At 54.4% G+C, this 58,169-nt stretch overlaps 1 protein-coding gene and 1 long non-coding RNA gene across 2 annotated transcripts; one reads left to right on the top strand and one right to left on the bottom strand.

Moving 5' to 3' along the window:
- Positions 1-28,006: 28,006 nt before the first annotated feature.
- MMP15 (matrix metallopeptidase 15) lies at positions 28,007-49,193 on the bottom strand. The gene is made up of 10 exons (XM_043898612.1): positions 48,343-49,193; positions 36,893-37,041; positions 36,117-36,245; positions 34,509-34,816; positions 33,997-34,158; positions 32,847-33,100; positions 32,147-32,285; positions 31,104-31,254; positions 30,903-31,018; positions 28,007-29,921 (listed from the first exon to the last, which is right to left on the bottom strand). Exons 1-10 carry the CDS (start codon positions 48,502-48,504, stop codon positions 29,458-29,460), a joined length of 2,034 nt encoding a protein of 677 aa, XP_043754547.1. The 5' UTR covers positions 48,505-49,193; the 3' UTR covers positions 28,007-29,457.
- LOC122691780 lies at positions 47,714-57,300 on the top strand. The gene is made up of 3 exons (XR_006340505.1): positions 47,714-47,820; positions 51,865-52,256; positions 56,373-57,300. It is a non-coding gene; the product is annotated as an uncharacterized LOC122691780 (long non-coding RNA).
- Positions 57,301-58,169: the final 869 nt, after the last annotated feature.

Below are 58,169 nucleotides of genomic sequence, written 5' to 3'. Positions count from 1 at the left end.
ATTGTAAAAGCACGTCTCAGACCACAAGTACAAAACTGACAGTGAGCATGCAAAAAAAGACTCATGTCACCTGTTCCTAAAGCTTGGTGAAGTGTCTGTGTGCTCTCCCATGATGCACTTCTGTGGGGACTGTGAGGCCGTGGGGACAGCAGGACCACACGTGGATTCTCTGCTGAGCGTGCGCAGGTGGGAGGAGGGATGAGCTGCCGTCCCATCTGAGTTCCAGACTAAACCGTTCTGAAGGTCTTGGGTGGCTGGGCTTGCCAACTTCCCATGCATGCCCCATATTAACGGGGACAGACAGAGGTACACGTAAAATGCTTCTGGCTATTGCATATTTTGGAATTGACTCACTTCCCCAGTGGAAAGAATTTCTCCTTCTTTATTTCTTAGGGAAAGGTATTTCTGATATATACCCGCACTGCTTACAGGGAGCAGAGATTCGTTCCCACAAGTTGTGCTCACTCTGGTCAGTGGGCTGGAAGAGCAGTGGGGGAGGGGAGAGCCCCTTGCCCCCAGGAAACCCTAAGGAAGAGAAATGGTGCAGGGGAGCTGAGCCCCTGAGGGGCCCCTGGGCTTCCCAGTGGTATTTGTGCATTAGCTTTGTCCCTCTCTACTGCCCTCCCCGGAGGAAGCGGTTGAGGCTGAAGATGCTTCGGGGCATCACTCATTCCCTGGGAGACTGAGTTCACCTGGTGTGGGGACCAGGGGTGGCTGCCACCTTCCCTGCAACTGGGGGCTCCCTGGTCCTCAGAGGCCCCAGTTTTCCCGCCTTGTCTGTGAAACCATGCAAGAGAAAAACTTCGATGTCTTCCTCTATTCATACAGTACTTCTGATACCAACCAGTTTTCCAGCACCAGCTGTGTGTGTGTGTGTGTGTGTGTGTGTGTGTGTGTGTGTGTGTGTGTGTGTGTGTGTGTGTGTGTGTGTGTGTGTGTGTGTGTGTGTGTGTGTGTGTGTGTGTGTGTGTGTGTGTGTGTGTGTGTGTGTGTGTGTGTGTGTGTGTGTGTGTTAGCCGCTCAGTCCACCGACTCTGCAACTCTATGGACTGTAGCCCGTCAGGCTCTTTGTCCATGGGATTCTCCAGGCACGAATACTGGAGTGGACTGTCATTTCCTTCTCCAGGGGATTTTCCTCACCCAGGGATCAAACCCGGGTCTCCCACGTTGCAGGTGGGTTCTTTACCACCTGAGCTACCAGGGAAGCCCCAGCACTACAATCCACTTCTGATGCTGTCTGCCTGGTGTTCATATCAGATTTCACAGGCTAAGGGCTTAGTTCCACAAGACAGCCCCCTCCACCCCCAACTCAGAGGCCGATTGCCAGTAGTGGGCCCCCAGGTTACCCACACCTGTGTCTGACTGAGCTATGAATTGGGAATTCCCCTGACCCATTCCTCAGGTTTGATAATTTGCTATGATAGCTCACAGAATAAATGCGTTTACTAGTTTATTATGTAGTAAAGGATGTGGTCAAGTATACAGATGGGAGACACAGAAAGCTAGGTCTGGAAGGGTCTTGACTGCAGGAACGTCTGTCCTTGTGGAGTTGGGGTGCACTGTCTTTCTGTATGTGGGTGTGATCCCCAGTGCAGAAGCTCCCCAAAGCCCATACTTTAGGGATTTCTATGGAGGCTTCATCACGTAGGTATGATTAATGATTAACACAATCTCTAGCCACACTCTTCTCCCTGGAGGACGGGGAGGGGCTGAAAGTTCTGAACTTCTAATTATGGTTTGGTCTTCCAGGTGACCAGCTCCCATCCAGGAACCCACCAAGAGTCACTTCTTTAGAACAAGACCTTTCTATCACCCAGAAAATTCCCAGGGATTTAGACCTCTGTGTCAGGAACTGAGTTCAAAGGCCAAATATCAGAACAGAAGCACCTTTACTGCTTAGGAGTTTACAAAACTACAAAGGTTTTAGGAGCTCTGGCCAAGAGCTGAGGCCAAAGACCAAAATCCGTGTTTCTTCTTATATCATGGTTTCACACTATAACAAGGAGTTCAGGGCTGTGCATATTCTCTTGGAGAAGGGCGCCAGGCAGCAGATCCTGGGTTGGCAGACCTGAAGAAAATGAAGTGGGTTCATGCTAATACAGTAACCACTAGCCACTTGTATCTATTTAAATTAAATTTTAATTAATTTAAAATAAAGTTGAAATTCCATCCTTCTGTTGTACTAGCCAGATTTCAAGTGTTCTGTAGCTACCTGTGGCTGATGGCCACCATATTGGGCAATGCAGATACAGGAAATTTTGATGGGACAATGCTGTTTTAAATGCTTATTTCAACAAAACACAATTTTACCACCACTGTCAAAAAAGGGTCTTCCCTGGTGGCTCAGATGGTAAAGAATCTGCCTGCAAAGCGGGAGACCCAGGTTCCATCCCTGGATTGGGAAGATCCCCAGGAGAAAGGAATGGAAACCCACTCCATTCTTGCCTGGAAAATCCTGTGGACAGAGGAGCCTGGCGGGCTATAGTCCATGGGGTTGCAAAGACTCGGACACACAAAAAAGTTCAATGTAAAAAAAAAAAAAAAGTTCAATGTAGCAGAATCATTTCCTTAAAGGTGGATCTGAGCAGGCTTCTCAAACGTTAATGTTGCCTAGGAATCATCTAGGGATTTTGTTAAAACGTGAGTTTCAATTCAGCACATCTGATGTGAGTCCCTAGATTCTGCATTTCTAACAAGCTCACAGGTGGTGCTAATGCTGCTGATCCACAGACCTCCCTTTGAGCCACAAGGGATCGGAGGCTTAGGTACAAACACTTAGGGTGGATTTTAGGTGATGAGCCTCAGGAGTGGGATGCAAATTCAAAACTGTACGAGGGATGAGCATTGCCTTTTACTCCTGACCTCAGTCACTGACCTTGGTCACTGTGTAACCTCATCCAGACATGATGGGCTGGGGGTGGGAGGGCGACGTGCCTCCTGCCTGACGAAGGTGTGTCGACACACCAGCTCTTGCTCTCGTGTTTGCTGAGGGAGGGGCTGGCCTGAAAGTGTGGCTTGAGAGCCCTTGTGACCAAGACCTGCAGGGAGAAAGCCACGATCCATCCAGCTGCCTCAGGGAAGGGACGCAGGGACCATGGGTGTCTGTCTGCGGAGTGAGGAGGAGCCGCAGGTGCGAGTGAGGGGCAAGGTGACCTCTGAGTGGCCCCAGGGCAGAATAACACAGGTCCAGAGAAGCCGCAGCCCCCAACGTGGTGGGAAAACGTGTACCAAGGCTGGCGCCCCTGTGACACATCCCTGCCTGGGGTCTCAGCTCAGAGCTCGCTCCCCGGCCCCATCACGTCTGCCCTTGTCTTTGGCTGAGCTGACCTTGGGTGAGGGGTCACTGCTCCAAGTGAAGCGTGTCCAGTTCAGTTCAACTCTGGAGTCTTCAAAGAGCCCCCCATCTTCTCCAGCTGAGGGTGGCCCTGCCCTCTCACTGAGTTGCCCTCATCCGGGGTTCGTTCTCATGAGCAGGACCATCAGAGACGGTGGTGTGATCAGGTCAAAGGTGTAACGTCCAGTCTGTAAGTTTTGTTAGAGGTGTGGGGGGATGAGTCTATTCATCCCACAATAGACTCCAAGTTGAGCAGGAGATTTCACCACATGAAGGCTCTCTGGAGGAGGACTTTGGGGGCCAGGAGGTGTGGACCCCAGGCCGTAGGAGGAAGGGCAAGTCCAGGCAGAGGGAAAAACAGGAGCAAAGGCCTGGAAGTGGGAACTCTGGCTTCCTGTTACCAGATCACGCAGGGTCTTTACATCTGGCTTTCAAGCAGCAAGCTCAGGCTGGGGGGTCTAGTCTTGGCCACAGGTGGGCTGAGCCAGGGCAGGCGCTGGCGCTCAGCTCCCTTCTTTCACCTTCTGCTCCTGGGGAAGAGGACTTTATTCCAGGGGGGCAGGCAGCCCTGGGCGCTGGACACTGGGGTGCGGCAGGTTCCTACTCCATGTTCCCTGGCCCAGCCTCCAGCTCAGTGGGTGGGGGGTTCTCTGGTTCCATTTCCCACACCTAATCCCTTGCAGCTGTTGTCCTCCCCGGGAAAGACAGTTGTGTTGGAGGGAAGGGAAATAGTTATTTTGAGTTGGTCACTGGCTTCTGACCAGGAGAGGTGGATGGCCGTGTCGGGGCATGGCCATGGGGTGGGCGAGCAGAACCAGAGCCATGATTAATTATGGAGGGTGCTGGGGAGGAGGTCATGGTCCTCACTGAGATGGAGTGTAGGGGAGAGTCAAGGACCAGGGAGGGGAAGTGGGCCCCAGATGGGGGATGTAGAAAACAGAGTCCGTGTCCTGAGTGTAGTCGGCATCAGCTGGAGAGGGTGGGGAAGGTGGAGACAGCCTCTCCAAATGGGCCCCGGGAGTCCCCGTGACCCGGACTGGGGCTGCAGGGTAGGGGTAGGGGTGTCTCTCACTGAATGAGCTGCTTGTAAGCAACTGGGCTGCTTGGTCATAGTCCCCTCTTCCAAGCAGGCCCTCCCCAGCACCGCCCTCCCTGCAGAAAGCAAGTTTGATGGAGGCCAGAGCCTCTGGGACATCTGGCCTTCCTCCCTCTGGGGTCACTGTAGGGCAGGGAGATGAATGGATGTGCCTGCTCTAAGCCTGGAAAAGCCAAGTGGCTCGTGGTTAAGCCCTTCCCCGTAGCGTGTGCCAGTGCGGGCTTGCATCCTGGTTCCGTGGCTTGCTCAGGAGCCCTGTGAACTCAGCGACTGAGCCTTCCCGCTTTATAGCAACAGGAGGGACAGGAGTGACGTTCGCCTCAGAGGCCTGTTGTCAGGGTTCATGGAAAGCATGAGGGGACCGTGCTTAGGGCAGGACCCAGCCCTGGGCGGGTGTTGTCATGGCGACAGTTGTTCTCAGCTCATCATGGTGGTCAGCTTCTTTCTGGCCCAGGTGTCTCTGCCTGCTTCAAGGGGTTTCTCAGAGAGGAGAAATGAAGACATCTTTCCCAGGAAGGAAGATGGAGGCGCCCAGAAATTTAGGGAAGAGAGACCAGCCCGCAGGACTGTGTGCCTGAAAGGACAGGGCCCACGTCCTATTTCTTCCCTGCTGTGTCCCCAGCACCTAGGATAGTGCCTGGCACATTTTAGTGCTCAGAGCAAATTTTTTGAATGAATAAATGAAGTTTTTTTTTTTAGTGAATTAGCTGTCTGGGAGGTGGCCCCTGGGACCCTGGCAGAAGGAGATTGGATGATGAACTTGTGGGCTAGTCAGTGACCCAGGACATGGCCGTCAAGTCCTTCTGTCTGGAATTTGAACAGGGAAATAGAGAAGGGGGCAGTTAGCAGCTGGACTTGATGAGAAGTGGGCCCAACAGAACAGGGATGGAGTCGGCCTCTCCAAGAGGAAGGCGGCCCTTGGGGAGAGAGTGGTACCTCCTCTTCTCCCCTCTGTCTAGAGGGGGAAGGTGGAGAAAGAGGAGGGCCGTGCTCCCTGTGGCCTGCCCCCAATCCTAGAAACCCTCCACCATGAGGCGCTCATCGGTTCATTCACAGTCCCCCTGCCTGAGCAAACATTAAGCCCCTGCTGTGTACCAGCCACAGTGCTGGGAGCTGGGAGCACAGCTTTTACGATGGGCAGAAACCCAGACAGGGCATCAACGCCCTGGCTTCATGGAAGTGGAAGGAGAGGGAGCGCTCCTTGGAGGAAGCCGTGTCTATGGTTTGCGCTGAGAGCTGAGGGATGGGCACAGGTTTTCCAGGAAAAAGAAAGGGGAGATGACCTTCCAGGCAGAAGGGACGGCATGGGCAAAGGCTACAGAGAGCCAGCTTGAGGAAGTGCAAGACGTTCCACATGGCTGGGGTTGAGGTGCTGAGAGATGGGGCGAGAGGACACACTGCTTGGGGTCTCCACTCCAAGGTCAGAGCCTGCCTTTGCCAGAGCATCCAACCCACACCACGAGAGACAGCTGCGCTTGAGCCGCTTGTCCTTGGAGCCGAGCCAGGTGCGCAGCCTGGGGCAGAAAGAGCTGGGGCCCGCTGGCTGACTGTGTGACCCCCTGGCAGCTCACTGCTCCTCCCTGGGACGATTGCCCCATCTGCACGATGAAGGGCCCAGCTTGCTGCCCGCTAAGGCCCTGGCCCTGGCCCGGAGGGGCCATAGGGGACGCTGTGGACTCGTGGGGATGGGGTGGGAGGATGGGGGCATGAAGGCAGTCTGGAGAGGTTGGGCAGCCCCATGTTTATCCTTTATAAGGAAGCCCCCTTTTCAGGGACCACTGCTAGCATCACCCAGGTCTTTGGATCAGGCTTGGATGAGACAGATTCCAACGGCTCCTGGCCTGAGTGGCTTTGCTCTCCCATGGGGAGACCATCCCCACCCATGGAGTAGGCCCCTGGAGACCCTGGGGGCTCCACTCCCTGGCTGCCTGGCTCTTCAGGGCCAGCTGACTCATGGCTTTGGCAGCCCCAACTTGAACCCTCCCTCCAGCTGGGAGCCAAGGGGGACCAAGCCTTTCCCTGGAGCCCTTCCCACCCCAGCTTCTGGGCAGTTTCGGGCCTTTGCAGAGGGTCATGGCTTTCTGGTCCGGTCCCGGGAGCCATTTCTGCACATTCTCACTTGTGGTGCTCACAGGTGCACCTGCTGAGCAGGTGTTGCTGCCCCACTTGATGCGGGGCAGAAGTTTCCAGAAGGAGTAGGAACCCAGCCTAATGATGCACAGCTGGGCAGGGGCAGACTTGCAGGGGTGAGGTGTGGGGGAGTGGGGAGCTGCTCCCTTGTTCTCACAGGGACCGAGCTCTGCTGGAGGACCTGGCCTTGGGCCCCCGTCCAACCTGTAAGGGAGGCATGGGGCCATCCAAATGTTCCCTCAGGGCTAAGCCCTTCTCTCCTTGGGGTTCCATCTGGCCGAGTCCTGGTGTGTGGGGGTGGCTGTCACAGGGAGATAGTGAACACATGGATTAAAGGCATGGTTTTGTGGGAGTGAGGTAGCCTTGAATCTGAATCCCAGTTCCACTTCTTTTCCACTATATAACTTGAGAAGTATCCCTCAGTTTCTGGATGGAGAACCATTGTGCGTCCCCCTCAGGGTAGGAGAAAGGAGAAGTGAAATGATCTATATGTTCATTCAAAGAAATAGTCATTGAGCACCTACTGTGTGTCAGGCACTGGGACAAGAGAAAAATGAATGCAGGCTTCCTCATCAAACTCACATTGTGACTGGGGAGACTGACCCAAAAAATACAGACATAATAGGGACTTCCCTGATAGACTAGTGACTGAGGATCGGCCTGCCAATGCAGGGTACAGGGGTTCGATCCCTGGTCTGGGAAGATCTCATATGCCGTGGAACAATGAAGCCCATGCACAAATACTGAATCCCATGGGCCTAGAGCTGGTGCTCTGCAACAAGAGAAGCCACTGCAATGAGAAGCCTGTGCACTGCGGCTAGAGAGTAGCCCCCCGCCCCCACCTCTGCAACTAGACAAAGTCCTCGTGCAGCCAAGACCCAGTGCAGCCAAATATAAAGAAATAATTTTTAAAAGGCTTTGTGTAAAAAATACAGACCTAACAAATGACATAGGAGGCTGGAAGGTGAGGAGGTGGGATAAAAGGAAATAGAGCCAGCCCCGAGGGGTGGGGGTGGGGTGGGGAAGGGGTCCGAGTGGCCGCCTCTGAGGCAATGGACAGTGTAGACTCAGGGAACAGCGTCCTACATGGAGGGACAGCATTGCAAAGTACCTGCATGGGCTGTGCCCAGTGACTCAAGAAGCAGGGAAAGCAGAGTGGGTGAGGCTTGGAGGAGGTGAGAATGTGGTCAGCAAGACTGAGGGGGCGGGGGGCGCTGCCCCTCCCCTGTGACCAGTGCCATAGGAATTCGCTCCTCCGCAGCTGTGAAAGGTCAGGGCTGTGTGGACACGGGACATGACCACTCTAACCCCGCTTCCGCGCTGCCGTGTGAGTGTCTCTTTTCTCCTTTTCTGCCCAGGGCTTCTTCCTCAGGTCCTTGGGCCCAGAGGCCTCCCCCAGTGTGGCCTGTGACCCTCCTCGCTGCGGGGCAGAGACCCCCACACCACCCCCCAGCCGCCTGTTCCTGCCTCCTGTCTGGGGGGGATGCTGTGTCTGCTCTGGCCCGTCTCAGGGAGCATCACAGAGGCTCCTTTCACCAGAGGGCAATGTCGGGGGGCTGGGAGGCGATGCAGTGCCCTTCTGCCTGTGGGCATAAAGACCCCCTTTCTCTTCTGCCGCGTCAGCCCTCTCTGGACTGGCGGGCAGAGGGGCCGCATTCTGGGAGATTCTTGTCCTTCCTTTTAAAGTACGGGCGAGACTGGGGCCAGGCCAGACAATGGTGATGATTTACAGTCTGCTGGGCTGCAGGGCTGCCTGCTGGGCTGGCATCGACCAGAGAGTTCTGCATCACTGGCTTGGGGGGCTGCCTGCCCAGGACCCCGCAGTGGGCGCCCCGACTTACCAGCTGCAAAGTGCAGGGGTTGTGTTGGTAATTTCAGAAACCCCCCCACCCCAGCTCTGCTATTCTGGGGTGCTGCCTCCACTGGCCTCTTCTTGGGTCTGTTCATTCCAGGCTCATCTTTACCTGGATTTCTCAGCCCTAATCCACGTCAGGTCCCTCGCACTGCAGCTCTGACATTCTCTCCTGGACAGAGACCTGCCTTTGCAGGGAGACAGGCGGAAGTGGGGAGCACATGGCGGCCGGGGCGGGGGATGGTGAGACCCTGGGGGAGCACCGAGGGAGGAGGGGCAGGCTGGGGAGCTGGTGGAACAACTCGGGGGGAGATGCCTGCAGGAAGCTGGCTCTCAGGCAGGGGAATGCTGGAGAGTTAGAGGGAGAGAGGGGGACACCGGGAGCGGGGAGCAAAGGAGGGAGAAAGACAGGAAAAGAGAGAAGGAGACAAGACAGTGAAGGAGAAAGCCAAGGAAAGTGAACGTGAGAGAGCGCCCAGGACAGAGGAACACACACGAAGGAGAGAACAAGAAAGATTCAGAGGAAGAGAGAGGGTGATGGGGAGAAAGCAGGAAAGGGGCAAAGAGTGGGGGAAGGAGAGGATGAGGGAGACCTAGGCCAGAGCCAGAGCCATGTGGAGCAGAAAGCAGAGCAGGTGAAAAGCCTGGGCTTCTCCCCAGACCACCCCAGCCTTGACCTCCACTGCCCGCCCCACTCCCCACAACCCCACCCCAATCCTCGCTGGCCCAGGAGGGAGGCGGGGGGCATGGTGGGGGCTGGTCTGCCCTCCACTGGGGACAATTGCAGGAAATTTTTGATGAAACAACAGAACAGGCCCTCAAGGGAAGTGCCCCCCTGTTGGAGCTCTGGCCTTCCCGAGGCAGGGGACTGGCCACCAAGACCTCTCCAAGGGCATGGGCTGCACTATCCTAGTCTGGGTTGACAGGACCCAGTTTTTGGAGGGAGGTGGTTTTCTGACCATCTGCCTTGGTTTCCCCCTATGAGGCAGAGTGGTGGTCAGGGGCCTGAGTTCCCCGATGGGGTTGGGGCCAGAACTCTGGGGCCAAGGCGGGCTGGCAGGAATCACAGCGTCTGTCTAGGTGGGACCAGCTCCTCTCCACCCCCAGCCTTTGTTCCAGGAAAAGGCAGCTGGGGGAGGGGGTGGAGGGCAAGAGTGTTTCCAGGGAAAAACCCATCCTTCCATGGAACAGGCAGCCTCCCGCCACTTCACCCCTCCACCCCCACCCTACCCCCCTCCTGCCACCAGCTCCACTCCTTCCTCCCTCCCCTTTTGGCAGGAGGAGCCCAGCAGCTGGAAAAACCGTGCAGTGCTCCCGACTCCCACCTCAGCAGAGCTGAGCCCGTGGTGGCCCTGCAGAGGGGGCGGGGTGTGTGTGTGCATGTGTGTGTGAGCGTGTGTGTGAGTGTGTGTGCACACATGTGCATACAGGTGCTGCCTGGCCATCATCGCCGGCAGCCATGGGTGTGGGGGAGGCAGGGTGCCTCAGAGGGAAAGAGGCAGCCTGAGCTGAGCACCTGGAGCCTCCGTTTTGTCATCTGAGATATGGGCGTGCCCCTTGTCCCGCTCCCCCAATAGGGCTGATGTAAGGGTCACAGATGCCAAGATGGGTGGAGCGGGAACATGTCCCCGAGGCCCCTGGATACCCAGTGCGCTTAACCATTCTAGTGACAGGTGCTGCTGTCACTGTGCCCCTTTCCCAGCTCAGAGATGGGCCAGTGGCTGTCCTGAGACTGGAGCCCCGTCTGACTGATGCAGGTACTGCCCCCGGGCGCCTCCTTCTCCCTCCAGGGCTCTGAGGCTCCTTGTCCCGCCCCCGTGAAGAGCCGCCTCTCTCCAGGGACCGGGGCCCTTTCTGGCCCAGAGGGTCCCCAGAAGCCACCTGCTCCAACTCCTTGTCACTCATTTGAGGAGCCTGAGGCCCAGGGGCCCAGAGCTTCAGGTTGCAAAGCACGTGAGGCAGGGCTGGGATTCCGGCTTCCTGCCTGGTGGTCCCGGGTGTGGGCTGTTTTTCTCTCTTCCTTCCTTTAAGCACAGGCTGGTTCCTGGTAGGGTTATCAACACAGGCACACTCCCCTTCCTCCCGCTTTGCTGCCTGGCCCCAACCCCGCCACTTTTCCCACCCCTCCCTGAAGAGGGGGCTGAACAGGGGTAAGGTTGCTGAGTGAGGCTTCTGGACAGCCCATTGGCCCTGCCCCTTTCTGGGACATGAATGCCTCCCCCCACTGGCTGCTTGGAGGGACCCAGCCCTTCTCCAGACTCCAGCTTTGTACCCCAACCCCCCTCATCAGGGTCTAGACCCCATGGCCTTTGGTTGGATGAACAAGGCTCCTGAGACCAGCTCCTTGGTTGGTCAGCCTGGAGACCACCTCCTACCCTCCATCCCTCCCACCCCCCACCCCCCAACAGGGGACAGGAAGTAGCCCAAACCATGCCCCTTCCCCAGTATCACCTACTTCTTGAGTCTGGGTCTGGGGAAGCTTCCAGAAGGCAGAGGGATTTAGGGAGTTGCTTGCCACTTCCCTAGTGGCTCAGAATACACTTGTAAAGCGGGAGACCTTGGGTTCGATCCCTGGGTCAGAAAGGTTCCTTAGAGATGGGAATGGCAACCCACTCTAGTATTCTTGTCTGGAGAATCCCATGGACAGAGGAGCCTGGCAGGCTACAGTCCATAAGGTCGCAAAGAGTCAGACACGACTGAGCAGCTAGCACTCCACTCCACTTGCCTGTCTAGGGGTGACTTGTGTGGGGATGACGCCCAAGGCAGAGAGAGGAGTGGGAGGTGGACAGGCTGGGGAAGGGACCAGAGCATCCTTGGCACAGAGGCTTTGCAGCTCTCCCAGAGCCTGCTGGACGCATAGCCAGCCCAACCTCGGGGAGGGAGGTGGGACACAGCCAGAGGAGATGAGGCCGGGCAGCACAGACACCAGGCCTCCTGGGAAGACGCTGGGGTAGGGTGATCCCACACACCCGGGTTTGGGCCGCTGGGTCAGCCAGTAGCAGGCCTGAAGCCGCTGCCCTCCCTGGGTTCAGCTGTCACATGTCGTGTCTGTCTTCGGGTGCCCGGTTCTGAGCTCTGGGGTGCCTCAGATGCCACAGCAGCCCTGGGTAGCTCCCACTTGGTGGGGACACTGGACTCCCCTGAGGCAGGCGCTGCTCACGGGCGCCTGGATCCCCAGGCTGGTGCGTCTGGTGCCGTGCAGTGGGCTGCTCTCAGCTCACCCCCTCCCGAGGCTACCCTTGGCTGACGGGAGCCGCATAACCCACAGATGCCCGGGAGGTAATGAGCTGAGGCTGACCGATGTGGGCAGATAGCAGCGCAGTCCCCCAGCCTGCAGAGTCCACGGCGTCTTCGGTACCATTCACCCTCCGGAGTCCCTGGGGATCAGGCTGAGGCAAGAGTTCTCCTGAAGCCACACTCTACTGGGCTGCCTCCTTTGCCCTGCTGCCTGCTTCCCTCACTTTCACAAGAACTGAGATTCTCAATAAACCACTTGCATAAATATTGCATCTCAGGTTCTGCTTCTAGGGAGTTTGAGCTCAGACACCCACAGAATCGACCTGGTGGCCTCGCTGATAGAATGATATCAGGGCTGGGGAAGAGGAATGGGGAGGCAGTCTTAGGGGCACAGGAAAGCCTGCTGGATGAGGTGACATTTGAATCAGGGCCTTGAAGGTTGAGTAAGAACTGTTGAGCTGAACAGTGCCTGTTTCATGTGATATATCTTGTTGTATTGTTCAGTCGCTAAGTCATGTCCGACTTTTTGCAACCTCATGGACTGCAGCACGCCAGGCTTCCCTGTCCTTCACGGTCTCCCAGAGTTTGCACAAACTCGTGTCTGTTGAGTCAATCTTGCCTGATTTAATTGCTGAGGACATGAGACATCAGAGGTGCAACACAAGCAAGGGCCCTGGGGCAGGAAAAAGCACTCAGTTATATCTGACTCTATGAGCTGCAGCCCACCAGGCTCCTCTGTCCCTGGGATTCTCCAGTCAAGAATACTAGAGAGGGTTACCATTCCCTTCTATAGGGGATCTTCTTAACTCGGCTCAAACCCGGGTCTCCTGCCTTGCAGGTGAATATTTTACCTTCTGAGCTACCAGGGAAGCCCGGGAAAAGGCAGGGCATGTTCAGCGCAGGGAGTGGACCTGGGGTGGAGGAAAGGGAAGTAGGAGATGAGAAGTTAGGGCAGCCGTCACCCAGCCCCGCACAGCGTTTGCAGCTGATGGAGAGCCTGCTGAGCCCAGATGGAACCTCAGAGTCCTCACACTATGTCTGCCAGGCTCTGTCCACCTACTGGATTAGCACGTGAGGTGACCCATTCAGGGTCCCTGCCCCAGAGAAAGGCCAGGCCGGGCCCACGACGGGATCTGTAGAGGCCGGCCCAAGTACAGTACAGGCCTCCCCTGGGAAGTGGCCATTGTGGCCCATAAATAGGTTAGGCGGTCAGGAAACAGGAAATCCTGACAATACAATGAGGCCTGGGGTGCAGGGGTTTCCTCCAGGCGGAGCGCTGGACCGAGGAGGCTTCTTAGGCCAAAGGCTCTGCTGAAGCAGTCTCCCTGGCCACTGGCCTCAGATGCCCGGCTCTTCCCACAGTCCTCAGAGGCCGCGGGGCCCACCCTCACCCCACCCGGCCCAGACAAGGGCAACTTAGGACAGCCCAGCACACGCCAGGACAGGCAGCGGAACCCCGAGGGAAGAGCCGTGATGGGCTCGGCTCCCAGCTGAGCTGGGACCCAGGCGGTGATGGGAGCAGCTGGGGCACCCAGACCAGAGGCCAGTGGCCAGGCCAAGGAGGCTCCCCCCAGGTCAGGGGGTGCTTCTGCCCGGCCCTCTGACCCAAGAGGCCCACACATCTCTAAATGGGTGTCAGTGGGCCTGTCCCTGCTCTGGGCTCCCCAAGGGCATGGTGAGCACCAGGCTGACCCTACCCAAACCCCAACAATGGAGAAACAACAAGATCCCTCATTAGAGAACCAGGCAGCCTGTAAAACCATGCCCCAGAAGAATTTTATTAAGAAAAGCAAAAAATAAAACACGATATCCTGTAGGATCCCAATTTTGTTAAAATACACACAAACATAAAAATGTGTGTGTATGTGTGTGTGTGTGTACCCACGCATGCTCACAGAGAGAGCAGAAAAGAGTACCGACAAAAGGTCATAGCAGAGAGTATCAGGGGATTTTTATTTCTTCTTTGTTCTTTTCTGAACATTCTAATTTTTCCACAGTGAACTTTGTAACCATTAAAACACACACACACACACACACACATCCAAATCCTGCAATACCTGTTTTCTTTTAAGCACAATATTTACAAAGAGTTTTTAAAGAAGGGGGGAAATGTTGATACCAAACTGAGGGGAAAACAGGATACAACGTTGTATACATCGTATGTAAAGAACAAGAATATCAGGGCAGGAAGGGGCTAGGAAGGAAACACTCGGGGTGTCAGGGCCGGTGGCTTTGCGGGGATACCATCACGGTTCTGTCCACTTAGTGTGAGAATCCCCACACTTTTGTGTGTCTACTGTACCCCGACTCTTTAACGTCTTTGTCAATCCAGAGAGTAGAAAATAGAGTCTTGTGTGATTCGATCCAGGGGGTGGCACATAGACTCTCATAATTTACACATCCTTGATTACTGAGCCTCTTTCCACCCAAGACATTTTATTATGAAAATTCTCAACATACAAAAAAGTAGAAAGAATCGTACAATGAACATTCATTGACCCACAATGTAGGCTTTGCAATTTACATTTTACTAGACTTGTCTTGGGCTTCCCTGGTGATTCAGACGGTAAAGAACCCACCTGCCAGTGCGGGAGACCCAGGTTTGATCCCTGGGTCAGGAAGATTTCCTGGAGAAGGGAGTGGCAACCCACTCCAGTATTCTTGCCTGGGAAATCCCACGACAGAGGAGCCTGGTGGGCTACAGTTCATGGGGTTTCGAAAGAGTCAGACATGACTTAGCGACTCAACAACAACTCAGGAATAGCTGGATGGACTTGATGCATAGGGCAGGTATATGGGACGGGGCTCAGAACATCTATGTCCTCTCTGAGCACCACTCTGACCACATCTGTATGTGTTCACCAGCCTGGAAGCTCTGAAAACCCCACCCTGTGGGGGTTTTATGGAGGCTTCATTACGTTGGATTAATAGAGCAAATCATTGGCCATTGGTGACTGACCTTAATCACTGACTCCTCTTCCCTCACCAGAAACTGGGGTAGAACTGAAAGCTCCAACCCTCCAATCCTGTGGTTGGTTCCCTTGACAACCTGCCCCCAATCTTAGCTTACCTGGGGGCTTTCCAAAAGTCACTTCAATAGAGTAACTGGATACCTTTATTGCTCTCATCACTTAGGAAATTCCAAGAGATTTATAAGCTGTGTGCCAGGAACCCAGAGGAAGACCAAGCATGTATTTTTTTAATTATCAATCACAATATCATAGTACTGCTTTGAATTTTCATAACATGCCTTTTCATGAATATATGTGAGCATTTTTGCTGCATATGGAGCAAGGCTGCTGGCTCAGAGAGTGTACATATGTCCAGCTTTCCCATATGATGCCAAACAGTTTTCCAAAGTTGTATAATTTGTATTCCTGTCAACAGGGAATGAGAGTTCTGGTTGCTCTGCGTCCTTGTCAACACTTGGCATTATCTTCTGTTTTCCTTCTAGCCATTCTGGTGAGTAGATGGCAGGATTGCATTGTTGATTTCATTTGCATTTCCCTGATGGCTAATGAAGTTAAGCATGTCTTTGTATGCTTACTGGTTATGGGAATATCTTTTTTTAAATAAAGTGCTGACCTAGTCTTCTGCCCATTTTTCTTCTGGATCATCTTTTTCCCCTTCTTGATTTACAGATATTCTTTATATATTTTGGATACAGATCTTTTGTTAGATATACAGATTGCAAGTATCTTCTTCTGCTCTGCGACTTCCTCTTCATTTTCATAATGGTGTCTGGTTAGGGACATTCTTAATTTTAAAGCATTGCTTTCTAAAGTAATCTTGAAAAAGATTTGTTTACAGTGTTATTTTAACACTTGCAACTGTGAAGTCATATCCCCAGGAAAAATTACGGCATGTGTGTTAAATGCCTCTGCCTCCTCTCTCCCCCACAACCAATCTTGTTGAGTGTCCGCCATAAATATCTCAAATTAGAATTCACTGAGGTCATTTCAGGCTATTGTGTCTTCCATAAGTAGTACTTCCTTCTTTGAAATAAAGGAATCAGAAATCCTCAGGTAATGGGAGCCTTTATCAGAACTTGTATATATAGTAAAGGGACGTCCTCTTTTCTGAGAGAGATTTTCTGGAGGGGAAAAACGTTGCCTGATACTCAGGCATAGCCAGTCTGTACAGACATATTCTCTGCTTCAGGGCTGTAATAGAAAAATATTGAAGGGGCTTCCCTGGTGGCTCAGTGGTAGAGAATCACCTGCCGATTCAGGAGACACGGGTTTGATCTCTGGTCCAGGAAGATCCCACATGCCCCAGAGCAACTAAGTCTGTGCACCACCACTATTGACCCCATGCTCTAGAGCCCGTGTTCTGAAACTACTGAAGCCCATGTACCCTACAACCCGTGATCCGCAACAAGAGAAGTCACCCCAACGAGAAGCCCACGCACTGCTACTAAAGAGAGAAGCCCCTGCTTGCCGCAGCTAGAGAAAAGCCGGTGCAGGAACAAAGACCCAGCACAGACAACAAATAAACAAGTAAAATATGTTTTAAGAGAAAGAACCATCCTGGAGGGATTCCCTGGCAGTCCAGTGGTTAGGACTCCTCGCTTCCACTGCTGGGGGCCTGGGTTCAATCCTTGGTCAGTGAACTAAGATCTTGCAAGCTACACGAAGAGGTCAAAAATAAAGAGAAAAATATTGGGAATACCCACACATCCTAATTATGGTATATTCATTCAGTGGAATGCTAAAGAGCTATTCAATAAAGACAAGATGAATTTATGCATAAGAATGTAGACTTAAGAGGGGAAAAAAGCCAAGAGTGGAACAGTCTGTGTGGTAAACTGTGCATACATCTTGAAAATGCAGTCTGCTTGGAAGGACTCACACCAGCAATAGGAAGGGGGTGGTGGTACAGGAGTAGAAGAGAGCCTTATATTCTTTTGCAAATCATTGGGGGCAGTCAACATATTTTTAACCTGTGTGTGTCTATTATTTATCCCACCAAACCAATTGAAAATTTAAAAATACAAAATATATGCATTTGAAAAGGAATACAATACATACATCCTAAGAAATCACGGGGCTGCAAATAGTCGGACACGACTGACCAATTAAGTACACACATTGATATATCTATACCTATGTCTATATCTATATCCACAATTTTATGTGTACATAACTGAGTAAGGACTCCTGTGCCCACGGTGCAGTGCAGACAGCCAAACTCTGATAGCCAGTGTTTGCAGCAAAATAAGGGTTTATTTGCAGGGCACCAAGTTAGGAAGTGGGAGCCAAGCCTCAGATCCATTCCATTTTTGTATTTGAGTTAAGGGTGTTTTAAAGGTTAAGAACAAAGGAAGTGTGATTAATCACTGGCTTGTGACATTCTGTGACATTTCTTAATCGCAAGTTTGGGAATCAGGATGTCTTGAGCTTATGATTCTCTGGCCAGGTGGTCCATGGCTCAGGTGGGGCTAGGGGGCTTGTCTTTGAGCTCATCTTGCCCTGGAGAAACAACCCAGGTTTGTATATTAGTGGTGAATCTGCAATAGCAACCTTAGAACACTAATGATGTTACGGACAACAGCAATCTGAGTCATCTGACTCAGGTTGATTAGGGCTCAGTTAGCACAGGACGGAGATCAGAGGGTACAAGAAAGAGGTTGAAATCAGAAGAGACAGGGCAGGTGGGTCAAGTTTTGGATAGAGATATTAATCATAAACTCAGTAAGGGGATTTGGTTTTAGGGGGACTCAGATTCATGTGTACATAAATATATATAGTTCTTTACAAGGAAGGTTCGCCAAGGTGCAATAGTACCTAGAAAGTCATAATGTGGCCCTGGGCACACTCTTTCCATAAAGGGCCCCATAGTAAATATGTTAAGCTTGGAGGCCAGCTGGTCTCTGTTTTGACTGAACTTTGCCTGCTGCAGAAAGCAACCATCACTTAAACAGATGGAGGGGAGTGGCTGTGTTCCAACAAAGCTTTATTTACAAAAACAGGAGGTGGGTGGGCTTTGGTCCAGGGCCAACCTGGTTGGTGCCTGGGACGTTTCAGTATTTGTTGAATGAATGGATGAGCTGGAGAGGGTGGGATTGCTATCAGGCCTGACCCTTGTTGGGCTTCCCTGGTGTCTCAGATGGTAAAGAATCTCCCCGCAATGCTGGAAACCCGGGTTCAATCCCTGGATCAGGAAAATCCCCTGGAGAAAGGAATGGTACCCACTCCAGTATTCTTGCCTGGAGAATTCCACGGACAGAGGAACGTGGCGGGCTGCAGTCCATGGGGTCTCACATGACTGAGGGACTGACACTTTTCTGATCCTTGTCCGTGGTTGAGTTTGGGTTTGGTTGGGAAGTGGGGAGTGGATACTGGGTGGGGATGAGTTTTCATGTTCTCAGCCCCCCACTTGCTGTGTGACCTCGGGCAAGCTACCCTCCCTTGCTGGGCTTCAGCTCCCTATCTGTGATGTGAAGGCTGTACTCACCATTTGCTGGACTGTAATGAGAGAATGAAATGTAACTGAGGATATGGAAGTGCCTGGAATAGGAAAAGAAGATCCCCATTGGGCAGCTCAGGGCAGGGACTGCCAGTTTCCTGGAGCCCTGGCCGCCCCAGGGAATGTCACTTTGGCAGAGGAAAGAAGGGGGCGGGGGCAGCAAACAGCGTGACCCGAAACACAAACAGTCCCCAAAGAGGGGCCGAAACTCTCACCCTGGTGAAAACACGCTCGTCAGGTTTCTGTCCTGCTCCTGAGCAAGACAGGGGAAGGCGCCCCAGGCTGGTCTCAGTTGGCAGTGGCTGCTAGTGGCTGGCGGGGCCTGGGCCCCTCACGTGCTCCTGGGCATGCATCCAAGCAGAGGTGGCCCTGGGTGCCCCAGGCTGTGATTGTCCATCAGCCAGAACCTGAGGTTGCACCTCAGGGGCAGTGCAGGGACCCCTGGAGGGAGGCCCACGCCCCCAACTTCCCACTGGGGTGCCCAGTGGTCCGGTCAGGTGAGCTGTCATATGACCTGGAAGGGCAACGTGGAAGCAAGTATTCAAATACAACACACATGTCCAGGGACCTGGCAATTTCACCTTCTCTCCAGCTGTATCAGTTCCAGCCCAGGCACAATACAGAATTCTCTTCACACAGACCCATCAAAATGTTCCAGTGGCTTAACAGAGGTGTGATCAGGATCACTGGACACTAAAGGGCAAGTCGAGGCACAAGACCAGCCCTGTGGGGTGCCACAGCCACCCTAGACCCAGATCTACACTCTGCTTGATTTGTTTATGAAAAAACAAACAAACCAACCCAAGATCATGTGTTTACAAAGCCTTTTGTTAACTTGCAAATCCTTAAGGAAGTGAGGGAGAGTGGGCTGCACATCCTGACCAGGCCAGCAGGGGAAGGAGCTGGAAGGCCATGGAGGCTTGTGTCTGGGCTTCCAGAACTCTCACTTTGCAGCTAAGTGGTATGTGACCTGGGACAAGTCTGTTGTCACTGAGTCCAAGACTTGGCACTGAAGGACTGAATTAAATGACAATTGTCTTTGGTTGTATTTTTCTTTTGAGTTACAAATCACGGAAATTTTGATTCAAACTGAAATGACCAAAGAGAGACTTATTGTCTCGCATAAGCGTGAGGGGGATGGCTATCAGGTCTGGCTGTATCCAGGGGCTCAAACAATGCCATCTTTCTGTCTTGTGTCTCTCTTCCTTTGTGTGCTACTCATTTTCATGCAGGCAGTTCCATGTGTGGACAAAGGCCAGAGATGACTTGGACATTTCCCATCCCAGGTAGAGATGGAGGTGGGGATAGGGGGCTGCCTCCACCTGGGTCTCACCTGCCCCTGGAACTGGGGAGAGGGGCAGTCTTTCTGCATTTCATGAACTCAGAGTAGGAAAGGGGTAGTTCCCTAGAGGAGCCAAGAGATGGGAAGATGGGTGCTGGGCAGGCAAAAGCACTGCTGCCACCAAAGTAAACACAGCTTCATATTTGCACATATTTAAGTCCTTCATTCCACCGATTCTTAGCACTGGCTCGGGGAAAAAAGCCCCATCTCATGGCAAAGGCTGAGAGCTCAAAGAGTTAGTTGTCCAGACAAATCTGGTCTCCAACCCAGGATTTCTGAGCCCTGATCTAGGACTTTTTCTGATTCACCCCACTGCCCCTTCTCTGATATCCCCTTCATGTTTCATGCTCCTGTGGTCCCCCACTAGCCAAGGAAGATTGCTGGTGCAGGGTGTGCACACAGTTAGTCTCCCAACCAGACTCTGTGGCCCCTCCTGGTATCTGGAGACAAGGGAAGGACGGGGGCACTACCCCCTTACCCTCACCCAACCCAGGAAACTAAGCTCTGTTCTCTGAGACCCATTGCTCCATCAGTGACATCACCTGCACACATACAGCCAGTGGTCTGCAGAATGTCTTCCTATCTACCTGAAACCCCTAAGAGGATCTGGTGGGGAGTTGGGGGTAGCAGCAGCGAAAGACACCAGGAGGGGAGGGGATCTCTCTAGGCAATGAACCCAGTTGGCAGAGGCATCTTTCTGGAACCAGTGAGACCCTGGAGAGCTCGGAGCACTGACTAGAACTAGAGCCAGTACCCATTCTTGTCTGGGCCTCAGTTAACCTGTTTGTACACAAGGAACTTGGGCTAAGAACTTTCTGGCTCTAAAACTCATTGATTGACAAAGGGTCAATTTCCTCACACTATAAAAAGTTCCCACAAATCAATAAGAAGAAATGCCCCCAAAGAAAACTGAGCAATGGGCATAAGCAGGCCAACCTCCCCTCCCCTAAAAAAAAAAAAAGAAAAACAACTTCTAAATGGTTAACAACAAACATGCAAAAAATGTTCAAACTCAGTAGCAAAGAACTACAAGTAAAACCAACCAAACAATACTGCTTCCGCCAGTCATGTTGATAAAGGTGATCTCATTCCAGGTGTGTCGGGGTTGGGGGGGATGGGCACTCAGCCACTGCCGGGGAGAAGTAGAAACAGGTGTGACCTTTCTGGAGGGTACTTTGTCAGTATGTAATAAAAGCCTTAGAACACTGTGGGCTGGTGAGTCCACTTTGATTTCACAACTAGAAAATTTTCAAGAGGCAAGAATCATGGATGTTGCAAAGGTGGTCTAGCAGAGCATACAGTAGGCAGAGAAATATTCTATTGCAATAAAATCGAAGCCTCCTCCCTCCCATACTCCAAAGGTTTCTTGTCAGGCTTAGAATAAATCCAATTCTTGACCCTGTGGCCTGGTCTTACTCTCTTTCTCGCTCTCTTTCACTTTCCTTCTCACCCTGCTTGTCTTCTTTCTCTTTCTCAGATTTGCCAGGCTTGGTCCAGCCTCAGGATTCTTGCACGGGCTGTTACCTCTGCCTGGGATGCTTGTTTCCCTCCAATGTGAGCCCCTTGAGGGCTCCGTGTTACTCCCCGCTGGATCCTTGGCCTGCCCCTTAGCAGCAGTAGATGTTTATTGAATAAGTAAACAATTGAGAGCAGGTGCAGCATGAGGTGCAGCTCTGCCATTGATTAGCTGTGTGACCTTGATTAAGTTCTGTCACCTCCCTGACGTGTGTGAACTGATCAAGTTCCGTACCTCCCTGGTGTGAAGTACAAATAGAAGAACTACCCCATGGGGCTTTTATCAGGATTAACTTCAGTAAAATGGGTGAAGTCTGGGGCAGTCACTGCTATATTCAAAAAGGATAACCAACAAGGACCTGTTGTATAGCACACGGAACTCGACTCAATGTTAAGTGCCAGCCTGGATGCGACGGGGTTTTGGGGGAGAATGGATACATGTGTATATATGGCTGAGTCCCTTTGCTACTCACCTGAAATGACCACAACATTGTTAATCAACAATACCCCTATACAAAATAAAAAGCTTAAAGTTTGAAGAAAAAAAAAAAAGTCTGGTACAGTGTGAGTCCTCAAGAACTATTCTCTAATTATGGATGTTTCCAAAACGTTATCTGTAACTGTTATGGTTTTGGTTGAGGAAACAGCTCCAGGGAGTTCATAGAATGCACCCAACAAAAAGCATGTTGTAGAAATCAACCTGTGGACATGAAAAGGGGTTGAAGATACACTGTTTACTCACTTATTTCATCATGATGGGCAAATAGAGCATGCTCAGAGAAATTCAAGGAACAAATAAAGTGAAGGTCTTCTGTAGGTCAAGTTCCTCATCCAAAGTAGTAAATGAGAAAGGTTTAAAAAAAACATGTCTGGTATGAGCCTCAGTTCAGTCACTCAGTCGTGCCTGACTCTTTGCGACCCCATGGACTGTAGCACGTCAGGATTCTCTATCCTTCACCAACTCCTGGAGCTTGCTCAAACTCATGTCCATCACGTTGCTGATGCCATCCAACCATCTCATCCTCCTTCGTCCCCTTCTCCTCCTGCCTTCAATCTTTTCTAGCATCAGGGTCTTTTCTAATGAGTCGGCTCTTCACATCAGGTGGCCCAAGTATTGTAGCTTCAGGTTCAGCATCAGTCCTTCCAATGAATATTCAGGACTGATTTCCTTTAGGATTGATTGGTTTGATCTCCTTGCAGTCCAAGGGACTCTCAGGAGTCTTCTCCAACACCACAGTTCAAAAGCATCAAAAGCACAGTTCAAAAGTATGAGCTTACTTTTAAAAAATAAAATATATACTCATAAGGGAAAGCCTGTAGAATTTACATTTAAATTGTCAAGGTTGGGGATGCCCCTTGGTGGTCCAGTGGTTAACACTGCTTCCACTGCAGGGGGCATGGATTCAGTCCCTGGGTGGGGAACTGAGATCCCATCAGCTTCGTGGCACAGAAAAAAAAAAATGTTACGGTTGTTTGGCAGGAGACTAGAAATTGCTGGCATTTTTCATAGACAGCTTTGACTTTTCTGTGATTTCCTCATTGTCTGTTACCTTATGAAATCTGAAAAAGTCCATGTTACAGTTAAGTGACCCTTCCTACTCCCTCACCTGCCCCCATTTGGTTACATGATTCCCAGGGCCTCTTGTGAATACTCAGGGGTCCTGTGTTGTCTTAGGCAGCATTACTGAGGCTGGGGGGTAGTGCCAGGGACCCAAGTAAATATTCAAGTGTTGAAGAGATGGTGCTATGTGGCCCTGGGGTTTGGTGCCTTCCTGAGAAGAGTCTTAGATTGGCAAGAGGAATGTGTCAAACTCAGCACAGGTTTGGAACTCAGGGCACCCTGGGCATCAGAGGACAAACAACAACAGCCCAATAATTCACATTGGCTTAAGAAATGAAAGGAGTTTATTGGTACATGTAACTGGAAGAGCTTTAGGCACAGATGGATCCAGGTGCTCAGACGGTGCCTTCTAGAGTCTTCAAGGCTCTATTTTTCTTTACTGTCTCTGCTCTGAGGAAAGCTGTCTATGTGTGGTGGTGAGATGATCCATTAGCAACTCCAGAGTCACACTCCAGTAGCTCAATAGCAGACACATGACTTCTTTCTTCCTGGGATTCCAGGAAAAGTCACAGGGAGTTCCTGATTGGCCAGATTTGGGTTTTCTGCCCACCCCTGGATCATGCACTGGGGTTCTGATTGGCTGGGCTCTAGGTCACGAGATCCTCTGGCCACCAAGGGAATGGGGCCAGCTCTACCAGAATCCATGGACTGGGAGGAAGGGGAGGGGGGTCTTGTTCTCCTGGAACAAGGCAGCGGGGAGGGTGGTGGAGGGGGCTATTTGCAGAGGGCAGGACCCTTTCACTAGCTGTGTCAAATGCCCTTTAACAGGAAACCTGGAATAACCACAACACTCTGCCTCAGTTCTTCCAAAGTGAAGAAGAGGGAGGCCCCCCGAGGGGTGGGGAGGTAGTGTGGGGTGTGTGGTGAGAGAGGGTGGGGCTGCAGGAGTCTCGCTGGGCATCAGTTTAAAGACTCCATGAGTGACTGTGGCCGAATCAGCCCGCCGTCCAGGCCTCATGGTCTTAGTCTATAAAGGAAGCTTGATCTGGCTGAAGTCGACAGGTTTTAGGATGCTGCAGTGTAATTTTATGATGCAATTATTGGGGGCATAGTTGCCCCTCCCTTTCCACTGACTCGGAATAATTTCTTAATGGAATCCAGCTATTGCCATGATCCATGCTGGCAGGGGAATGATATAGTTTTTCCAGGAGGGGCCTGCTAGATTGTCTGCAAGAGAAGGGGAGTTTGGAGGCTATTTCTGGCAAACAGTGAGGTGGGTGAAAAATGTAGGGGTGGGAGATGACAGAGAGCTGGGGGAGAAAACCTGAGCCGGGGCCTCGCGCTTAAGATATGGAAAGAGGGGCTGGGCCCCTGAGGTCGGCAGGGTGAGGCCTTGGCAGCTGAGGAGAGAAGCTGGTAGGACAGGAATGTTCCTCTTCCCGGCACCTGTTCCAGGGCTTGTTGACCTTTGACCCCATCCCACAAACACTCCTGGGAAGGAAGTCAAGGAGGGACATCTCCTTGGTGCCCACCAGGTTGTTACTGTTTAATTGCTAAGTCGTGACTGACTCTCTTGCGACCCCATGGACTGTAGCCCACCAGGCCCCTCTGTCCATGGGAATTCCCAGCCAAGAATATTGGAGAGGGTGTCATTTCCTTCTGCAGGGGATCCTCCTGACCCAGGGATTGAACCCGAGTCTCCTGCATTGGCAGGAGGATTCTTTACAGCTGAGCCACCTGGGGAGTCTAGGGTCCACCAGGTACCTGTACCAAAAAAGAGATTTTAGTGACTAACTCTTGAGACCCTGCTGTGGGTCTAAGTGTTTACATGGATCAGCTGCATCAAGCCTCACAGCTGGATGAAATAGGCATGGCTATTAGCCGAGTTCTATAGATGGGAATCTGGGCTCAGAGACGTGAGATGACTTGCCCAAGGACACACAGCCTGTGAGTGATGGAGCCACACACAGCATCTGGGTGCCTGGTAGGATGGGCTGACTGGAGTCAAAGGCAAGGAATAGTCAGGACACAAGTGCTGGCTGAGCTAGGGGTGGAAGGAAGCTCAATCATCTTCAGGAGGAAGGGAGGAAATCCGGAATAGGCAAGCCTTAATCTTAAAGGATTAGGGATGCCTTAAAGGATCTGGGCTATTTGAACAGGATAAAATGTGTCGGAGGACTTCCCCAGTGGTCCAGTGGCTAAGACTGTGCTCTGGATGCAGGGTCCCAGGTTCTATCCCTGGTGGGGGAACTAGATCCCACATGCTGCAAGGAAGATTGAAAATTCTATGTGTTGCAACTAAGACTGGGCACAAACAAATACATACATAAATAAACAAAAAAATTTTTTTAATGTGCAGGGAAGGGTTTTCTAGCGGTAGGGAACAGCACAAGCAAAGGCACAGAGGCAAGCAAGTGCAGAGAACATTTGGGACAGAGCAAGCAGCCTGGCAGGGGGCTCTGCCAGCACTTTGTGGGTTATGAGGCTACTTGAGCAGGGGGCCAAGAGTGGTACTGCTGTGCCCTGAGAGCGCCCTGAGGCCTGGAATCCCCAGCATGTGCCAGAATAGCTGAGCGGAGGCAGTGTCTAGCCCCCTGGTGTGGTTTCACGGATGAAGGCGCAAAGCCTGGCAACCTCAGGCCCCCAAGGCAGAACTAGAGGAGGTGGAGGGGCAGGGAGCCCTGCTCCTCTTGGACATACATGGAGTGGGGGGCCACTGCAGCCTGGGCGGCTATGGATGGACAGGAAGCCGGCCATTCCTTTCCGTGAGCTGGAGGAGAATGGCCTCTATGTGAGCCGCAACAAAAAGGCTTTTCTGCCAAGTTGGAGGGGGAGGAAGCAGCCAGCTCGGCCCTGCCCCAGCCTGAAAGGAGGCTCTGTTGGTGGCCCTAGGGTCTCTAATGTCTAGAACATGTGAGGAGGGAAGGCCAGGGTGGGCAGGGGCCCTCTCATCCCTGCTGGATTCTCCGGCAGCATGGGGGGTGGGCTACTGTGCAAGTCGGTCTGTGTGGGTTCAAATTGGCCATTTCCTGGCTGTGTGACCTTGGCCAGGTCACTTCACCTGTCTGGGCCTTGCTCATTTCAGGAGTGAAATGTAAGCAGGGGAAGACGCAAGATGACTAGAGTCGTGATCACACTGTGAGCCTTCGGCAGCACTGGACAAGCACCATCCTCTGATAGTCCTCCCAGCAGCCGGTGGGGTAGGTCATGTGGTCTCTTCCACGGAGGTTTAAGTACCAGGAACACCAGGGCTGAAGCCCAGGATGTTTTGGACTCTAAAACTCCAAGCTGTGCAAAAGCAGAGGAAAAGAGGCTGAAAGGAAATATGCCAAGCAGTCAACACTGGCCGGGGGAGCGAGGGCAACTTTTTGTTTTTCTTCTTCTTCTTTTTTATCTCTAATGTCTTAATTGTTTTACTTGGGAACCAGCAAAATATAAAGAAACAAAAGATACTGACAGAATGGAGGCTGGGAGTGGCCCAAGGTGATCTAGGTTACAGCTTGATTTAAAGAAACAAAACCCTTTAAAGATGTGGGCTTCTGTTTTATCCTGGGGAGGAGGGGGGAGGTCACTGGGTTGTCTGGCGATGGGGAGGCAGGGCCCAGGTGCTTCAACCACCCTTCTCCCCTCAGAGACCTTCACCCATGTGAGACCCCCAGAGAGGATGAACTCTCGAGATAAGCTGTTCCTGCAGCCGCTGGGTTTCTTTGAGAGATTCTACCAGAGCTCGGGGGTAGAAGGTCCTCAGGCCGCTTCCTGAGGAGGTGAGGCCTCTGCCAAGTCTCCTCTGGCCGGCCTCGGAGGAAGAACTCAACCAGGAGGCCTTTCATCCTGTCCTTTCTCCTCCCTGTGCCTCCACACTGCCCTCCACCTGCCTGCTGACCTCTGGGCTTCTGGATGACCCCTAAGGCTTCAGGCAAGAGGCGGACCTGGTGGGGCCTGCAGACCTGGCTGCCGCCACCGGAAGGCTGACAGCGATGGTATCCATCTGTGACCCTCCCTCCCGTCCCGCACCGCCCCCCGAGGCCCCTGGGGTAGGGGGAAGCATATAGGCTGTTTCCTAGCCAAGCCTGAGAGGCCTCCGCAACTTCTGAGGGCCAGCGTTTCCTACTCTCTTCAGCCAGTTTTCAACACAAAGAGAGGAAAGGGTGGGATAGAGGGGGCTGGGGAGGGGGCGTGCAGCTGCAGGGGAGGGTGGGGCCTGGAGCGGGTTGGAGGACCCTGCCCGAGGGCTGTGGGGGCCTGGCCTGCTCTGTGGGTGAGCATTGTGGGCCTGGGTGCGCAGGTCAGCACCCAGCAGGCTGGGCCCGAGGCTGGACATGGAGCAAAAGGCTCCCCAGCAATGCTCAGACCCGAGGGTGGCAATGCCTCTCTCCTGAGCTCCTGAGTATCATCTGCTCCCTGCACAGCATGAGATTCTCTGCCTCTTCAAAGATGGCATGGGACTTCCCTGGTGGTCCACTGGTTAAGACTTCAGGCTCCCAATGCAGGGGGCACAGGTTTGATCCTTGGTCAGGGAACTAAGATCCAGCATGTCGAGCAGTGCAGCCAAAAAAAAAAAAAAAGAAAGTAAAACTCCAATACTTTGGCCACCTTATGCGAAGAGCTGACTCATTTGAAAAGACCCTGATGCTGGGAAAGATTGAGGGCAGGAGAAGGGGATGACAGAGGATGAGATGGTTGGATGGCATCACTGACTCAGTGGACATAAGTTTGGGTAGGCTCTGGGAGTTGGTTGACGGATGGGGAGGCCTAGCGTGCTGCAGTTCATGGGGTCACAGAGTTGGACACGACTGAACGACTGAACTGAACTGACATTGTAAGAAATTCCTTGACAGTCCAGTGGTTAGGACTCCATACCCTCACTGTGAAGGGCCGGGGTTCAATTCCTGGCTGGGGAACTAACATGTCATAAGCTGTGTGGCACAGCCAAAAAAACAAAAAACAAAGAGGGCAGATGCTGGGTGCCCCTCACCGGCCGAGCAGCGTGCATGGTGAGAGGAACTGTTTGACTCCACAGTGGCACTGTTTCCCATCTCCTCCTGCTCAAGCCGGGTCTTCAGGTTGCCCCAAACCAATCTGGACGGGTGGGAAGGCTGGGTGGCCTGGACTGGTTTTCCCACCGTTCTGAGATGGCTGGATGCTGGTTGCTCTTTCTCACCATGAATGAATGACTGGTACATTCTCCATCCCTTCTCCGCTTGATGCCAGCATGGCCACCCCTGGTACCTTGCCTCACCCCACTCTGGTTTATCCAGGGCAGCTACCTCTCAGTCTTCCCCAGAGACCTGCCTCTCCCAGGGCCAATTTGGAAGGAGCCCCCACAGTTCTGGGAATCAGCTCTCTTTGGCATGGGGGGAACAAGTCCCCAAATCCTAGCTGGGACCATGTCCCCCCACCCCACCCCCAAGTCACCTGCAGCCCCTCTAGCTGTAGCCTCCAGCCAGAGGCCTCTTACAAAGGAGGCGCAGTCGCCGGCCATATGATTTAATCAGTGCAGATTATTTACAGACAGACACTGACCCCCTCCCCACCCCCCTCAGCTGGCTCTCCGGTGGTTCTGAGGATGGAGGTGGGGAGGACGCTGCTGGACCCGCACTGGGGGCCAGTCCATGAGGGGCTCCTTGCCCCAGTGGCCTCAGGGATTCCGGGCGGCAGGCCGGCTCTACAGTACCATTTCCCACGACAGCCTCGCCTCCTGCTTGCTTCAGGGAGGAAAAGAGGGCAGAATCACCTCCATCCACAGGGTTGAACCCAAGATTGGGGGCGGCCCCAGGCTACAGTGGGCTCCTCTGGGGGGTCCACAGTCCTGTCCCATAGTCTGAGAGAGGATGAGCTGCTGGCCACCATGCCACCCCACCAGTGTCCCTGGGGGACAGTGAGCTGGGAGGCAGGAACCCCTAAAGCCTGGTGGGCATGCATCTCTGGACATCTACAACCCTGGCCTGAGCACCCATTACCCCCTCTCTCCCGGGGGAGCTAGGACACTGGCAGCTGAGCCTGAGGCTGGGGCTTCTGAGACCCCTGAGGGTGGTGGTGGGGGTGACAGAGGGAGGGAGGATGTTTCTGGAAAGAACCCAATTGAGTCGCAGTTCAGAGCTGAGAGAGTGGGCGGGAGTCTGGAAGCCCAGCCCCCGGGGGGGCGTGGTTGGCGCTACCCTTGGGGGAGGGGCCTTGGCAGACCCGCTTTGGTCCTTCGTAAGGCAGGCCCAGGGCCCCTTCTCCCGAGAGGGGAGGAGGTACAGGGGAGCTGGGGGCTGCTGGCCCTGGGCTGGCCAGGTGCGAGCAGGGTTCTTGGGCCTAAGGAATCCCGACTGCTGGGGTTATTAGAAGTGGGCTGGGACGCAACCAAACCTCAACAGGACTCTCGATCAGCGGGCCCCCTCCCCTCCCCGCCCCCTTTGGCCTGAGGCTGCCACCAGGTGGAAGCTCTTTCTGAGACTCGGGGGCTGGAGACCAGTCAGGCCCCACCAAGCTCTAAAACCAACATGAGCCCTCGGCTTTGACCCGGGTGCTCAGGGTGGAGACCAACCCAGCAGCCCTTGGACCACTCTTCCAACAGGGCCTTCGGACCCACTGCTCCTCTGGCTAAGCCAGGGGTGGATGGGAGCCTAACTTCCTGTCTGGTGCAGAAGTATATTGAGAAACCTCTAAGCCCCTGCCCTGAGGGACCGCCCCGGTCAGGCAAGTAGGAAGAAATGCTTAATTAGTGTGCAAAAAAAAAAAAAAAAATACCTGGGCATAAATAAACAAGGGGGCGGGGCTGGCAGGGATGTCAGCGGGCCTGGAGGGACCCCCACCGGGGGGCTGAGGAGCCACCGAAGGCTCCAGACGAAAGGCCCCAGGAGCCATCTCAGAACCACAGGCGCGGCCAGCCTGGCCCCTTAGCACCGTGGGGAGTGGGAGGGTCTGGCGCCGAGGGTCAGACCCACTCCTGCAGAGAGCGCTTGCAGTAGAGGAGCATGCGGGGCGCGCCCTTGCGCTGCATCTGCACCAGGGCGTAGGTGAGGCCCAGGATGCAGAGCAGCAGCAGCACAGGGGGCACCAACACCATGACCATGTTCACCGTCCGCGTGACTTCCTCCATCTGCACCACCACGCGGCTGCCCCCATCCGCGTCCGGCCCTGCCTCGCTGCCGCCACCGCCGCCGGGGCCCGCCTCGCCGCCCTCCTCGCCCTCCTCGCTGTCACCGCCCGCCCCGGGCTCTGCACCCCCGTCGGGGTTGAAGGGTGGACGGGCCACGTCGGGCCAGCGGGGCCCCGGCTCCACGTGCTCTTGGCAGCCCATGAAGTCCCGCAGGATGGACTTGGGGTAGCCGGGCTCCATTCGCAGGCGCTCGTTGTCAAACTTCCAGTATTTGGTGCCCTTGTAGAAGTAGGTGTAGGCTGCAGGGGGCAAAGCAGGCCAGAGGAGCGTTAGGTGGGGGCTCCCCGCTGGCCAGAGACCCTCGAAGAGAACCAGGGAGAGCTGAAGGGGCCCCGGCTTTAAAACGCCCTCTTTCTCACTGGCTTCCCTGGGCATTTTGAAATCTGTCCATGCTTTCTGGCTGGGCTGACACTGACCAGGGCGGTGCAGAGAGGGGTCCTAGAGCCCGCTGGGTCGGGGGCTAGAGTCAGGGGATCCAGTCTGGCTTCTGCCTACACTGGAGAGGACTGTGTCTTGCTCAAGGCCACACAGTCATACCCGGAGTGGAGCCTGATGCCCCCTTGGACCAGATCTCTGGTCCAGGGCACTCTGTCTACATCCTTTAAACCCCAGGAAGGACCAGGTTTGAGCCACTAGATGTGTCCCTGCTCAGCGGAGCACAATGAGGTCACAGCAGCCACAGAGTGAAGCCACCGTGCATGGAAGCCATGTGACCCGCCTGAACATTAGCAAAGCCAGCCGGGTCTCCCCAGAGCCCCTGAGAACCTGAAGGCTGATGGGCATTCTGAAACTCACCAGAGACCCCTCTGGAGAAATAAAAGCCACAAGTCCCTGTTGCTCAGTTATGACAGAGATCAGGCTTTCCTGCTAGGCAGGTAAGGGGGGTTCCCTGGGAGGACTCTTGCTCCTGAGGCTCTGAGCCCAAGCTCACCCTACAACCCCGCCGGGCTCAAGGCTCTGCGGGGAGCAGGGCAGCTCTGAGTACCAGTTCTGGACACAGGCTGGACTCCTGACTCCACCACTTCCTCACTGTGGGATTTGGGGCCCCTTACTCAAGCACTCTTTGGCTTTGGTAAATGGTGTCAATGGTCGCCTGGCCCAGCTGGGCCCCCTGTGCCTGCCATCTTGATGCTGGAGACCGCAGGCAAGCCCTGTCCCATGTGTGTGGAGGCAGGGGGATGTGGGTGTTGGGCAGGCTGGGCGGGGGCTGGCCCTGGTACCTGCATCGTTGCTCAGGAAGGCCCCTTTAGGGGAGGCGGGGATCCCCTGCCACACGCTGATGGGCTTGGGGTAGCCGGGGTCTCCATGCTGCGTTTCCTCATTGAAGCGCCAATACCTGTGGCCAGAAGCACCAAGTTGTGGGTTCTTTCTGGGAGGGCCTGAGGATGGGGGTCTTTCCCCCTTAGCGGAGGGGCACTCACCTATCCTCTTGGAAGAAGAAGGTGTGACCTGTGGGCTCCCACCAGATGGCCGTGTCGATGCGGTCGTAGGGGATGCCCACGCCATAGCTGGTCAGCGGCTGTGGGTAACCCGGCTCCAGGTTTGCTTCTCGGAAGAGCCAGTAGCGGTCGCCTGCAGGAGGGGTTGGGGGGAGGGCATGGGTAGTGAGAATCTGGGTCCCCAAATCTGTTCCCATTCACTGCTACACTCACCACGCACACATACACACTCACATCTGGTACACAGAACAAGCACTGACACTCCACACCCAAGACAACTCACACTCGCATCACACGCATGTGGCACTCAGGGACACCTGTAATGCACCCATTTATGTGTATACACATTGCCAGCTCACAACGGCACACACACCACACACTCAATCGCAGTACACACGCGCCTCCGATCCTATTCGAACATCCACTGTCCCCACACAGTTCTTACACAGAGAGAGGGAAAAGGCCTGGCCTCTGGATCTGGGGGCTGTGTCCCTGGGGCCCCCCAGTACACAGCCCAGGCTCCTCCCTTTTAGTGTGAGCCCAGCCTGGTCCTTCAGGAGTTTCTGCCTGGTTGAGACTCAGGCCAGGGGTGCTGCCCCCTTCCTGGAGGGCAGGCCCCAGAGTGGGGGCTGGGGGGAGGGAGCTCCACTGTCTCTGTAGACAGACCGAGGACACTCCCCAGAGTGGGCTCGGGGACCCGCTCGTATGAGGAAGGGGCAAGGAAGAGGCCTAGGACACAAGGAAGGAAGGTGATGGGGCGGGGCCCCTGTGCTGCAGAAGGGGGACACTTGCCCTCAGTTCGCCTCTGCCCCCCGGGCCTCTGGTCTCTGTCTACCCCCCACCCCACCCCTGCCCTGCTGCCAGGATCGGGTCCCCCTGAGTAAGCCCGCAGTGGGCGACAGGACGAGATGTGCATGCGGTCCTTCCTTTCCATCCTCTCTCAGGCCCAGCTGGGTCAGAGGTCAGGCCAGAGGGGAGGGCAGGAAGGCTGCCCAGCCCCCTCCCTCCCACCTGCCCCAACTCACCTTTGAAAAAGACGAAACGCCCGTCCTGGCGCTCGTAGGCGGCACTGATGTCGCTAGGCAGGCCCCGCCAGAAGTGCCCGATGGGCATGGGATAGTTGTCCAGGACGCGGTTGTGCCGCACCCGCCAGAACCAGCGGCCCTGGGGAGGGCGTGGGGGTGAGTGGACGGCATGGGGGCCCCCCCACCCCTCCCAGCAGGACACGCTTGGGTTGTGTGAGAAGAGTGGGGTCCTGGGAGCCCAGGAACACCCTTGGTCTAATAACATGTTCAGACTGGGGCAAAAAGGGGGCAGTGAGGGGCCCTGGGGCCACCATGGAAGCTCTGGGTGAGGGCCAGTAAGGGCCAGGCCCTGGAGTCAGCCAGCTCTGGGTTTGGTTTCCAGCATAACCTTTACTCAGTGATGACGTGGACAACTCCCCTTGCCTGGGAGAGTCTGGTGCAGGGGGTCTTGGGGGGGTGGGGCACAAGGAGAGAGAGAGCCCCAGGTGGGTGCGGCCCTAGGCTTATTGTATGACTTCAGGCAAGTCTCTTGTCCCTCGGGCTGTTTTCTTCTTGGTCTAGGGTCTGATGGCTCCCCAGGGGCCGCTTAGTGAGGGGGGTGGTGGTGGGGCAAGAGTCTGGTGGGGGAAGTGGGAGGGAGCTCTCTGCTCTGAGCCTGGGCCAAGGGGCTGGGGGGGGCTTGAGCAGGCGGGGGCCAGACCTTGAACACGAACATCTCCCCCCGCAGCATGGCCACCGTGTCGAAGTCCCCGTCGCAGATGTTGGGGCCATACTGGTCGGGCCGCTCCGTGGCGCGGGGTTGGGGTGGGGGGCCTGGCTTTGGAGGCCGCTCCGGTTTCCCACCCGGGGGAGGTGGCTGAGGGGGTCTGGGGGGCCGGTGGTCTGGCCGGCCAGGCCGCCGGGGGGTCACAGTGGGAAGAGGTTGGGTGGGCTGTGGCTGGCCATCCGGGGTGCCTGCAGAGGGGCGGGAGGGGGAAGTGAAGAGGGTAACCCCAGAACCCAGCCAGGATGCCAGCTTCTCCTACTCGGAACCTTGGCCACCTGGGGAGACCTGTGCCCCATGGGCAGCCCACCCACGTGAGAGGCCCTATCTGACCACAGCAGACCCCTCCCCACACCACCATCGCTCGGGGGGACCTCCAGTCTCTTCCATGCAGCCCCTTCGTTGACCTCCCCACCCTGGGCTAGAGTCACTGTGCCCTAAGGCCACCCCTGGCTGCACTTCCCCTTGGGGATGCTCCTCTAAGGAGGCTGGCCGGTTCCAATGGAGGCTCCATAAGCAGTAGACACAAGTGGAGGGAAGAATGTGGTTCCCAGGTGGCTGGGAACACAGCGAGGGCTCGGGGTGGGCACTGACCCCCTGAACTGGCCCCCAGAGACCTCCCCACTGGGGGCTTCCTTGGTGGGGGGTTGGGGGTGGGGGTGCTACCTGCCTCTAAGGAGCTGGGAAGTGATAAACCAGCACTGCTCAGAGGAGAGCCTCAGTGGGAACGCTTGGGCTGGGTGTGACGGTGGGAGGAACAGGGACCCCAGGGACACTCTGGGTCTCATAAGAATATCCCTCAGGGTGAGGAGGAAAATGGGGGCAGTAAGGGGCCCTGGGGCCACCTGTGTCCCCTGGAGCCACCATGGAAGCTCTGGGTGAGGGCCTGGGCCTGGAGTCAGCCAGCCCTGGACTGGTCTCTAGAACCATCCTCTATTGACTGGATGACTTGGACCATTGCTAATTCTCTCTGGGCCTCAGTTTCCTCATCTACAAAATGGGTGTGGCCGTGGTCCCGATGCTTCATGGGGCTGGGAGCTGAGAACAGGCATGCAGAGCCCCCTGTCCCCCACTACCACCCACTCACCGTAGAGCTGCTGAATGCCCCGAAGGTCGTCTTCGGGCAGCTGGAAGTTGTCGATGTCCATCCACTGGTAGAATGGTGCCATGATGGCGCTGGGGTTGCTCGAGTGCTCCAGCCCCAGTGCATGGCCCAGCTCGTGCACTGCTACCAGGAAGAGGCTGTTTCCTGTCATGGCGGGCAGCGGGGTCAGCTCTGGCCTGGCCCAGGACCTGGACACCCCACTTTATGGGTGGAGGGGCCCAAAGAGCCTGCCCATGCTTTACTCTCAGAAGTTGAGCCACTCTGACTTCTGAGCCTCTATCTTTCCCATCTGGAAAATGGGTACACCAATCCCTTCCTTTCCCTAGCACCCCCCTTGGAGATGATGGACAGCACACTGAGACCAAGAATCAATGCTCCCAAGAACTGCATGGGGGATGCTCTCCCCTCCCAGCCCCCAGCTCTACCCTCCCCAGCCCCCACCCCTACCCTCCCCAGCCCTCACCCATGTCGTCACCCTGACCAGAGGTGCTCACCATGCAGGTCAGTGCTGGAGAAGGTCCAGGGCTCATCTGCATCAAAATGGGTGTCCCCGCCCAAACCAGGCCCAGGGAAATAGGCGTGGGCCAGAAAGCCACCTGTGCCATCAAATGGTGAGCTGTCGCCATGGAAACCAGAGGCAAAGAGTACCATGATGTCCGCCTCCTTCTGCCGCCGCAGCCGGATGTCCTCATAAGGCACCTCCTGGAAGACCAGGGGCGTGGCCTGCTCCCACACACGGAAGGCCCGGCGCACCGCCTCCAGCGAGTGGTACCAGCCTAGCTTCTCTGTGTAGTTCTGGATGCTGCAGGCGGGTGGGAAGACATATGAGTGAGCCCATGGCTGGGGCTGCGGTCCATTACTAGCATCCACTGGGTTGGGGGCGGGGACACACGGTCTCAAGGAAAGGGCATAGCATCTGAGCTGGTTCATGGACAATGCTCATCAATACCTACCGTTAATTTACTCTGATGTGAATTTGAAAAAAAAAAAGAACTAATTTGTCAAGCCCAGGAATTCATTAGGATATCACTGAATAAGGTTGCATTTTGCCAAATACGCTTATTTTAAGAAAACATTAAGTAATTAAAAGTATAGGTGATATAGAGCCAAGAGAAAGACCTAGAAAGTGGGATGCAAATGTCTGAGGTTTGGGAAACACAGGCCAAGTGGTTCTGAATGTTGGGCTCCAAAGTCAGGCTGAATCAGGTTCAAGGCTGGGCTCTAACACTTTCTGGGTAACCTTGGGCAAGCAACTTAAGTCTCTCTGAGTTTTAGCTTCCTCATCTGTAAAATGGGAAAAGGAGGGCAGCACTTTCATCATGGAGTCCCTGGGAGGATTCAATGGCTTAACTCACGTAGAACATGTGCCTCCACATGATAAAAGCGTGGTGAGGCCTGTAATTGCCCACTTAAAGCAGATTAAGCATCTGTGTGCTGGGCAGAGCTCCGTCAGAGGTCATGAATCAGCTCATGGATCGTGAGTTCACTCTGGTGGCCTGGGTCCCTTAGGACCTTAGGAGCTGCACTTCCTCAGGAGATGGAGCTGAGGGTGGGGTCGTGGCTGGATTGGAACGGGAAGGGGGACCCTTGAGGACTGCATACAGCTCAAGGCTCAGGGGGGTTTCTTGCCAAATAACTTGGCGGAAAGGAAGGAGGGGTATTTGAAGCAGGGTTTGTGCGGGTGACTTGGTGCACAGATCCCCCCTGGGCAGATGCTGGACTGCCCAGATGCTCCAGGGCCTCCCTTATCCTTCACACCCCCAAAGCCTCCAGTTCTCACCGGTGTAAGAGCCCACCTGGGTGGGTGAGGCCAGCCCTCGGCTGCTGGTGGGTGCTGGGAGGGAGGAAAGGAGGACAGAGCATTGTTCAAAGGGTCCCAGCCTTCTCTCGAGGGAGACTGCAGTGGGGGAGGGGCCGATCTAATCAGCATGGGGGTGGGATTAGATGGGGAGGCCAGGCACCCTGCAGTGGGCTGCTGGGAAAGGAAGCCTTCCAGACAAGCCCACTGGGAAGCCTGCGGCCTCAGCCCAGGGAAGGAGAGGTCCCAGCCCTTCAGGAACATGCCCTGAGGGGATGCCACCCTGGACAGCTGGAGTCTCTACCTGAAAGTAAGGTGGTGGTTGTTCCACTTCCTTCCTGTGAGGGCGTAGCGCTTCCTCCGCCGCCTCAGGTTGGCTTTCACACGTACCCCGAACTGGTCTGGCACCCCACAGCGGGGCCGCTTCATCCACCTGGGAGCACAAAGCCTCCTCTCAACACACCTGCTGCTGGGCACTGCCTCTTCCAGGCAGTCCACCATCTCCCACCCTCCAGCCACCGGCCTCCAGCTGCACCTATTATGAGGGCAGCGGCAGTGAGAAGACTCTTCCTAAGTTTTGAGCTCCTCCTCGGGAAAATGGTATGATGACCTGGTACTGCAAGACTGGGCGCCTAGGAGAGGCTCTGCAAAGGAGAGCCCCTGTTACCAGTATGCCCGGGAACGGGAGGTGAGTTACCCTGAGGCCTTTTATCCCTGATACCTTCTGCTCTGAGTGCTCATCAAGAATGTGGCTCTGGGTCACAGCATCTGTCAGACCCAGAGCAAGGCCTAACTAGGCAATCACAGCACCTCCCATTCCCAAGCCTGTGGCAGACATCACTAATCAATCCTGTGCTCCTTGCTGCTGAGCTGAGTTTCGGCCTCAGGAGCTTTCTCAACACAAGACAGCAGCGGTCCCTCCCAACCAATGAGAGCTAGCATGGAGGATCAAACCCTTTGCCACCTCATATCTAGGCCACCCTTTCCTGGAAAACTCCACAGGCCAAGCCTTCAACAAAGCAGGCCGGAAGGAGGGCGGGTGCCAGTGGGGTCTGGGAATGACCTGACGGAAGGACTCACGCCTTGGTCTCTTCGTCCAGCACACCCGTGACGGGGATCCCGTAGAAGTGCTGCATCTCGGCCAGGGCCGAGGCCAGGATCTGGGCGGAGCGCATGGTGGACATGTGACGGCTGGGCTGGGGCAGGTAGCCGTAGAGCCGCAGCCAGTTCTGCAAAGGAGAGGCCATGGCCTGGTCAGCAGGTCCTGGCATCCTGACCTCCAAGCATGTGCGGTCTCCCTCCCACCACCTCCCACCCCCATCACCTCCCACCAGTGTGGGCTTCTGGACCACTCTCCCTGCTTCCACTTCCTGTGGTCTGTTCTCACACAAGAGCTGGAACAAAAGGCCGGGTCTGATCAGTCCTCTGCCTTGAATCCTACAAAGACTCCCCATCTCAGAGGAAAAGCTGATTCTTTCAGGAGCTACTGGGCCCCAGGTCGGCTCTCAGACCTCACTCCTATCATTCAGCCCAGCCGGGCTCCTTCTTGCCTCGGGCCTTTGCACTTGCTGTTCCTACTGCCTGGAGTGCTCTCCCCAGACCTCTGCATGGCTCACGCCCTCTCTGTCTTCAGGTCTCTGCTTCCTCCCCTTATTTGAGGGGTATTCTCCAACAAATAAAGAAAACACGCCCACCTGCTGTGCCCTGTACTCCCTCACTCCTGCTTGCCTGCCCTTATCACCATCTGATACACTGTATTTCACTTGGTTGGTTATCGTTTGTCCTCCCCCATGAGGACGGAAGCTGTGTTCATGACGATAGCCCATAGTCACCGTCTTTATCACTGCACTGGCCCCTGCAGGGGTGGGTCCCCTACCATCCAAGCAGACCACTGGGACCCCTATGGGGTTTAGAACCTCTTGAGTTCTCACCTAGTAGGAAAACCGTGGGGCTTCCCTGGTGGCTCAGGTGGTAAAGAATCAGCCTGCAATGTGGGAGACCTGGATTTGATCCCTGGGTCAGGAAGATCCCCTGGAGAAGGGAACCCACTCCAGTTTTCTTACCTGGGAAATCATGGACAGGGAAGCCTGACGGGCTACAGTCCATGGGATTGCAGAGTCGGATACAACTGAGCAACTAATACTTTCACCAGACCTTAAGCCTTCTGGAAGGGGAGCAGATGGGTTCAGGGAGTCCACCCAGGCCCAGCAGGGTGGGACTGGAGGCCTGAAGTTCAGTTTCTGCTCTGCCACTAACTCTGTTCTCTCTGGGCCTGACTTTCCTCATGTGAAAGATGGGGAGCCACAGGGTTGCTGGTGGGTGCAATGTGAGAGAGACGGCCCTGGGAAGAGCGGCTGGGACACAGTAGGGGTGCCTATCCCCTTCAGAATTTGCTTGGCTAGTCTTTTTTGATATATAAAAAAAAGATCCAAAAAATTGTATATTTATTTGGCTGTGTTGGGTCTTAATTGCCATATGTGGGATCTTCGATCTTCCTTGCGACAAGTGAGATCTTTAGTTGCAGCATGCAAACTCGGTTGCAGCATGTGGGATCTAGTTCCCTAACCAGGGATCGAACCCAGGCCCCCTGCATTGGGAGTTCAGAGTCTTAGCCACTCCACCACCAGGGAAGTCCTTGGGCAAGTCTTTTCATCCATCTATCCGTCTGTCTGTCTGTCCACCCAGCTAGCCAGCCACCCTACCAAATGTTTCTGAGTGCCCTCTCTGTGCCAGGCACCACACCAGCTGGAGGCCGTGGAGGAGGCCCTGGCTGACCTCCAGGGGCTTACAATCTCCCCGGGGAGACCCACTGCAGAGGAGAAGTTCACACCTGCGAGTCTGTGAGCAGACAGGACCACTGCAGTTGAAACCCGACGGTGGGACCCCCAGTGAGCCAAGCTGAGTGGTGCTGAGAAAGGGGACTCTGCCCTGCCCACCTCGTGCCCACAAGGCGATGAGATCATGGTGACCACTGTGGGAGGACTGCTGTGGGCCTTGGCCACACGGAAGCGTGTCCTTTGAAGCTTTCCTTGTTATCCTCAGTCTCTGAAAACCCCCAGAGTGAGGGGATCTGCTCTGAGAGGCTCTGAAAGGCAGAGGCTGCAGAGCAAGGGCCCGCGGGGCAGATGGCGGCTGGACACAGAGGCTGCTGTGGGCCGACAGCCACGTGTCAGCTGCCTGGGCCATGCCCACATCAGTCTGCCACCAGGGCCACGTCCAGTTCCTCAGGTACTGGCTCCCCTCGGTGCCACCCTGGCACCCGGCCAGGCCCCCGAAGCGGACGGGCTGCCCACACAGCCCAGCTCAGCCATGCCAGGCTGCCGCTGGAGGGAGTGGAGGCTGAGCCAAGAAGGGCAGAGTGGGGAGACGGCCAGAGGCCGAGGATGCCGAGCCTCAGCTTGGAGGGCTCGCAGGGCCCTGGGCGACAGTCACAGGACACCGAGCTGAGAAAGCACCACGGCTCTGGGGACAGAGCCTGGTCAGCCCCCTTTGTGCTCCTGTGCCTCTGTAAAGGGGGTGGTATCAGGACCTGCTTCCTCTCATGGGTTTCCAGAGGATGAAATGGGGATGTCCACAGGAGCCTTGGGCACCGTGCTGGGCAGGCAAAGTCCTCAATAAACGTATTATTAATGACAGAGGCTGGGTGGGGGTGGGGGACTGCCCTGTTGTTCCTAGAACAGCAGACTTTTGCCTCTATCGACAGGGCTGAAGGATCCAGGTTGGGACAAGTCAGCCTCAGGTGGGTGCAGGGCAGCTGGGGGAGGCTGGAGTGCCCTGCAGCAGCCCCCTCACCCCTCCAGCCCCTTCCTTCTAGCTCCCAGACCCTGGCAGTGTTCCGGGCACCCTCCATAGCCTTCTTCCCAAGCACAGAAACCTTTCCTGGGGCTCCTGTTAGGTCTGGAGAGGGGGACGTCCACCACCCTTGATGGACGCGGTTTGCCTGAAGAAGCCTGGAGAGATCTAGAAGGAGAGGTTGTGAGGCTGGCTCGCTCGCTCTGACAGTGAGAGGAATCCGGCTGGAGGTGGGGGGAGGGCCTGGGGCTGCAGCTGACAGACGAGGGCACCTCTACATCACCTATTTGCATAAGGTAAAAATATCCCGGGGAGCGCAATCACAGGCCACCAAGGGGCTGATTAGTGGTGTCTGGCGAGTGACAGGAGGGCAGGGCAGGCGGGGGAGGGTGGCTGGGGCCCTGGGGAGGGGAGGAGGGCAAAGGAGGGAGCCGGGCCTGTCTGCAGTGAAGAGGTCCAGAGCCTGGCGGGGCGGAAGGGGTAGAGGGGCCCCTTCAGTACTGGGGCAGCTTGGGGGCTGACACCAAAGGCCCAAGGGTGCCTGTGGACCCTCCATCACACTGCCAGGCACCCTTTGAGTCCCAGGGAAGCCAAGAGCTTCCACCTTGGTATCAGCCAAGCCTCCCCAGTGACAAATGTCTCTCGGCCACTGCCTGGGTAGAAAGCTGAGGCTGAGGACTGGTGATGTTGAGTGGACTAGGCTGAAATGGCCTTGGCAGAGCAGCTGAGGCCCTGGATGACAAGGCGAAGGAGCTGATGGAGATGCCTGACTGGCAAGCAATGGGCTCAGAGCGGACCAAGCACCAACCAGTCTACACCAGTCGCGGGGCTGGGGCTCCCCCCACCACCCCTGCCTCCACCAGTATCCAGGAGGAAGCTTCTCATCACCCTGCTGTTCTAAGTGCCATGAGCCCTGGGGGTGGGAGGAAAAGGGCACGGTCTGGGGAAGGCACAGATGTGTGGCAGGTACTGCCCTGACTCCAGTCTCCTGAGGGGCCCTGCAGCCACATGACAAAAATGGGGAGCAACTCCCAAAGTCACGACAGACCCCTGGTCTCAAGGTGGGGGAGAGGCTTGCTCAGGCCCCTGCTGCTCCTAGCGGTATAAACACGGCCCCCCGCCCCCTTCCATCAGGACTCCTTTTCCTGTCATCTGCGTCTCACAGGTGGGATGAACCCAGCAGTGAAGTTCTGTTTCTCACAAGGGGAAACTGAGGCTCAGGCAGGTCCATAAACAGCAGAGTAGGGAGACCCCGTCCGTGAGGACCACTGCCCAGTGGGAGGCAGGGAAGTGTTCTACAGGGAGAGCCCGAGGCCCCCTCCTGCCTCCTGCAGCCCAGGGAGGGAGGTTGTTGTCAAAGAATCGCCCCCACTAACCCGCTCTTTCAGTCATTTCTTTCTCCAGCTCCAGACCCCGCCCCATAAGTATGGACAGAAGCTTCAGGAGAGTGGCTGGCCCCAGGCAAGGAGATGTAGAGCCATCAAGAGTCTGGGGATGGGGGTATTCCTGACCCCCTGGCCCTATAGGAGAGGCCATAAATATAGCAGCCGGGGGCTGAGAATCTGCTAGAGCCAGGCTGTCAATTCTCATCACCCCATTCAATGCTCACAAGTAGCCCATCCCCATTACACAGACTGCAAGGTTCAGAGAGGGTGCCCGGCTCACCCAGGGTCACACAGCTGGTCTGTGGGTAGAACTGGAGCCCGGAGGCAGCACTGTCGGCTCCTCTTGGCCTGAGGCTGGGGATGCTGGGCTCTGGCCCATCTGGGGAATCGTGCCCAGCACAGTGCTGGGGAGGGCACTGGGGGAGGGAGTCTAATCCTCCCCACCATGGGCGTCTGGATCTGGGCACTAGGCCACATCAGCAGGGCTGCTCCCCAGGACTGCTGAGACCTCGCCAAGGCAGGCCCTCCCCCATCCTGAGGGCGTGTCTGGGAAGGAGCCACCAGATCAATAATGTGCATTAAGCAGTCGCGGGGGTAGGGGCAAGCCTCAGCTGCCCCACAGCCAGCTCCTCCAGGCTCAGATCAGTGGAGCCCCCTCCCACCCGGCCTTATCAGACCCCACACGATAAGAGCGATCTCTCCTGGCTCAGCTCTGGGCTTCTGTCACCCCGCTTTCTCTGCAGGCCAGGCAGACCCTGGCAGGATTGCCCAGACAGGCACAAAAGGCGTCTTGTCAGGCCCGTCAGCAATGGACACAGACCTTTCATGGTGTCCTGGGACCAGTTATGGGGGCCCCAAGCCAGGCCACCCTGTCCTTGGTGGACCATTTACTTCCTTTAGAGGCAGCAAGGTTTATATTCAAGTGGTTTGAGAACACATTTGCTTTTCTGGGGCTCAAATCTAACCCCTCAAGATGGGACAGCTGTAGGTGGGGATGGGGCTCCAGGTGGTAGGGAAAGCGGGTGGGGTGGGGCTGTCTGACCAGGGAAACAGGAAGGAAGGGGACGCCACTTCTTTACCCCGGGGCCACCCCCGCACTCCTTAACCTGGAGAAACAACAGCCAGGTCCTTTGGCCAGTGGGCGGGCAGGGGTGGGGTGAAGGACCCAGTTGGCTGGCGGTTCCGGGCTGGCTGAGGGCCAGGCCTGGGCCGTCCACCTGGAAACCCCCCTGTAGGTGTGGTCTTCTCAGTGGGCCTGGCCCGTGTGGCTGGACAGGTGGGGGTAGGGCTCCAGGCTCACGTGGCTGAGGGCGGCCCTGGCCCCACCCCATCCCCTCCTTCCCACCTGGCTCTGGCCCAGCAGGCTCCAGTCTGGCCAGGGAGCTTCCAAAAAATGACACCCTGGGCTCTGACCTGCAGCCTTTCACCCAGCCGGGAGCTGGGAGCTCAGGCTCCAAGCCACACTGACCGGCTCTGCTACCATCCAGGCTGCGGGATCAAGGGTGATTTCTCTCATAGTCTCCACTTCCTCTTCTGTATAGTGGGGTCACGACTGCACCTAAACTTACAGAGCTAATTCAGGATTAAATGTGAAAATCTTACAGAACACCTGTAGGCCCTGGCCAGGATGGAATCAAGTACGTTGCAGGTGCTCAAAAGTAACACCTGGTCCTCCCCTGGGCACCGTGTGAGGGACACTGTGTGGAGCATTGGCTATTTCATATACAAACACACTGAACTTCCCCAATAACACCATCCAGTAGATACTACTAGTAGTCTCATTTTGGAGACAAGGAAACAGGCTGTCTGTCTTAGTTGCTAAGTCCGACTCTGCGACCCCATGGACTGCAGTACATGACATCAGGCCTCCCTGTCCTTCACTATCTCCCGGAGTTCACTCAGACTCATGTCCATTGAGTCAGTGATGCCAAGGAACCATCTCTAACCATGTTACCTCGCTGAGGCTCAGATGGGGCCAGTGATTTGCCCAAGGGGCCAGTGATTTGCCCAACAGCAAATGCCATTTGCTTCTCACTGTATTTTGCCACCATTTTGTAAGCACTTCCTATGTACCAGGCGCCATGCTCAAGTACAGTGGACATGATGTTGGGCTCTCACCCCTGGGGGGTGGGGGTGGTCAGTAGCTTCTGGGAGGACAAGGTGGTGTCCAAGGCTCAAGGGTTAGTCCTGGAGAGCAGCTCCAAACCTTGCTCTCCAGCCTCCAGGGCCATGGGGGCATCTCTGAGGGCTGGCTAATGGCTGGGACCCAGGGTCTGTCTGTCCAGATCCCAGAGGTTGAGTTGGGTGTACGTGTTCATTGTCTGCTGATCCCATGAGGGAAACGGGAGCTGGTGAGAGGCGTTCCTTTTTGTCTCTCTGATTCAGGCCCACGTTGTACATCTCTGCTGTTTTTGCCCAAAAAACAGCTGCAAAAATCCGTGCTACTCCCCTAAGCACTCAGGCATCCCTAAAACCACGGTCCTGCTGGGGAATGGCCTCATGTGAGCCTAACTCAGTCGAGGCTTGTCCAGTCAGAAAGCGCCTACTGTGTGCCTCAGGCCTGGAGTATTCAGCAGCTGACAGGGTGCCAGGTCCTCACCTTCATCTGCGGACTCCTGGGGCCCTCTGTGAGATGGAGGAAGCTCTAAGCAGAGAGCCCTGAGCCGTCTCTGCTTCTGCTGACCCAGAGAACACTTCTCCATGCCCAAGGCAGAGCTGGCCACCGGGCTTGGCCCTTGCCTGAGGAGCCAGCTGTGTGAACTACATAAATCTTGGGACGATACTGAAGGTGCCAACTGCCTTAGTCCATCCTGGCTGCCATAATAAAAATATCATAAGCTGGGTGGCTCATAACAACATTTATTTTTCCCAGTTCTGGAAGTAAGAAATTCAAGTTCAGAGCGACAGCAGGCTTAGGTCTGGCTGCTAACTTCTTGCTGTGTGTGGAAGGGCAAGGGAGATTTCTCCAGCAGTTTTTGTATTTTACCTTCTTACATCTCAGTTGCACTGCGAGGCATGTGGAATCTTAGTCAACTGTTGCTTAGTTACGTCATGTTCGATTCTTTTGCAACCCCATGGGTTGTAGCCCACCACATTCCTCTGTCCATGAAATTCTCCAGGCAAGAATACTGGAGTGGGTTTGGGTTGCCATTTCCTTCTCCAGGGGATCTTCTCGACCCAGGGATTGAACCCGCATCTCCTGCATTGGCAGGTGGATTCTTTATCACTGAGCCACCAGGGAAGCTTAGTTTCCTGACCAGGGATCAAACCCATGCCCTCTGCATTGGAAGCCTGGAGTCTTAACCAGTAGAACACCAGGGAAGTCCCTCGGACAGTTTTTATAACACTAATCCCACCCAAGAGGGCTCTGCCCTCATGACCTAATCACTTCATAGAGGCCCCCACCTCCAAATATCATCATCTTGGGGAAGTTAGGTTTCAACATATTATTTGAGGCCGGTGAGGGGTAGGTGGAGGGAGGGGAGGGGCTTCACTTAGTCTATAGCAACAACTTTAATCAGAGGTGGGAAGCTGCAGCCATCACAACGACCACCACAGCTGAGCTGGCATCAGGCAGAAGTCAAACTGTCAGCTGGGCAGAGGGGTCCATGGCAGGGAACACCTGGAGGGCATGGAGGGGGGGCCAGAACCCAGTGCTTGGCGGGGAGAGGTTTATCCTTGCCGGGCAGTCTTGCTATTCTGAGTTGGTATTAGAGAATGTGGGCAGTATTGTAAGGGATTTTGGAGGAAGTATTTGGAGGGATTCTGGGGGAAGTCTTCTTTCAGCGGGGAGGGGTGTCTGGGTGTGTTTCTAGGTTATTTCCTCCCCACTCTCCTTGGATGCAAACGAAGCAGTCTGCGTCCAGGGGTCAGAGCAGGCAAGTCTGTGACGCAGACACGGAGCACATGCAGGGCTGTTCTCTGCAAGGAGGCAGCAGACTGACTGGACCCCAGGGCAGCCCAAACACAGGGCCCTGGAGAAGGACTTGGCATAAAGGGCGTGGCCCAATGAGATCCTGAGTTCCTGGCAGCACTCATCAGCCCAGTTCTCCCTGGGTTTTGAAACAAGAATGGAGAAGAGTGGCTTGCTACTGATAAGAGCACAGAAAGAAAAGAAGATTCAGCTTCTGTAGGTTCTCAAATACAAGGCCCTCACACTATCACACCTCTTCTCCTTGAGGGTGGGCATGGGGGGCCCCCTGCAGCTTCTGCTCCACAGTTAGGACAGGGCACTAATATGGGCACACCCAGGGGGCCCCAGGGGCCAGCATGGAAGTGTGGACAGAGACTGGAACACCAGAAGCCTGAAGGTCAAAGGCAGAATTCGAGCTGACCCCTACCCTCCTTTGTCTGCTCTCCTCCTCAGCTGCTGGGTAAGGGCAAGGAAGATACCCAGGAGTCTGCTCCGGGAAAGTGGGTGTGCCCATGTTTTAGTGGCAGGGGCACCACACCTGTGAACTCTGGCAGCCTGAGTCACCTCCCCGGGGCAGAGCAGGAGGGCTGAGGGCCTAGAGATGTGTCTGGGGAGGAGGAGGGGGTGGGGAGAGACCAAAGCTTCTCTGATGAAAAGCCAAAGGCACTTAAGTGGACTAAGTGCTGGAGCCAGAGATAGGAGGACAGAAAGGGGGGCCTGGATTCTCAGGCCGAGGAGGTCAGGAGCTGCAGGTAGCACCTCAGTCAGGCAGGGAGGGCCTGGATTATGCAGAAAGGCTGCAGACTGGGGCTGGACAGCCAGGGAGGGAGTGGGACAGGGCAGAGTGGCTCAGCTGTGGCTTCCCCAAGAAAGACAGCCCTCTCCAGGCTGGGGACTGGCAGGTTGCAGGTGTATACTGCCTGATTCCTTAGCCTGATGAAACTCTGCCCTGGGAGGGAGGGACAGAGGGGTTGGCCTTGACTCAGCTGCTCAGACAGTCCTAGCCGTGACCTGAACCAATGTCTGGAGCTGTGGTCAAGGACCAAAGCCCTTCTCCAAGGGATGGAGACTCTGGACACAGGGTGTAGCCAGGCCCATGAATCTCTGAAGCTGGTCCTTGGATAGCCTGGACTTGGCACAGTTTTTCTATAGCCTCGGGGCAAATGGGCTGGCTGTGGGCCCAGATCTGGCCAGACTTGATGGGACCCTAAGAAGCAACAGCCTGTACCCGAAACCCAACTCTAGAATCTGAGTTAGCCCACTCGTCTTGAGTCCCCCATCTCCCTTGGCTTCCAGCATTCAAGGGTCCCCTGTACTTTCCAGAGTTTCTTCCTGCAATAGCCCAACCCAAGTTTCCCCTGAGGAGAGGGGCTGCAGGTCAGTCAATCCCTAGTCAGTGCCACACTGGTGTAGGGCCATGGTCTGTGCCCCCAGTGCAGACCCTGAAAGGTGAAAGGTGTTAGTCGCTCAGTTGTGCCCCACTCTTTGCAACCCCATGGACTGTAGCCTGCAAGGCTCCTCTGTCCACGGAATTCTCCAGGCAAGAATACTGGAGTGGGTTGCCATTCTCTTCTCCTGGGGATCTTCCCGACCCAGGGATTGAACCAGGGTCTCTGGCATTGCAGGTGGATTCCTTACCATCAAAGCCCCCAGGGAAGCCCCCAGTGTAGACCCTGGGCAGCAGGTACTCACTCAGCTGGGAGAAGACGGGGTGATGGAGGAGCAGAAGCAAAGCAGAGAACAAAGACCCTCGGACCACACGTCCCAGTGCCCCAGCTCCTATCCATCTAAGATGCCAAATCACAATACCTAGCTACCAAATCCCAGTTTGGTCCCTGATTGCTTTCTGTTCAGAGATGCCATTTCTAAGTAGATTATAAACTCCTGGGGGGTGGGTCTGTGACTTGCAATTCTTTGGTATTCCACTCCAGAGAGTGGCAGGTGGGTGCAAATGGCACTCTCTGGCCAGTACCTGGAGGCAGGCTGAGGGCCATTTCCCACCAGCAGGAGTCTTCAAATAAGCCCCTGCCTGTCTGCCTGTCTGAATCAGGGGCGGGGTGGTGGAGCTGGACTGGGCATGGCCTGGGCTCCCGGCTCTGCCTCCTGCCAGGGCCTGGCTCCCTGCTGCTTTCCCTGGCCAGGCCAAAGAGGGAGGGCAGAGCAGGTGGGGAACTGGCTGGGAGGTGTAACTTGAGCTGGGAGGAATTCCCTGCCCTTCCTCCGAGCTTTTATTAAAGTAGGGCGGGGAAGGGCAAGCTTCTATCGGAAAAAACTCCCAGGCAGCCGGGGAGGTGGGGAAGCCGCGGGGCAGGGCGGGTTGGAGGGGGGTGCGGTGCTGGGAGGGAGCACCGGCCTGGCTGCAAATAGAAACGGCACTCAGGCCCGTAACCCTGGCTGCGGGAGGCTCCAGGCTGGCCCAAGGGCACCGAGGCCCAAGCCTACCAGGGACGTGCAGAGAAGGGTGTCTCTTCCACCAGGCACCCAAACCTCACCTCTTCTCTGGGGCAGGAAGCAGCGTTTTAGGTGTCGGAGAAAAAACATCTTCGCTTTTGCTCTGACTCAGTGGAGCTAGTGCCCCTCACTGTCCCTAGTCCGGAGGACAGCGTTCGGCGACCCCGTGGAGCCGGGGGCGCTGGCTGGACTCAGCTCTACGCCAGGAGGCCCCGCCTAATCATACATTATACACTGGACCGATCCAGAGATGAGTCCCCAGAGGGACGTCAGGCGGGCTCCTGGTGAAAAGATGTTCGGAGTCCACCCTCCTAGACCCGGGCCTTGGCCGTAGGGGCGCCGGTGGAGGAAGCGCCGGGTGAGATCCGGTTTCCCTCTTGATCCCATCTGGCGGTGGCACGACTTGCGCGCAAGAGTCCGAGAAAGTCGCCAAAGCGCCCCCTCAACCCTAATCGGCTGCCTCGGAGGTTCGCACCCCTTCCCCCTACCCCAGCGCGCCGCACGCGCCTCAGTGTCACCAAACTCTTAGGCGGGAGCGCTGCTGCTGTGCTCAAGGTCCCCACCCCCACCCCGGTCCCCAGAGCAGCCCCCTCTCGGTTAGCAAAGAACGTCACCGCGCGTCTGCAGGGCTCTCGAGGAATCGGGCGTCCAGAAGGGAAGGGAGAGGAGCAGGGGCTGGGGGCCGCAGAAGCAGCTCCCGGGAGGCGGGTTGTGAAGGATCAGTGTCCAGGACAGGGCTGGAGGAGTAGAGAGTGGGCTCAAGCCCTACACCCTCCAGGGTTTGTGAAGAGGTGCACCGCCAAGGGCCAGCTGGAGAGGGTCAGTTGGCTCGGTCCCCTTCTTCCCCGCCCCCAACTCCGGGACAGGGGCTCATCTCTGCGCGCTTCCCCTCCACGCTCCAAGCTGCGGGCGTGGCTTCCTCCCCACCCTCAAGTCCCCCAGCCTCAAGTTCTCCAACCCCCGGCAAAGCGGCTGGCGAGGGTCCTTACCTCGGCATTGACTTCGGCGTCCTCCGCCGCTGCGCCGCGGCCCAGGCAGCTCAGAAGCACCAGCAGCAGCGGCAGCAGTTGCGGCCGCGCAGCCGCCTCCCGGCCGCCAAGGAGACAGCCCGCCCAGCCCGGCCGTCCGGGCGCGCTCCGGTCGCTGCCCATGCCCGCGGGGCTCGCCCGCTTGCGGGCGCCGGGTCCCCGCACGCGGCTCGGAACTTGCGACGCTCCCTGGCTCCCCGCCCGAGCCTCGGCAAATTCCCACGGCCGAGGAGAAGCGGGCCGGGCAGGTCCGGGCGCGCGGAGCCGGCCCACTAGGGAGAGGGCGGGCCGGAGCCGCCCGCCGCGGAGTCCTGCAGCCTCGGCGCCCGGGGCCCGGCGGAGAGCAAGCGCAACTCCGGAGCCTTTGTCTGCCTCAGCGCTCCGGCCGCCCGATCCCGCGGCGTGCCCTGCGCGCCCAGCTCCTTCTGTCCATGTTGGGGGGCAGGCGCTGCCGGGAGCGCGCGCCTCCCGCCGGTGAACCCTGCTCGCCCCGCGTCCGACCCGGCCCGGTTCCCCGGGCAGCCTAAGAATGAGGCGCAGGGCGCGGGTCGGAGCGAGTGAGCTAGCCAGGGAGCCGGCGCCCGAGGTTCCCGGCGAATTCCGCGCAGCTCCCGGCGCTCCCGGCCCTCCTCCCCTCGATCCCCTACCGCCGCTCTTAAAGGGCCAGCGCTCCAGTGGCGGACGGGCCCGGGCGGGGGCCGGGGGCGGTACCTCAGCCCGAGGTTTCCAGGTAGCAGGTGCCGGCGGTGGAGCGGGACCGGCGGCCCCTTTTACTCTTCCGGGACGGCGGGAATCCTCTCCAGCCCGCCCCCGCCACTCCCATCCTTGCTTTGGGGGAGCCCGACTGACCGCCCCCCAAAGCGGCCCGCCCCACAGAGGGAGGGGCAAGGAGGAAAGAAGATGCCTCTTTCTCCCGCCTACTGTGTGGGTGGGGATAAACTGAGGCAGAGAGGTCAGGAAGCTGGGCCTTGGAAGGGGATCCAAGTATCTGGTCTTAGGCTGGAAAAAAAAAAAAAGATAAAACCCAGAGACTGGTTGGCCTAAGGCCTCTTTTCAAAAGCCTCGGGGTATCTGGCCCTTTCAGGACTCTTCTCAGTTGCCCAGTGAGGCGTTGGGTACCTTGGATGCCCTGCGACAGAGATGAGGTTGCCGTCCTGGGTGGCTACAAACGTGCAGCATGGAGATGGGCGAGTTACTTAACTTTTCTGAACCGCCAAGTCGTTATCTGGAACGCAGGGAGAAGGGCTGGGGTGGGCAGTTAAGATATGCTTCCGGCTCCAGGCCTAGCACACGTTGGGTGTCCAGGCAAAAAACATTATTTTGTACAGACTAAATGAGACAGTGCAGCCCCACAGGGTGCTGGGCGGGTGGGCAAAACTGCCCGCAGAGCGGACTTCAAAGTGCAGGTCCCTGGTGGCTCAGATGGTAACGAATCTGCCTGCAATGTGGGAGACCCAGGCTCGATGCCTGGGTAGGGAAGATCCCCTGGAGAAGGGCATGGCAACCCACTCCAGAACTCCTGCCTGGAGAATTCCAGGGACACAGGAGCCTGGCGGGCTACAGTCCATGGGATTACAAAGACTGAATGACTTTCACTTACTTCTATTCCAAGATCGATCTAAGGATCTGGTTGGTTTGGCTGCTGAAGGCTAGAGGTGGGAGGCCTGGTGTGGAAGGTTCACAAAGGTAACCTTCCAGACCGAACCTTCCAGACCAAGGGAAGTCCTGACCAGACGGACTGGCGTCAGGTCAGGAGGTGATGTCGCCTGCGGGAGGGCAGTAGGGAGGAGGCCTTGCAGGAGCCGCCTCTCAGCCCCGGAAATGGGAGCTTTACCTGAGGGCAGGTTTCGGTAGAGTAAGCCCTCTGGGTTGCCGGCAGGCCTCCCAACCTGGAAATCCGCAGAGATCTGGCAGGGCTTCAGAAAAGCCCTGTTCACTGACCTGCCAGGTGAAGACAAAGAGCACTGTTTTTTTTTGTTTTTTTTTAATGACGTTCTTTTCACTTCAGATTGGATTGGGAGGGGTTAATCTTTTTTTTTTAATTTATTTTTTGGGTTGCACTGGGGCATCCTTGTTGCTTGGCTTTCTCTATATTTTGCGAGGGGAGTGGGGAGGGGGTTGGGGGCTACTCTCCAGTTTTGGTGCACAGGCTTCGCATTGCAGTGGCTTCTGTTATTGCAGAGCACAGGTTCTAGGTGCATGGGCTTCAGTAGTTGCAGCAGGGCTCAGTAGTTGTGGCTCCTGGGCCTTGAGCATGCAGGCTTCAGTTGTTGCAGCACTCAGGGTCAGTAGTTGTGGCAGACTGGCTTAGTTGCTATGCAGTGTCAACTTAAAAAATAATCACAGCCTGAAAGTTGAGAGTTATGTTTTATTTGGGGGGAATTTTTAGGACTTAAAGCCTGGGAGACAGCGTCTCAAGTGACCCTGAGAGAACAGGTCTGAGGAGGGAGGTGGTGTGAGGGTGTGTGTGTGTGGGGGGGGGGGGGAGATCAGGTTATATAGAAGTTTGCAACAGGGCAGGTGGTCTGACCATCTAAAGATTATTGTTAATTAAGTCAAACCAGATATTTCAACTTAAGGAATTTAGCACTTTTCTCTGTAGGGGAGGATGTAAGAGTCTAGGGTCACTGAAATCTTTCCTTTCAGATGCATCTCAGCTATCTGGGAGTCAATATCCTTAATTCCTCAAGGCTCACCATAGGGAGTGACTGCAGCCTAAGGGCTGCCAGATTATAGGTACTGTTCTTCCTGGGTGCCCTTGTAGCTCAGAAATTAACATTTGGAGGCACAGAATCGCTGATGGCTGGGACATCCTTGTTTACTGATATGGCAGGGAAATACTCCATTTCTCAGCAGCATGTGAAATCTTTCCGGACCAGGGATTGAACCCATGTTTCCTGCATTGGCAGGTGGATTCTTATCCGTTGCATTACCAGGGAAGTCCAGAAAAGAGCACTGTTAAAGACAACAGGCAGAAGTTAAAATGGCCAAGATAGATTTTATTTAAAAAAAAAAAAAGATTGCAATAGAGACTTGGATATAGAACTGGGCCTGATTCAAAATACAACCAGAACAAGTGGGGATTTACTGCCAAGGAGCAAGTGGCGGGGTGGGGCAGCTTTGGTGGATGGAAAATTACTAAGAAGAGTTATCAAGTCTTCGGGGGCCATTCTGGCTGAAGGTAGGTGAGGGTGATCACATATCCTCAGGGTAGAGTGGGGATGCTGAGTTTGATCAGGTGTCAAGGGTAGGGTATTCAGGTAAACTGACTTAGCAAGATTCTTGCTAAAACTGGATTCAAGTACAGGGATGGGCCTTGATGGGGGGAATAGTCAAAGGAGCCTGACTAAGCAGAGAGTTGGGTTAAGCAGAGAGTCTTTGTCAGTTCCCCCTCTTGTTCAAGGGAAGGAGAGGCATTCTTCTTTCCTCTGATCAATATATTAATACATTCATTTCTCATTTGGTTGCTTTTTACTCATTTAGAACCAGCTGAATCATCTGTTGAGACATGATGAGGGTTGATAATTGCTGTGCTGTGAGATCCAGGCATTTGATGAGAGGAATACCTTGAAGATAAGTAGAAAGATGAAGACTAGAGGCCGAATTGGTCCTGTGCCCAACTTCGTAGACCTTCAGGGATCCTCCAGAAGAAGTCCCCAGACCTGTTGTCCTTCCTCCGTGGGTGGTGATGGAAGTGATGCATGCACTTCTTCATTCATGTCTCGAACCTTCCTGGTTAAGGCAGAGATTTCATGTAGATTGCCAAGGACAACGATGCAGCAGTTGCTTCTGACCACTGTGCACATGCCACCTTCTTGGGTCATATCAAGGCTGATGCAGTTATGGAGAACAGCGTGCTGGGTTTCTCATCCTTGGTGAGTCACTGATTTGAGGCCAGTGGAGATGTTATCTGAGGACAAGTTGAATTGCTTCAGCAACGAGCAGGTTCTGTTGTTGAGTCTAACCTCTTGAGCCAGATGATAGATTCCTGAGAATGGTACCCAAAAGGTGGCAAACCTTTGCTCCCAAATAGTACTGAGGTCGTGGATGGAATGAATGTAGGCCCAATTCTATAACTTTTTTTCTAAATTGCTCCCCAGGAACCAAGATCATCTACAAGGGTATCTGTAGATGGTGATGTAGATGATGTCTGGAATACCTTTTGTTCCTATAGTGGGAGGAAATGAAACTGAAGGAATGATGACTGTTTTAGAGATAGTTTAAGAGAGGAAGGAGATGGTGAGAAATAGAGTAAGATGAGGGGATGGGTGAGATTGTCAAGGTGACAGTATCTGGCCCAGATGGAAGGTAACAGCCAATAAGCATGGGTTCCATGGACAAAATAAGAATCATCTGGAGTTAGGTAGGGGCTATAGAGATAGTTATCTGATGGCTGAAGGTAACCAAAGGATGCTAAATTTGGGTGGGGAAAGGGTTTGTTTGAAGGTTGTCCTCCTGTGGTTGATCTGGGTCTCAGCAAATAGTCTGGGAGGGGCAATGGGATCATTTACACTTGTATGAGGGATGTGCAGAGTTCCTGTAGTGGCTTGGGGGTTTTATGTTGTACAGTATATCCTTGCAGCTTATTTGATAGCTAATAGTGTGTACCCCTACCTGTATATTGCCCTTCCCCCTTTCCTCTCCCCCTGCCCCATAACCACTAATTTGTTCTCTTTATCTGTGAATTTGCATCCTTTTTGTTATATCACCAGTTTGTTGTATTTTTTTTAGATTTCACATGTGAGTGATATACAGTGTTTGTCTTTGTCTGATTTATTTCGCTTAGCGTAATACCCTCCAAATCCATCCATGTTGCTGAAATAGCAAAATTTCATCCTTTCTTATGGCCTAGTGGCATTCTATTAAATATATATATCACATTTTCTTTATCCATTCATCAGTTGATAGACATCTAGGTTGCTTCCCTATCTTTGGCTATTGTAAAAAAAATGCTGCTGTGAACGTTGGGGTGCACATATCTTTTCAAATAAGTATTTTTTTTCAGGTATATATACCCAGGAGTGGAATTGCTGGGTCATATGGTAGTTCTATTTTTAGACTTTTGAGAAACCTCCATTCCATTTTTCATAATGGCTGTACCAATTTCCATTTCCCCTACAGTGTGCAAGCGTTCCCTTTTCTCTGCATCCTTGCCAACATTTGTTCCCGGTGTTCTTTCTGATGACAGTCATTCTGACCAGTGTGTGGTGATACCTCCTTGTGGTTTTCTCACCTTTTTTTTCTTTTTGGCTGTGTCACATGGCTTGTGGGATCATAGCTCCCTGATCAGTAGTTGTACCCAGGCCCTGGCAGTGAAAGTGCTGAGTCCTAACCACTGAACCATCGGGGAACTCCTACCTTGTTTTTTTCATTGTCTGTTAAAAATTTATTTTTGGCCATGCTGGGTCTTCGTTGCTGCTCAGACTTTTCTAGAGTTGCGGTGCGTGGGCTTCTCACTGTAGTGGCTTCTCTTGTTGCAGAGCACGGGCTCTCAGCACATGGACTTCAGCACTTGCGACACAGCGGCTCATTAGTTGCGGCTTGCAGGCTCTAGAATGCGGGCTCAGTAGTTGTGGATCGTGGGCTTAATTGCCCTTGGCATGTGGAATCTTCCCAGACCAGGGATGGAACTTGTGTCCCTTGCATTGGGCAGGTGGATTCTTGTCCACTGGACCACCAGGGAAGTCCTTTTCATTGTGATTTTGGTTTACATTTCCCTGATGATTAGCAATACTGAGCATCTTTTCATGTGTCTATTGGCCATCTGCCTTTCCTCTTTGGAAGAAATATCTATTCAGTTCTTCTGTCCACTAAAAAAGAAATCAGGTTGTGTTTTCACTTTATTTTATTTTTTTCATTTATTTTTATTAGTTGGAGGTTAGTTACTTTACAATATTGCCATTTCCTTCTGCAGGGGATCTTCCCGACCCAGGGATCGAACCCAGGTCTCCCACATTGCAGGCAGATGCTTTAACCTCTGAGCCACCAGGGAATCCCTGTTTGTGTTTTTGATGTTGAGTTATATGAGCTGCTTATATGTGACTCTTGTATTTCTTTAGTTATGAAACACAACTCTAGTGTTGAACACCCAGTGATTTGACAGCAGTGTTAGCGATGAGTAAAATGGTGTAATAATCCTGAGACTTCTAGGCTCGAGATTGGTTTTTTTGACAGTGGCATTTCTAGAAGACTAGACTACTTATTGTAGTCACGTGAAGGATAATCAGGAAGTTCTGAAGGGAAGGCAGTCAACGGAACCTTGACTTGTTGATTTAGGATCAAGTGTGTTTTGTTGATTCTTGACAGTATCTAAGGATGTCACATTGAATAAAGCTAGAATCTTCCACTAGTCAAGATGAATAAGGCGTCCCCAAAGCCTTCCTGTGATTGTTTCGTAAGGGGATAGCCTGGGACTTCCCTGGTGGTCCAGTGGCCAGGACTCTGTGCTCCCAGTGAAGGGGGCCTGGGTTCAATCTCTGGTCAGGAAACTAGATCCCACATGCCTCACAGCTAAGGATCCCACATGCCACAACTGAAAGATATTGCTGCAACTCAAGAAACCACGTGTTGTAACTGAGTCCCGGCACCATTGAATAAATAAATAATTAAAAATAATAAATATTTTTTTAAAAAAGGGAGATAGCCTGCCTGAAGATAGGGGTGACGATGTGAGAGTCCTGAGAACAAGGGACAGGGCTTGTGCCCGAGTAAGCCCAGTCCTTTGGACAGTGGGGCCAGTCTGCCTTGAGGATGGTATTTCTATGCTCTTTCTGTGGCACTCAATGGCTGAGGATGCTAAGGACAGTGGAGTCTCTGACTATTGTGTTGCCTTTTCCATTCTCTGTATAATTTTACCAGTGAAATGTGATCCCCTGTTGCTAGAGATGGTAGACGGGATGCCACAGGTAGGGAAGATTTGTTGCAGGAACCCTTTGGCAACTGATGTTGCTGAGGCATTTGGGCAGGGGAAAGCCTCTTCCCATTTAGAAAACAGGCAGACAGTGGTGGGAACACACTGGTAGCCTCGTGCTTTTGGTAACTGGATAAAATCTACTTCCCGGTAAAGAAAGGCCTGAGGGGGAGCTGCCTCCCTTCTTGCCCCACTTTTACTTATATTTCTGGCAATTGAGGCAAGTGAACTGCTTGAGCCAAATAAAAGCCAAACGGTCCAAACTACTTTTTACCTAATATATCCTGCATCCTGTCCTTTCTGTATGAGTCATGTTGTGTAAACCACATGCAATGACTCGAGAGAGATATTAATACTTAAGGGATATGAAGCAGACATCTTGGTGATTCCAAAGTCCATCTGAATGGCTTGAACAGACAGCTTTTTTCCCATCCAAATTCTTTCTGAGTCTGAAGCTGTTATCTGGGCCACGTGGACCTCTTTTATGATTTTCTTAGGAGTCATTCTTTTTTAAAAGCTAATTAATTTGGCTGCGCTGGGTCTGACTTGCAGCAGGAGGGATCTTCAATTTTTGTTGCGACATGCAGGATCGCTTGTGGCATGTGGAATCTAGTTACCCAACCAGGGATCGAACCCAGACCCCCTGCGTTGGGAGCATGGAGTCTTAGCCACAGGACCACCAGGGAAGTCCCAGGAGGCCTTCTAAATTAGTGCTGTTCCTTGAGGGAAGGTGAATAATCCCCCTGGGGTCTAGGGCCTCAAAGAGGGATGCAGGGGGCACCAATCCAAAGCATGGAAACTGCTTAGATTTTTTTGGTGGTTGGGGAAGATGCTGCTAATTTATTGTATTTATTGTACTTTATCTGGATTTTTGTATGCTATGTCTTTCAGTTTTAACTGTCATGATCTGCTGGGGTAACAACAATACCTTTAGAAGTTCTGCTATTTGGGGCCCATTTTTAACTGGGGTACCAGCTACTGTCATGAATCTTCTGTTTCTAGCATATGCCAAAATCAAACACTAACCCAAGTTGTAGTGGTTATCAGCATAGATGTTAACCTTCATTCCTTCTGCTCTTAGGCAAGCCCAGGTAAGAGCAATTAACTCAGCTATGTGGGCTGAACTGATGTTTGGCAAGCCTCGATATTCTAGCGGTTTATGTTGATCAGTGATGGCCTGTGCAGCCTGGAAGGCCTCATCTTCCTTCCAGAGGTAAGAGCCACTGACCTGAAGAGTGAGGTCAACTTGGGGGAGGGGCTTTTCTGATAAATCTAGCCTAGGACAGAACAATGATCTAGTGTTAATGACACAATCCATCAGTGGATAAAGGAAGCAAGAGAGCAGGGTTAAGGCTTTGACTTGGATGTATACTAACGGGAGAAGAGAGAGTAGTAGGGAGAGAGTAGCTTTCATGAGAGCTAAGTCAAGAAGAAGAAAAGTACTGTGTATTTTCATTAGGGGACAGGGTCTGTGGAGCACAGGGGACATATTTATCAGGCAGATGACCTAATACTAAATCGGGGGTAGCTCAGACAAGTGTGGTGGTTGTAGCCATGGCTCACAGGCATGGGGGCTATGCCGTAGCTGCTGGGTCAAAGGTCAAACTATAATATCCCAGAGGTCTTGGGTGTCCATTACACTTCTAGGATAACACTCTGAGGGCATGACCCTCTCATTTATGCACAGACAAGAGGCAGGGAGTCCTTGGAAAGTTCACGGGTGGGAAGTGAAAGCAGAGAGCCCTTAAGGTTCTTGGAAAGCATCTTTGGAAAGGGGGTTCTGAACTACTGGGACTGGGGGTGCCTCCCAGTCATGGAATAGAGGGGTGAGGCAATCATAGAGAAATTACGGGATTTCCCTGGTAGTCCAGTGGTTAAGAATCCGCCTGCCAATGCGGGGGACAGAGGGTCGATCCCTGGTCCGGAGAGAGGCCACATGCCTCGGAACAACTAAGTGCGCTGCAACTGCTGAAGCCTGCTTGTCCTGCAGCCTGTGCTCTGCCACAAGAGAAGCCCCCACCGCGAGAAGCCTGCACACCACAACCAGAGAGGAGCCCTGCCCTGCTCGCTGCAGCTAGAGAAAGCCCATGCGGCAGCCAAGACCCAGCATGGCCAAAAACAATTTAAAAATAAATAAAGATACTTACAAAAAATGAGGTTTCCATGGCCTATAATATCCCACAGGACCCCCAAACCCTGTCAGTTGTCCTTTTTTTTTCAGGGAGAGGAAAAATGGTGAATAGCAGAGTCTGGGGAGATGGTTTTCCCTGCAGCTGAAACATCATGACCCAGATAGCAGACACACAGAGAGCATAGCTGAAATTCGTCTCTAGCCTCCTCGCGGCCCTTGCGAATGCCTTCGAAAGGTCTTCAGCGTCCAAAAGGGGTTGTCATGACTGCCAGAACATAGGAGGTCATCTGCCTGTTGGATTATGGTGGAGTCTCCTGGGAATTTTAAGTCCCTGGAAATGACATTCAGGATGTATGAGAAGGAAGTGGGAGCCCCAGTAATCCCTGGGGCAGAACAGTCCAGGTGTGTGATTGGTTATCCCAGGTGAAGGCAACATGTACTGGATTCCTTATAAAGGGGAATCCTAAACAAGGCAGAACACAAGTTGAGGGCTGAAAAGTATTGGGTGTTGGGAGGAACAGCAGATGGGATAGTGCTAGGACTAGGCATCAGGGCATATCTGAGTTTGACAATTTTAATAAATCTCAGATCTGGACTAACTAACCTCCTTGCCCATTGCAGGTTTTGATGGCCCAAATGGGAGTTGTGCATGGATTAGAAGTAGGGGCTGAGCATTTCCTTTCTAGTAAATCTTGGATTATCAGTCAGGGCCCCTCAAGACCTTCTGGCTTTCAGTGCTATTGGGGA

This window comes from Cervus elaphus, chromosome 4, assembly GCF_910594005.1.
Source record: "Cervus elaphus chromosome 4, mCerEla1.1, whole genome shotgun sequence".
NCBI classification, from domain to species: Eukaryota; Metazoa; Chordata; class Mammalia; order Artiodactyla; family Cervidae; genus Cervus; species Cervus elaphus.
This window is presented reverse-complemented; position numbering and strand designations above follow the sequence as displayed.

What these genes read in the sequence shown, in the direction of transcription:
- MMP15 (XM_043898612.1), bottom strand. Translation starts at nt 48,504, where the DNA reads ATGGGCAGCGACCGGAGCGCGCCCGGACGGCCGGGCTGGGCGGGCTGT. An exon ending in ACGCCGAAGTCAATGCCGAG is followed by an intron (nt 37,042 to 48,342) that starts GTAAGGACCCTC and finishes TCTCCTTTGCAG; the next exon opens with AACTGGCTGCGGCTCTACGG. An exon ending in CTCCAGCACTGACCTGCATG is followed by an intron (nt 34,159 to 34,508) that starts GTGAGCACCTCT and finishes CCGCCATGACAG; the next exon opens with GAAACAGCCTCTTCCTGGTA.